This window comes from Protopterus annectens, chromosome 2.part2 (genome assembly GCF_019279795.1).
Source record: "Protopterus annectens isolate FY-2018-M chromosome 2.part2, PAN1.0, whole genome shotgun sequence".
Classification (NCBI taxonomy): domain Eukaryota; kingdom Metazoa; phylum Chordata; order Ceratodontiformes; family Protopteridae; genus Protopterus; species Protopterus annectens.
In genome coordinates, this window is record NC_056730.1 from 1,104,228,964 (window position 1) to 1,104,301,052 (window position 72,089).

General features: G+C 40.8%; 7 non-coding genes across 7 annotated transcripts; all 7 read right to left on the reverse strand.

Moving 5' to 3' along the window:
- Positions 1-17,611: 17,611 nt before the first annotated feature.
- On the reverse strand, positions 17,612-17,701 carry TRNAY-GUA. The gene is given in 2 exon segments: positions 17,612-17,647; positions 17,665-17,701. It is a non-coding gene; the product is annotated as a tRNA-Tyr (tRNA).
- Positions 17,702-25,324: 7,623 nt separating this feature from the next.
- TRNAY-GUA lies at positions 25,325-25,414 on the reverse strand. Its single transcript is given in 2 exon segments — positions 25,325-25,360; positions 25,378-25,414. It is a non-coding gene; the product is annotated as a tRNA-Tyr (tRNA).
- A 7,628-nt stretch (positions 25,415-33,042) lies between these two features.
- Positions 33,043-33,132, reverse strand: TRNAY-GUA. Its single transcript is given in 2 exon segments — positions 33,043-33,078; positions 33,096-33,132. It is a non-coding gene; the product is annotated as a tRNA-Tyr (tRNA).
- Positions 33,133-40,393: 7,261 nt separating this feature from the next.
- On the reverse strand, positions 40,394-40,483 carry TRNAY-GUA. The gene is given in 2 exon segments: positions 40,394-40,429; positions 40,447-40,483. It is a non-coding gene; the product is annotated as a tRNA-Tyr (tRNA).
- Positions 40,484-49,978: 9,495 nt separating this feature from the next.
- On the reverse strand, positions 49,979-50,068 carry TRNAY-GUA. The gene is given in 2 exon segments: positions 49,979-50,014; positions 50,032-50,068. It is a non-coding gene; the product is annotated as a tRNA-Tyr (tRNA).
- A 7,217-nt stretch (positions 50,069-57,285) lies between these two features.
- On the reverse strand, positions 57,286-57,375 carry TRNAY-GUA. The gene is given in 2 exon segments: positions 57,286-57,321; positions 57,339-57,375. It is a non-coding gene; the product is annotated as a tRNA-Tyr (tRNA).
- Positions 57,376-64,589: 7,214 nt separating this feature from the next.
- Positions 64,590-64,679, reverse strand: TRNAY-GUA. The gene is given in 2 exon segments: positions 64,590-64,625; positions 64,643-64,679. It is a non-coding gene; the product is annotated as a tRNA-Tyr (tRNA).
- Positions 64,680-72,089: the final 7,410 nt, after the last annotated feature.

Below are 72,089 nucleotides of genomic sequence, written 5' to 3' on the forward strand. Positions count from 1 at the left end.
TCCACTAGATCTACGTAAACCAGCAGTGAACACTACACACATTGTTACAGCAAGAATATGTTCAGTATAAGTTAGTGTCCAAATCCATATCCACTAGATCTGTGTACAAATCCACATCCACTGGATCTACATAAACCAGCAGCGACCACTACACATTGTTACAGTAAAAACATGTTTAGTATAATTTAGTGCCCAAATCCATATCCACTAGATCTATATAAACCAGCATTGAACACTACACATTCTTACTGTAAGAACATGTTAAGTATGTTACTGTCCAATCCACATCCACTAGATCTATGCAAACCAGCAATGAACACTACACAATGTTACAGCAAGAACATGTTCAGTATAAGTTAGTGTTGAAATCCGTATCCACTAGATCTACATAAACTAGCAGTGAACACTATACATTGTTGCAGCAAGAACATTTTCAGTATAAGTTAGTGTCCAAATCCATGTCCACTAGATCTACATAAACCAGCAGTGACTACACATTGTTACAGCAAGAACATGTTCAGTATACATAAGTGTCCAAATCCATATCCACAACATCTACATAAACTAGCAGTGAACACTACACATTGATACAGTAAGAACATGTTCAGTATAAGTTAGTGCCAAAATCCATATCCACTATATCTACATACACCAGCAGTAAACACTACATGTTGTTACAGTAAGAACATGTTCAGTATATGTTAGTGTCCAAATCCATATCCACTAGATCTACATAAACCAGCAGTGAACACTGTGATACCCGTGCCTTGGCCCAGCTATCAAGGAGCCTCAATCCTCACCAGTGAGGGGTGTCTCACATAGGAGGAAAGGATGACAAATACACACAGTAAAGTGCAATTTCCCTTAAGAGCACGCACAGATATTACAGGGGCTGGTCACTCCCTTGCTCTCCAGGTCCCCAATAAGACTCCCCACTGGCACAGCTATAGGGTCCAGAACTCAGGCTAGTGGGCAAGATAAAACCTCCAGCACCCTCTCTGTCCAACCAGTGCTTCGTGTCCCTGCCTAAGTAGCTGACACACACACACACACACACACACACACACACACACACACACACACACACACACACACACACACACACACACACACTTTGAGAAGAGTTTATATAACCACACAGACACTCCTGTGGAAGGCTGGCACAGGTTCTCCAGCTGTGCCCCCTTTTCCCAGACTATACAGTAGTACCAGCTGCCACCACCCACTAATATTTATCAGCTACTCAAAGGCCCTTAAAAGGGTGTCCAATTATTACTGTGCAATATTATTATCCAATTGGTAGTATGGCCCAGGGCTAAAGCTATTGGAGTTGCTTTGTACAATTTTACCAAAGGCATGCAAGTACTCTAAAGAGCTGAAATTATCTCTACAAAAATAGCCACAGTTGAAAGGGTTTAAAAAATATTTAATAACAAATAGTCAAAACATAAGACAATACTTTTTAATACACAGTGCTAGTCAACAGTTCAGAGATCGCAGAGAAATTCTTAAAATAACTCAGTAGTACAGTTCTGACATCAAAGAAAATCACTTAGTCTAATCTTTCTAGTTTCTAGCTATTTCTAAGAGAAAACACAAGTCTAAGATAAACTTACATATAGAGCAAGACAGTGCTGTGAGTTGGATGGTCAAAACAAAAATGCTTAATGCTCTCTGATTCTCTCTGTTTTTAAAATCACATTCCGGGTTCACATTACTTCATTCTTCAGACTTCCCTGGGTTCACATTACATCATTCTTCACACTTCCCTGGGTTCCCAGGCTAACAGAAACTACATTTACATTCTTCACCTTTGGGCAGAAACCAGAGCAATAAAGGACATTTATGCATACACATTCTGGCCATTAACTTTGGCCTTAAAACAATAGGCAGGATGCCTCCCTCTAGACTTACTGGCTCCGAACATTAACATCAAAGGGTCACAACATGCTTTACTTGGTCAGTAGAGTACACTGTTGTTGCATTATTTTCCAGTTCCACAGGTAACACTATTTTTACCATTTAAGACAACAAGCCTGTGGTTTACAGTAATATTTACATATGACAGAATTATCTCCAAAATTCTATCTGGCTAGGCTGCAGCCTTCACCCATCTTCACCCAATCTTCACATAGCCCCCCTCCCCTGGAGAACTCAAGCTAGTTTTTCAAGTGACCCTTGAGAAATGCTGCTTGAAGGAGTTAGGTCTATCTGAGTATATCTTACCCTGTTCCCTGTCTTGAGAGCCCATCTGCATTGGCATTGCTAATCCCATTGCGGTGCTGCACAGACATATCATATGCTTGCAACCCCAGGCTTCATCTTAGCAAGTTGGCATTTTGCTGCCTGCCCCTATTTAACCATGATAGGGGGTTGTGATCTGTCATAACAGTGAATTTCCTTCCATACAGATGAGGCTGAAGTTCCTGCAGTGCCCACACTAATGCTAGACATTCCTTTTCTACAGCTGCATAGCATTCCTCCCTGAGTTGGAGCCTATGACTGAGATAAACCACTGGGTGCTCTTTCCACTCTGAAGAAATCTGGCTAAGTACAGCCCCCACCCCATGGTTCAAAGCATCCACCTGCACATCAAATTATTTTCTATAATCTGGACTGGCTAACACAGGTGGTCCTCCAAAAGCTTATTTAAGCTTCTGGAATGCCTGCTCACATGCTGGGGTCCACACGACCTTATCTGGCCTGTTCTTCCTTGTCAGGTTTGTGAAGGGAGCAGCTATGGTACTATAACTGGGGATGAACATTATTGTAGTACCCTGCTGTCCCTAAAAATGCCCTCACCTGCTTTTTGGTAACAGGTGCAGGCCATGCCTGACCTGCTTCCATTTATGCAGGTTCTGGCCTTATCTTACCACTCTCCACTCTATGTCCTAGGTAGGAGACCTCTGCCATACCCACCTGGCATTTGCTTGGCTTAATGGTCAACGCTGCCATCTGTAGTCTGTCCAGCACCTCCCTGACATGCTGAAGGTGCTCTGGCCAGGAATGGCTGTAGATGGCAATATTATCTAGGTAAGCAAGGGCAAACCCTCCTGCTCCTGCTAGGATATGATCTACCAGCCTCTGGAACATTTCTGGGATATTCTTCATCCCAAATGACATCTTTGTGAACTCATACAAGCCAAAAGGAGTCACAAAGGCTGGCTTCTCTCTAGCACTGGGAGTCAAGGGCACCTGCCAGTAAACCTTGGTAAGATCAATGGTTGTAAGATACTTAGCCCCACCCAGCTGCTCTAGGGCCTCATCTGTCCTAGACATGGGGTAAGCATCTGACTCTGTGTGACTATTTAATTTCCTGTAGTCCACACAGAACCTGGTGCTGCCATTCTTCTTTGGCACCAGCACCACTGGGGAGGCCCAGGGACTGTTGGACTCTTGAATCACCCCTAGTTCCAACATCTCCTGTACCTCCTCCCTCAGAGTCTGTTTGACTCTCTCAGGCACTCTATAAGGGGCCTGCCTAATAGGCCTTTGAGGTCCTGTATCCACCTGGTGCTGCCCCAGGTGGGTGTACCCTGGTTTCCCAGTGAACATATCCCCAAATTCCTGCAACACTGCTCAGATTTCTCAAACCTGGGTAGGAGATAGCTGCTGGGACATTGCTACCCTTTCCACTGAGGTGTCAGCCCGAGCCTCATTGAGGAGATCAGTCCCCAGATCTCCCTCAGACTCCTCCTGCAATCTACTGCAAATGGTCAGCACAAGGACCTCCCTATCATGGTAAGGTTTCATAATGTTAACATGGTACAATTTGTGCCCCTGCCTTCTGCCTAGTAGTTCCATCATATAGTTAACATCACTTACCTTTCCTACCACCTTTTAGGGTCCCTCCCAAGCTGCTTGCAGCTTGTTGTGTCTGACAGGAATGAGAACCATTACCTGCTGCCCCACAGCATACTCTCTAGCTCAAGCATTCCTGTCATACCACACCTTTTTCTGTTGTTGGGTTTCTGCCAGGTTCTCCTGGGCCAAGCCCATGCATTCCCCGAGCCTTGTCCTGAGGTTTAGGACGTATGCCACAACAGATCCTTGTGAGACTCACACTCACCTTCCCACTCATCTCGAATTAAATCTAGAGGTCCCCTCACCCTATACCCATACAACAACTCAAAGCGTGAAAAACCTGTGGATTCCTGAGGGACCTCTCTGTAAGCAGACAACAGATGGGGCAAATATTTGTCCCACTCCCTATTAAACTGATCTGCAATTGCCCGTAGGATGGACTTGATTGCAGAGTTTAAACTCTCAACAGGACCATTAGTCTGGGGATGGTAGGGGTGGTTTTCATGTGCTTCACCCCGCAGGATGTCCACAGGCAAGCCAGCAGGTCGGACATGAAATTGGCACCTCTGTCAGTCAGTATTTCTTTTGGGAAAACTATCCTGCTGAAAATCTCTAACAAAGCATTTGCCACCTTCTCTGCCTCAATGTAGGACAAAGCCACTGCCTCAGGGTATCGTGTAGTATAATCCATTACCACTAGGATATACTTTTTCCCCGTGTAACTTGGGGTACTCAGATGACCCACAATATCCATAGCTACCCTCTGATATGGCTCTTCAATTACAGGCAAAGGCATCAAAGGAGCTCTCACCTTGTCTCCTGCCTTGCCTACCTTTTGGCACTGCTCACAGGTCCTGCAGTATCCTGTTACATCTCTGGAAATTCCAGGCCAATAAAAGTTCTGCATAATACGCCTCTTTGTACATTTTATGCCCATATGACCTGAAAAGAAAATATCATGGGCTATGGCTAGAGGCGTCAGATGGTAGGCTCTAGGCACTACCAACTGCTGTCCTCTCTCACCTTCTAGCGCTCCCTCAGGGGTCTACTCTCTGTATAATAATCCTTTTTCCCAGTATACAGATTCCCCATTTCCTTGAGAATCAGGTGCCTCCCTAGCTACCTGCCTCAGGCCTTGCAATGTAGAGTCTGAGAGCTGAGCCTGTCTCAACTCTCTCCTTGTAACCCTTCCCAGCTCCCCTTCCACAGGAAGTCTGGCATCATCGGACAGTGGTGCTTCACTGTCAGCCTGGATACTACTACTCACCTCTACCCTTGCAGTCACTCTGTCCAAGGGACCATCAGTACCCCTAAGAAGCTGTGGCTCATCTTCAATCTCATTGCTACAGGGTAGTCCCCTCTCTGAAGTAACCACCTCACCAGTCCTGCCTGCAAGTATGCAGTCTGTTTGGGTCTCCCCAAGGCTACCAGACTTACCTGCTTGTCTCCAAGCCTGACTGTGTGTAACTGCACAAGCACAGGGTACTGCACTATCAAAATCATTCCCTATCAGGACATTTGCAGGTATATCCTCAAACACATTCACTTGCTGGCTTCCTTTTCCACTCTCCCAGTCAAGGTGAACCTTAGACAAAGATATTTGGAATGGGATCTATCCTAAAGCCCTGACTGGAATAGACTACCCAGGCAAGTAGTGCTCCTCTGTAACCACTGCAGGCTTTACAATGGTTATATCAGAGGCTGTGTCTCTCTTGGCAATGGCCTCTTTGCCATTCAGCACAATAGGATATAACCTCTGGTGATAGTTTGGTACCCTTGTTGTCCCAAGACAACCTACTATTGGTATTTTGTCTTTCCTACTTGCTGGCTCCCTCACCTTTTCTTCCTCACCTTGCCTCCATGGACACGTGTATGCTACATGGCCCCTCTGGTTGCATTCAAAACATTTAACCCTAGCTCCTGGACGTGTACCTGGACTAGTGGCTTCCCCTGTTATCGGCAGATTCTGTTGGGGCAGTCTGTGCTGCCCACTATGGGTTACTTTAGATCCATGAGCAGTATTGGGGGTCCCTTTCCTGTGCAGGGCTGCCCTGCTTGCCAGGTATAGGTCTCCCTTCTTCCCCAACTCATCTGAAGTAGCACATTATCTATCAGCTAACCAGATCCTCATGCCCTCAGGCAAAGTGCTAAGGGCTTGTTCCTTCACCAAAAGATCTGCCAGCCCTTCAAAAGTGGTGACCTGACATCCACTCACCCACCTATGGAAATAGGTGCTCAGTTCAGCAACATATTCACACACACTTTCATCTGCCTTGCATCTATGCTCACAAAACATTTTCCTATACATTTCAGGTGTTAGCTTAAACAATTCTAACAAGTGATTTTTAACAGCAGTATAATCAAAACATGCAATGTCAGACATTTTTGACAAAACAGTTACAGCTTTACCATGGAGTAAGGGGGTCAGGAACCGTACCCGGAGCTTTGGTTAACACTATACTGTTTGCATACCTGCTCAAACATATGAATGAAACTATCAAAATTATCCCCCTCTTTAAACTGCAAAAGAAATGTACTGACCTTTTGTGCTTCTGGGGTCCAGTTAATCCCTTCCCCATTACCTCCATGACTCTGGCGAAGAGTCAGCATTTCCCTCTCATGCTTCCTCTGCCAATCCTTTTCTTCAGCTTCCAGGAGTACCAGTTTCTCATTCTCCTCAGCCTGTAGACTCCTCAGTTTCTCAGCTGTGTCTATCTCCAAATGCCTGGCCTTCAACTCAAGTCTCTTTAGCTCCAGATGGATTTTTAAGTCCTCTGCAGAAAGGTTAAGCTGTCCATTCTCCGAGGGTATTATATCTCCACTGCCAGTCTGATTGTCCTCCTGGTTGCTGTTTTCTGATGCAGCTGTAACCAAGGCTGCAATCAGGTCTGCCTTAGTCAGGTTTCCATGCACCAGTCCCCTAGCCTGGCACATCTCAGCCAGCTGACTCCTTGTCAGATTTCCATACTCCTATGCTGACATGCTGCCTGCTCACCCTAAGCTAACAAAATAAATAAAACAATTGTGATCTGAACTGTGAGTATTCACTGCATGGCTGAGTTAGAGTACAAAACACCTTCAAATATGACTGTACACAAGCTACAGGAATTCACTCTACCCACACCACTACAAGCCAATGAATATTTATCACCAATTAATATGTGATGTGGATATCCCACCACTGCCAATTAATATGTGATGCCCGTACACTGGCCCAGCAATCAAGGAGCCTCAATCCTCACCACTAACACCAGTGAGGGGCATCTCATATAGAAGGAAAGCATAACAAATACACACAGTAAAGTGCAATTTCCCTTAAGGGCACACAGAGATCACAGTCAGTCCAGGGCTGGTTGCTCCCTTGCTCTCCAGTTCTCAATAAACCTCCCCACTGGCACAGCTATAGGGTCCAGATCTCAGCCTAGTGGGCAAGATAAAACCTCCAGCACCCACTCTGTCCAACCAGTGCTTTGTACCCCTACCCAAGTAGCTGACACACACACACACACACACACACACACACACACACACACACACACACACACACACTTTGAGAAGAGTTTATATAACCACACAGACACTCCTGTGGAAGGCTGGCACAGGATTTCCAGCTGTGCTCCCTTTTCCCAGACTATACGGTAGTACCTGCTGCCACCACCCACTAATATTTATCAGCTACTCAAAGGCCCTTAAAAGGGTGTCCAATTATTACTGTGCAATAGTGTTATCCAACTGGTAGTATAGCCCAGAGCTAAAGCTATTTGAGTAGCTTTGTACAATTTTACCAAGGCATGCAAGTACTGTAAAGAGCTTAAAATTATCTCTACAAAAACAGCCACAGTTGAAAGGGTTTACAAATATTTAATAACAAATAGTCAAAACACAAGACAATACATTTTACTACACAGTGCTAGTCAAGAGTTCAGAGATCACAGAGAAATATTTAAAATAATTCAGTAGTACAGGTTTGACATCACAGAAAAGCACTTAGTCTAATCTTTATAGTTTCTAGCTATTTCTAAGAGAAAAGACAAGTCTAAGATAAACTTGCATATCGAGCAAGACAGTGCTGTGAGTTGGATGGCCAAGACAAAAATGATTAATGCTCTCTGATTCTCTTTGTTTTTAAAATCACATTCCTGATTCACATTACATCATTCTTCACACTTCCCTGGGTTCACATTACATCATTCTTCACAATTCCCTGGGTCCCCAGGCTAACAAAAACTACATTTACATTCTTCATTTCTGGGCAGAAACCAGAGCAATAAAGGAAATTTATGCATGCAAATTCTGGCCATTAACTGGCCTTAAAACAATAGGCAGGATGCCTCACTCTAGACTTACTGACTCCGAGTTTTAACATCAAAGGGTCACAACATACTTTACTTGATCAGTAGAGTGCACTGTTGTTACATTATTTTCCAGTTCCACAGGTAACACTATTTTTACCATTTAAGACAACAAGCCTGTGGTTTACAGTAATATCTACAGATGACAGAATTATCTCCAAAATTCTATCTGGCTAGGCTGGCAGCCTTCACCCATCATCACCCAATCTTCACAAACACTACACATTGTTACAGCAAGAACATGTTCAGTGTATGTCAGTGTCGAAATCCACATCCACTAGATCTACATAAACCAGCAGTGACTAGACATTGTTACAGTAAGAACATGTTCAGTATAAGTTAGTGTCCAAATCCATATCAACTAGATCTACGTAAACCAGCAATGAACACTACACATTGTTACAGCAAGAACATGTTCAGTATAAGTTACAGCACCCAAATCAACATTCACTAGAACACCCTGTTACAAATAGAGCAACATAGTCTAAAGTTATTTTTTTTCCTCCATCCACCTCTGGGCCTAGAGAAAGCAAAAGAAAATATAAAGGTTCTATGTGCAGACATGTGCCTGGGTGATTTTGTATGCTTGCCCACATGGGCTCTGCCTTTAAGTATAATAAGAACAGTAAACAACCATTTACAGTACATTGTGTGTGCATAGCATAAGTCAGAATATCTTTCAATAAATAAATAAAGAGGTATTCATAGATGTATAGTTTGTTATTAGGCTAATGACCTGGGGGGGGGGGGGGGCTTTCAAAGCCTAGTCATGTTTTCCCAAAGAAATAATGATGTCCTGCATCCAAACAAGACATTGAGGGTGAGGCATTTATAAGCTATCTCTGTCCATAAGGGACATGGGTGACAGGCCTAGTGTAAATTTCCTATTCCCCATCAAATGGTGTATGTTGCACTTATGTAATAGATAAACTCAGCTACACATGGATGGGATGCTTGTTCCATATGAGAGGCAGTCTCAAGGACACATACCTGTCTCTGCAAAATGTTTGGTTCACATCACAAAAAAAAAATTCAGTTCCCTAGCCTTGTATTTCTCTTACTGTTTGACTTACAAATATGCAGGAGATTCATAAGTGTGGGGTTTGCGGAAGCCTTATAAGCTGGACATAGATCACCATTCTTCAGTCTAAAGGAGACTGAGTAGGGGGAAAGGGCTTTAAGGTGCTCTACTTAAGTCAGGTTTGTTACGTCTTGAATTCTTTTCAAAAGGAATGAACCTCCGAGGTCACTTTAGTTGCTGCATATGCCTGGTCAGGTAGGGATCATTGTACTTTATGATTGTTCTGATAAGGGCAGAATACAGATGGATAATGACTTATTTGGACCTAGATGCCATGCCCTTACTTATATGTTGCACAACATAAAAGGAGTTCCTCACCACTGTGGCCATGTAGTGGTCAAAGGGAAGTGTACCATCGGTGCCCGTACCCAGATGCCTGACCACTGGGTTAGCTCTTAGATGCTTATTATTAAAATGGTAATTAGCCAGGATACCTGACTTTCCAAAGGGTACAATCATTTTTTAGCAATGAGTTTAAGACCATGGCTTTGGCACTAATTGTTAGTCAGAGAAAGGCCTTTTTGAAGAAGGCAAGTGCCTGCAGGAGAGTCAAACATAACCCCTAGCATGAAATCATCTGTAAACTTAGTCAGCCATAAACCTTCAGCATTTGCTTCCATTTCACAAAAGTAGATGGCAAAAAGGAGCAGGCCCAGTACCGAGCCCCGGGAGACTCAACTAGTGGCTGGCCTCTTGGTGGAGGTGGCCTCACCTATTTTTCTAACTATTCATTAGAATAAGACAACACAAACTGAGGACTGATGCTTGGGCAATTACGGGTGATAAGAGAAAGATTTTTTTCTCATAGTGACAAATAATTCGAATAGCAATCCTGAAGAAGTGTGGTTAAAACTCTTAGAATTCAAGAATGTCTAGGACATACATCTTTATGAGGACTGTGGTTGGTATGACATAACATGCTAGAGAAATAAGACCTGAAGTTCACCTAATAAACATATGATCCTCATCTATTGTGAAAATCTATACTTCTAAGAAATGAACAGCAAGTGGCCCACTTTGCATCGGTTAGGGCTCAAAGCTTAAAAAGACCATTACTTAATGTGCAATGTTCTGTCATAAAAGAGAACAGAATAGACCTTCGCAAAGCATATCTATAGTATGCAATCAGACCCTAAATAGCAACACTGTCATGACCCTTAAGGAACAAAGACACTGCTTTAAGAGATAAAATTACTAATTTCATATTTTACTGCATTTATATCATCATAGGTTCATAGATTCATAGGAGAGTACTAGGCTAACAACTCTAGAGCCCTTCCACGCTTAGCCAAATTTATCCAAGTTGCCCCAATTGACAGTGGTTAGGTGACTGAAGTTCACAGAGATGTGTCTATGGTAGTTAATACTGACTTCCTCTGTCCAGGAGGGACATGGGCACCACCACAGGATGGAATTTCCAGTCACCCATCCATTGATCTAGGTTGCATTTGAAGAGGGTCAGGGAGGGGCTCTGTTTCACGTGAACTGCAAACTTGTTCCAGAGAAGTGTCAGTCTCTGGTTGATATATCTATCTCTCCAGCAAGACCTGTTCATGTCAAAAGCCAAGTTAAGATTCCTGGAGGAGTGAACCTCATGCTGTTTAATTTACAAATGTGTAGTATTTCCATCAGGGCCAGGTCAGAGACTGCTCTGTAAGTCAGGCACAGGTCACCCCTTGGCAACCTGTAGGAAACAGAATACAGTGACAGGGCTTGCAGTCTTTCATTTTAAGAATTATTTTGTGTACCTTACAATTTATTGATGAGAAACCTCTGTGGTCTCTCCAACTGGTGCAGGTGTCTGCTGAAGTGCATGCAAAACAGATCATTGTACTTAGTTACTGGTCTCATGAGGGCTGAGTATAATTGAATTATAATATCCTTAGAGCTAGATGCAATGCCATTACTTATAAGATGTGCCACATAGGATTTCTTACTACTGTGGATATGTGGTGGTCAAAGTTCAGGCTGTTATCAGCTTGAGTACCCAGATCTCATACCACAGGGAATACACTTAGGGGAGTGCTGTCTATAATGTAATTAGCAGGGATGTTAGTTTTCCCAAATGGAATAATAATGCATTTATTTTGCATTTAGCTTTAATCCGTGGCTTTGGTACCCATCATTTGTCTGCATTGACCTGCCATTAGTATATTAACATCACTGGGGGACTTAATGACTGCTCCCAAGTTGCAGTCATCAGCAAACGTCGTCAGCCACAGGCCATCCAAGTTTGCTTGCATTTCTGAGAAATAAATTCCAAAAACTAAGGGGCCAAGCACAGAACCCTGTTGTATGCCACTGGTGATTGATCTTTGGTTAGAGGTGAAGTCACCCGTTTTTGACAGTATGTGTCTGTCAATGAGCTAGTTGGTAACATAGACGTTAATTGCCAGTTGTGAGAGTTTCTCTATAATATCTGAGTGGGGGATTATGTCAAATGCATGGACTAGGTCAAGATAGGCAGAATGCACTGTCTTTCCCTCGTCCAGGGCCTTGGTGACTTTCTTGAAGTCAACTATCTTTAACAGGTATGATCTACGTTTAACAAATTTGAACTGGGTTGGGTTCTAAGTTTAAAAGTTACCTATGTCCTTGTTAATAAGGTCCATAAGGATTTTTTCTATGGCCTTGCAAATAAGGCTGGTCAACCTTATGGGTCTATAATTCCCAGTGTTGGTTGATGGTCCCCCTTTCTGTAGAGGGGCTACTATTCTTATCATCCATTGAGCTGCAAGACCGCAACATAGCCAGTTTACATACTCTGGTTAAACAGGGATCCAAGTGGTTTGCTAGGTCATGTTTTAAGTTGTTGAAAAGTCAACTGGGATTTTGTCTGGTCCAACTTATGCTCCATTTTTTGGTCTTGCAGAGTGCTGAGATGACTTGCTATCTTGAATAAATAGGCTGAGGAATGGTGGCAGGTATATTTTGGGGGATGACTGGAGGGTATAGGGATGAAGTCTGTTTCATATCTGTCACCTAGCAGGTTGAATATTCCCTCAGGTTGAGTATGGGTGGTGCCATCCATAACCAGTTCAGTGCATCGCTGGGTATTCCTTTTTTGATTTCGGACATAGTTAAAGAATGCTTTGTGATTATCCTTAACTAGGGAGGTTATTTTTGCTTCATAATTAGCTTTGGAGGACTTGACAAGATTCTAATTTGTTTGTTTAAGCTAGAGAGGGACTTCTTCCTCTGCTGAGCCAGTTAATTCTTGCTCTTGGACATTAAATTATTTTTCTTGTTGTATAACCTGTTTACACTAGGGTTCCGCCAGGGTGGCTTGTTTTTTTGTCAAGACCTGGTCTCAGTCTAGTCAGGTTCAGCTGATTCTATACAACTGCGTAAGTGGCTATACAAGGCATTGGTGTACACCTCTGCATAGTAGTCCATTTTATCTGCATTTGAGGAGGCTTTGAAACTTCTTATAACATCACTTAGTAGGAGGCAGTTTGTCAATGAAAAATGATTAATGTTTTTTGAGCTTGATGGGGTATCTGGTCTTATAAATAAATCAAATGAGGATATCACACTTGGTGGGGTGCAATGCTCTCTCGTGTTACTAAGTACTATGTCCAGGACATTTGAGCCTCTTGTGTGTGTGCTTCCTGGCTGTTCCAGAGAATTTGCAATGGCTAAGTCCAAGAACCTCTGAGCCAGCATATTTGTGGTCATGTATTTTTCCCAGTCAATGGTAATATAATTAAAATCCGCCATGAGTAATGTGCTGGGCTATATGACAAGTGACTCCCAGAAGTCTAGGCATTAGGTATGCTTTTCCTGTTTCATGGTGGGGGACCTATAGCTAGCTATGATGTAGTAGGGGGCTTTGCCTATTCTTAATTCTGTATGAAGTAGCTCAAGAGAGTCACACTGCTTGACCACTCTTGAGGTGTGTTTATCTTTACTGAAGATGGATGCACCTCCTCCTTTGGTTCTTTCACACTCAGTTCATGGTCTGAACGTATGGAAGGCATTGCAGCCCCGCACGGCCAGGGTGCTTTCCACATCTTTGAACCATGTCTTGGTGACTGAACAGAAACCAGCATCTTCCAAAGTGAGGAGGGCTTCCAAGGAGTGCAGTTTCTTGTTTAGACTCCTAGAATTAAGCAGCAGTACTTCAAGTTTAAATAGAGAGGATTTTGTTATATTGAGAGGTCGCTTATTTTGATGCTGCCTAAAAAAGGCACAATAGATATGGCTAATGCGTTTGCCAGTATACAAAAGCCTAGAGGAGACAGGTGCAGAGGATCCCTAGCAAAACAGCATGGCCTGCCAACCATGTCTTCCCAGAATGACAGATATTGTATCCCATTGAACTGACACCAGAAGATAACCCAATTGTTAAATTCAAACATTTTTACTTAGCCTGCGGCATCATACATGGAGGAGGTAGAATGCTGTTTAAGGCTAGGCTTATACTTGCCTGTCACAATCTGAGAGCAAAGTCATTTTTCTCTTCATATTGACCAGTGAGTTACACCTGAAGTCATTCACCCCACATGGACTATTACAGGGTCATACTGGGACTTGTGGTTAAGTGACTTCAGTGCTTGAGTGACTTGACGGATTGTGGCACCTGACAGGCAGCTAACCATAACCCGCTCCTTATACAGCCTGGTGAGGGGAATATCCATGTGTCTCACAATGGTGTCACCTATGACCAATACATTAGGTTTTGTAGTGCTACGCCTTATGGGCTTATTTGTTCAGACAGTGGTGTGTGTGTTATGTATTGTGGTTGTTTTTTGCATTGTTATGTGATAAGTGGTTTCTGTTTGGGAGGACTCTGATATTTTGGAAAGTTACTAGTGAGTACCTCCACTTATGTGGGTTTATGAGTGCTGTCCTTATATATTGTGGGAAGTGTGTGTATGTGCATACCTCTCAACCTGGAAACATCAAAAATCTGGACAAGGCCCATAAAAAAATAGGTACAAATCTGTACGCTGATTAACATCTAATTTGCATACATAATTATGTAACCCCACCCACTCAAATGGAATTGTGGGATACCAACTTTCGAACGCAAATTGAAGAACAGACAACCAAAACATGGCACCAGACCAGAGTCCCCCTGCAGCCATTCCAGTGTCCTGTTACCTGGCTATTTTGCCCCATTTACCATAAACACTAATGTATGCATACTGCTTTACTTCTACAATGATTTGAATTTTATTTTTACATTTTACAGCACAACAATGCAGAAACACTAAGAGACATCATCTGGTAAACAAAGCAATACTGTCTCACAATGAAAATAGGCTTGACATTAAACTTTGCCCTTGAAACTCACATTCATTGAAACAGCATTGAAACCCACACCACATCCAAAGAAAATGCATCTGGCCAGTGGTGGATAAAGACTACATGTGGGCTGTTTTCAAATCATTGGCCCCTTGCACACAAAACAAGAAACATACATGTGTTCTTTTCTTTATACACCTTCCTGACTTTATTAAATTATATACCTTCCTTGTATAATACAACACACTCTTTATCCATATTTTAAAATATTTAATTAATTAGGCTATATAATATCATCATACTGCTTTTCCCTGACCAAATGTTATGCTGATGTCTAGAGAGCATTGTAACTATATGATTTTTTCAAATATTTTCCCTGTAGCTGCTAAAATTGTTGGCTGGTCTAAAGTCATTGGCATTGGCCAGTTTGGTGATTTTTAAGGTCTGCTATTATTATATATAATGGCTTGCTTCCAGACAGTAGTCAAGGATTTGCTAGTGAAACAGATTACAAAAATGACTAACAAGGTGTACTCAATATATTCTGCTGATCCAGGGATGTAAACTGTCACCTCCATTTAGGACATCCCTTGAGATTTGTTCTAAAAGCATTTCAATTTCTTTTGTCTTTATGTAGTGAAGTAAAAGGGGTGCATAGGAAGGTGGTCTGAACTTTTTGGAATAGAGTGTTTAGTTGATGCGGGGTGTTTGGGACAGTTGTAGGGACTCACTGGAAAGATCTTGTGGAAGATTCATCTCCTGTGGAGCAATTTATAGTACCATTTTTAATACATTCACTATTTTATTACATAAGGGCACAGCCAAGATTTTTTTTGGAATTGTGCAACAATTTTATTTTTTTGATTGCAACAACAATAAAATATTCAGAATATTCAAAACGTGTCACCATACAACCATGCACAAATCAAACTCTTAGGTTACAGCCATGACTATTTAACAGTTATAATTTAGCATTTACTAATACAATACTCACTATTATGTGCTTTGATACTAAGGAAAATACAGGTAGGTTTTACAGGTTAGTTTGAGGACTTCACCAAGAAACTGGTCACTCCCTAGAAAATCCTGACATGCGAAGAACAATATCACACACACACACACACACACACACACACACACACACACACACACACACACACACACACACACACCTCCCTGCTCCAGAGTGTATAAGAAAGCAGAGCGCTGCTCAATTTCCCCTGTTCAGAAACAATTCAGCGCTTCACTCCATTCAGACAAGACCGTGCTTCCACCTTGTTTAGCAAAACAATAATCAAATCTCTCTGGGCCCTAACCAGTTGCCTTGTCCTGGATCTAGCCCTGCTTTCTACATTAGTTTCCCCTTCCTTCTCCCACCATTCTCCCAGGATTGTTCTAACAGTCATATTTCTTATTACTTTCTTTTCCTAGAGCACCCCCCCCCCCAGTAAATTCTGTCTATTTCTTCTGCCCAGTGTGTAATTTTACAGTCTTGAGCTGTACCACAATCTATGGTGTTCATAGTCGTTGCCCTTAGGAGTAGTGAGAATTTATGCTGGCTGGTAACCTTACCCTGTGTAGTGCTCCATTCCCCGGCCCGGCTCCCATTCTGTTCCTTTCCTCATATTGCCGGGCTCGCTGCTGCCATTAATCCCTTCCTCATGTTGCTGCTGTCCTGTCCATCACTGTGGGTTGCTGCTGCCATTAATCCCGAGCCCCAGCTCTGCCATTAATCCCGGCTCATTAGTCCCACACCGTGGGCTCGATACTGCCATTAATCCTGGTGGGCTCCTGTTCCCCATGCTGCTGCATTAATCTCGCCGTTAACTTAACCGCCGGAAATGATGATGTGAACAGCCAGCCAGCCGGAAATGATGATGCAAGCTCCTTGAGCTCAATTCCGACTGGCTGGTAGCCTGACGGCGCTGACATCATTGCGCACGTGATGACGTCAGCTCCGACAATGGGACATTTTAAAAAATTTAGAAAACAAAAAGAAAAAAATCGGAAATGAAGGGGTGCCACTCGGGAATCGTGGTACCCCTTCATTTGGACCCCAAAACTCGGTAAAAAATGAGCAATTCAGAACGGTTGGGAGGTCTGTGTATGTGTGCTGACAACCTGTTTGGTATTCGATTTGCCCTTACGTGGGAGAGTTTTGCCTCCAATCTCATACTGTAATTATATCTCTCACATAAAGTATTTCTTTGTTTCAGGAGTAAGAAGCTGTCAGTATACATGAGACAATTGCTACATTGCTTCTGGATGCCCAGGTCTATCAGGATGGCTAGATAAATGATGGGAAACTGCCCTTCCATGATAGCAGTCCCTTACTGTATGTTTTATTAGGGAAGGGAATGGGTTAATTTGACAGGACTGTGCTGGTAGCACAGAGGCTACAAGAGGGACCTGTACGTTGCATGGGATAAGGTTGATCTATAAGGCAATACTGCTCAGTACGCAATGAAGTTGCTCCTAGAGCAGGCAAAAGCCTTGGAAAGTTTTCACTGGCAACTGTTTGGGTAAAACTGAGCTTCTAAGCTTTGCTGTCTATACAGGGTACTGCTAACCGCCACTGCACAAACAGCAGCACAGCACAAACAGGAGGTTTAAATATGAGCAAAGAGAAAACAATTTTAAGCTAACTACCAACCAGGAAAGCAAACAATAAGCCTTCTACCAGCAGCCCCCAACTCAGACGGGTGAGATCAGCACACTTCTGCTACAAGGGTGCATAAAAAAACCTTCTTAATGAAGAATAGCTGGTTTGGAGCCCAAGTGTAACAAGACCAAACAAACTAGCTACAACTAAGAGACACAATGTAATACAGTGCAATTATCTAATTAAAGCAACAGACAGTACATTTTTTTTTTCTTCAGGTGTTAAGGGAATGTAAAATGTTCTGTGCAAAAAACCTTGAACTGGTTACAGAAAACATAAAATGTTCAATTTAGTCATTCAAAGTTACCAGGAACCTCAAGCATTGTGGAGGCTACCGCACATTCACTATCATCTCAGAGAACTAATTGCTTAGCAAACTGACTTGCTTAATTTACAGCAAGTACAGACTGATTTACCTCTCTTAACAGATCACAATCTATAAAGCACCAAACTAAAAACCTTTCCTTCGGACCGGAATTGAACCAGTGACCTAAGGATTACTACAACTGTAACATCTACAGTCCTCCGCTCTACCAACTGAGCTACCGAAGGAAATCTACCAAGCTCTCTTTTTACAGCAGGATGAAAATGTAAGGGCTCCACCTCCTAGTGATCATAATTTACTACAGCTCAATTTTTGAATTATTATGAATGACACATTCCTTGCTCACAAAGCCAAGCATTAGCATTTGTTAACTACACTTTCAGTTTCATCCCCTATGCATGTTTGCTGATTTATTTACTTTCTGGCCCTTTTTTCTTTGTTTTTAAGTGAGAAACATTTTGGTTATTTATCTAATGCTTTGACAAAGCACCTTAAGAAAGGGATTTACTTCATAAACATTCTTTCCAGGTTTAACTATTTCTAGAAATCATCACTATGGCACTAAAGTCACAAATGATCTTTTTTTGATGACTTTCTAACTCTGCACATTATAAAATCTTATGTTAAGTGCTTTACAAGTGGCACGTTTTCTTTGTACATTCCTTTTTCCGTTTGTACATCTGCATTTTTTCATTTTCACCACTAGATGTCTAAATAGCTTTCCTTACCATTTGTCATTCTTCTATGCTTACTACACAAAATTTACATTTGCATCATATTTTAGTAAAATACTTGAGATATATTTAATAAACTTGCAATTAATGAATGTTTTAAACTGAAGTTAAATGAATTCACTGAAAAATGAATTAACTGTTCAGTTTCCCTTGTACATAACCTAAATAAATTAAGCTTGTGTACATTTAAATAATCAGAAAATATTTTAGTTTGATTAAGTCAGCGACAGCGCTTGTATTAACATAACAATAGCCGTACCTGATTTGCTATTTACTGCATTTTAGACAGCTTTGTCATTACACTTCAGTACTTTCTAACACAGAACATTTTCTGAAAAAAAGCTGTCCTTCACTTTACTGTGGTAACTTTCTATACAACATAATTGAAACTGTTATAAATCAGAATCTTTTAAGTACTCTGTAAACTATTTACATTGTATTTTGGAGGGTGTCATGATTGCAGTTCATAAAATTAATAAAGTGGATTACATGATGGTGCTGCGGTAGCGTTGTCACCTCACAGTAAGACGTTGTCCTGTTCAATTCTCAGCTAGAGCGTCTTCTGTGTGGAGACATGCATGAATGGGCGTACCTTCGTTGAAGGTTGTGCATCAGGGCCGGCAACTCAGCATGTAAAAATCTACTGCTAATCATTAGCAGACCAGAGTTCCGCTGTGGCGACCACTAACCGGGAAAAGCCGAAAGAGACAACAACATGAATGAAAATACCCATCTAAAAAGTATGGCAAATCTATTTCTGTCCATAAGGGGCATGGGTGACAGGCCCAGTGTAAATGTCCTATTCTCCATCCAGTGGTCTAGGTTGCACTTATGTAATAGACAAACTCAGCTACACATGGATGGGATGCTTGTTCCATACGAGAGGCAGTCTCAAGGACACATACCTGTCTCTGCAGCATGTTCAGTTTAAGTCACAGACAAAATTCAGTTCCCTAGCCTTGTATTTCTGTTACTGCTTGACTTACAAATATGCAGGAGATTCATAAGTGTGGGGTTTGCAGAAGCATTATAAGCTGGACATAGATCACCCTTCAGCAACCTAAAGGAGACTGAGTAGAAGGAAAGGGCTTTAAGATGCTTTGCATTAGGCAGGTTTTCTGCTGCTTGTATTCTTTTCATAAGGAATGAACCTCTGAGGTTGCTTTAGTTGCTGCATATGCCTGGTCAGGTAGGGATCATTGTAACTTATGATTGTTCTGATAAGGCCAGAGTACAGTGGGATAATGACTTCTTTGGATCTAGATGCCATACCTTTACTTATAAGCTGCACAGCATAAAAGGACTTCCTCACCACTGTGGCCATGTAGTGGTCAAAGGTAAGGGTACTATCTATGTCTGTACCTACATGCCTGACCACTGGGTCAGCTCTTAGGTGTGTATTATCAAAATGGTAATTAGCCAGGATGGCTGACTTCCTAAAGGGTAAAATAATGCATTTTTTACCATTGAGTTTAAGACCATGGCTTTGGCCATATCTGTTAGTCAGAGAAAGGCCTTTTTGAAGAAGGCAAGTGTCTGCAGGGGAGTCTAACATAACCCCTAGCATGCAATCATCTATAAACTTAGTCAGCCATAAACCTTCAGCATTTGCTTCCATTTCACAGAAGTAGATGCCAAAAAGGACCAGGCACAGTGCCGAGCCCTGGGGGACTCCACTAGTGGCTGGCCTCCTGGTGGGGGTGGCCTCGCCTACTTTTCTAATCATTCCATTAGAATAAGACCACACAAACTGAGGACAGATGCTTGGACAGTTAAGGGAGATAGGAGAAACATTTTTTTGTTACATAGGAAGGGTGGCAAAAAATTGAAAAAGCAATCCTGAAGAAGATTGGTTAAAACTCTTAGAATTCAAGAATGTATAGGACATGCATCGTTATGAGGACTGTGGTGGGTACAACATAACATGTTATAGAAATAAGAGCTGAAGCTTACCTAATAAACATATGATCCTCTTCTGTTGTGAAAATCTATACTGCTAAGGAATGAACAGCAAGTGGGCCACTTTGTATCGATTAGGGCTCAAAGCTTAAACAGACCATTACTTAAAGTGCAGTGTTCTGTCATAAAAGCAAACAGAATAGATCTTGTCAAAGCATATCTATCCTATGCAATCAGACCCTCAATAGCAACACTGTCACTGCCCTTAAGGAACAAAGACACTGTTTTAAGATATATGACTACTAATTTCATGTTATACTGGATTTATATTGTCATAGGTTTATAGGAGGGTACTAGGCTAATGAACTTAGAGCTCTTCCAAGCTTAGTCATATTTATCTCAAATTTCCCCAATTGACGGTGGTTAGGTGAGTGATGTTCGCAGAGGTAAGTGTCAATGGTAGTTAATACTGACTCTGTCCAGGAGGGACATCAGCACCACCACAGGAAGGAATTTTCAGTCACCCATCCATTGATCTAGGTTGCATTTGAAGAGGGTCATAAAGGGGCTCTGTTTCATGTGAACTGCAAGCTTCTTCCAGAGAAGTGGCAGTCTCTGGTTGATATATCTATCTCTCCAGCATGACTTGTTCATGTCAAAGGCTAGGTTAAGTTTCCTGGAATAAGTGACCCTCCTGCAGTTTGATTTACACATATGTAGTAAGGCGACCCCTAACCGGGAAAAGCTATAAGAAGAAGTATTTCCATCAGGGCCACGTTAGAAACTGCCCTGCAAGCTAGGCACAGATCACCCCTTAACAACCTATAGGAAACAGAATAGAGTGACAGGGCTTGCAGTCTTTCCATTTGACTAGTTTTGTGTACCCTGCAATTTATTGGTGAGAAACCTCTGTGGTCTCTCCAACTGTTGCAGGTGTCTGGTGAAGTGCATGCAAAATGGACTATTGTAGTCAGTTATTGGTCTCCTGAGGGCTGAGTATAAAGGAATTATAATATCCTTAGATCTAGATGTGATGCCATTACTTATAAGATGTGCCACATAGAAGGATTTCTTACTACTGTGGATATGTGGTGGTCAAAGTTCAGGTTGTTATCAACTTGAGATGGACCATTGTACTCAGTTATTGGTCTCATGAGGGCTGAGTATAATGGAATTATAATATCCTTAGATCTAGATGTGATGCCATTACTTATAAGATGTGCCACGTAGAAGGATTTCTTACTACTGTGGATATGTGGTGGTCAAAGTTCAGGTTGTTATCAACTTGAGTACCCAGATCTCATACCACAGGGTCTACACTTAGGGGGGTGCTGTCTATAATGTAATTAGCAGGGATGTTAGCTTTCCCAAATGGAATAATAATGCATTTTTTTGCATTTATCTTTAATCCATGGCTTTGGTACCCATCATTTGTCTGTGTTAACCCTGTCTTCAGTATATTAACATCACTGGGAGACTCAATGATTGCTCCCAATTTGCAGTCATCAGGAAACTTGGTCAGTCACAGGCCATCAAAGTTTGCTGGCATTTCTAAGAAATAAATTCTGAAAACTAAGCGGCCCAGCACAGAACCCTGTTGCATGCCAGTGGTGATTGGTCTTTTGTTAGAGGGGAAGTCACCCAGTTTTGACAGTATGTGTCCTATCAGGCTACCCATCTGGTGACTTAGGGGATAATTGCCAATTGTGAGAGTTTCTCTATAATATCTGAGTGGGGGATTATGTCAAATGCATGGACTAGGTCAAGATAGGCAGAATGCACTGTCTTTCCCTCGTCCAGGGCCTTGGTGACTTTCTTGAAGAAGTCAACTATCTTTAACAGGTATGATCTACGTTTAACGAATTTGAACTGTGTTGGGTTCCAAGTTTAGAAGTTACCTATGTCCTTGTTAATAAGGTCCATAAGGATTTTTTCTATGGCCTTGCAAATGAGGCCAGTCACCCTTATGGGTCTATAATTCCCAGTGTTGGTTGATGGTCCCCCTTTCTGTAGAGGGGCTACTGTTACTATCATCCATTGCACCGCAAGCCCGCAACATAGCCAGTTCACATTCTGTGGTTAAACAGGGATCCAAGTGGTTCGCTAGGTCATGTTTTAAGTTATTTAAAAGTCAACCAGGATTTTGTCTGGTCCCACATATGCTCCATTTTTTGGTCTTTCAGAGTGCTGAGATGACTTGCTATCTTGAGAAAATAGGCTGAGGAATAGTGGTAGGTATATTTTGGGGGGTGATTGGAGGGTACAGGGGGTGAAGTTTGCTTCAAATCTGTCACCTAGCAGGTTGACTATTCCCTCAGGGTGAATATGGGCGGTACCATCCACAAACAGTTCAGTGCATCGCTGGGTATTCCTATTTAGATTTCGGACATAGTTAAAGAATGCTTTGTGATTATCCTTAGCTAGGGAGGTTATTTTTTTCTTGATAATTAGCTTTGGAGGACTTGACAAGATCTCCAGTTTGTTTGTTTAAGCTAGAGAGGGATTTCTTCCTCTGCTGAGCCAGTTCCCTCTTGCTCTTGGACATTAGCTTCTTTTTCTTGTTGAATAACCTGTTTACACTAGGGTTCCATCAGGGTGGTTTGTTTTTTCGTCAAGACCTGGTTTCAATTTGGTCAGGTTCAGCTGATTCTATACAACTGCTTAAGTGGCTATACAGGGCATTGGTGTACATCTCTGCATAGAAGTCCATTTTATCTGCATTTGAGGAGGCTTTGAAACTTCTTATAACATCACTTAGCAGGAGGCAATTTGTCTCTGAAAAATTATTAATCTTTTTTTGAGCTTGATGGGGTATCTGGTCTTATAACTACATCAAATGAGGTTGATTTATGGTCCGATCTTACCAAGAAGGATATCACAAGTGTGGGGGGGGGGGGCAATGCTCTCTCAGGTTAGTATGTACTATGCCCAGGACATTTAAGCCTCTTGTGGGTATGCTTACTAGCTGTTCCAGAGCATTTGCAATGGCAAAGTCGAAGAACCTCTGAGCCAGAATATTTGTGGTCATGTATGTCTCCCAGTCAATGGTAATATAATTAAAATCACCCATGAGTAATGTGCTGGGCTGTATGGCAAGTGACTCCAGGAAGTCCAGGCATTAGGTATGCTTTTCCTGTTTCATGGTGGGGGACCTATAGCTAGCTATGATGTAGTACGGGACTTTGCCTATTCTTAATTCTGTATGAAGTAGCTTAAGAGAGTCATACTGTTTGACCAGTCTTGAGGTGTGCATATCTTTATTGAAGATGGATGCACCTCCTCCTATGGTTCTTTCACACTCAGTTCATGGTCTGAACGTATGGAAGGCATTGCAGCCCTGCACGGCCAGGGTGCTTTCCACATATTTGAACCATGTCTCGGTGACTGAACAGAAACCAGCATCTTCCAAAGTGAGGAGTGCTTCCAAGGAGTGCAGTTTCTTGTTTAGACTCCTAGAATTAAGCAATAGTACTTCAAGTTTAAATAGAGAGGATTTTGTTATGTTGAGAGGTCGCTTATTTTGACGCTGTCTAAAAAAGGCACAATAGGCATGGCTAATGCCTTTGCCAGTATACAAAATCCTAGAGGAGACAGGTGCAGAGGATCCCTGGCAAAACAGCGTGGCCTGCCAACCATGTCTTCCCAGGCTGACAGATATTGTATCCCCTTGAACTGACACCAGAAGATAACCCAATTGTTAAATTCAAACATTTTTACTTAGCAATGTGGCATCATACATGGAGAAGGTAAAATGTTGTTTAAGGCTAGACTTACACCTGCCTGTGACACAATCTGAGAGCAAAGTCATTTCTCTCTTCATATTGACCAGTGAGTTATGCCTGAAGTCATTCACCCCACATGGACTATGACAGAGTCATACTCGGACTTGTGGTTGAGTGACTTCAGTGCTTGAGTGACTTAACGGATTGTAGCACCTGACAGGCAGCTAACCATAACTCACTCCTTATACAGCATGGTGAGGGGAATATCCATGTCTCTCACAATGGATACACCTATGACCAATACGTTAACTTTTGTGGTGTTACGACCGTATGGGCTTATTTGTTCACACACTGGTGTGTGTAATATGTATTGTGGTTGTTTTTTGCATTGTTATGTGTGTAAGTGGTTTCTGTTTTGGAGGTCTTTGATCTTTTGGAAAGTTACTAGTGAGTACCTCCACTTATGGGGGTTTATGTGTGCTGTCCTTATATAGTGTGGAAAGTGTGTGTATGTGTACTGACAACCTGTCTGGCATTCAATTTGTCCTTATGTGGGAGAGTCTTGCCTCCAATTTCATAGTGTAATTATATCTCTCACATAAAGTATTTGTTTATTTCAGGAGTAAGTGGTAGTCAGTATACATGAGACAATTGCTACATTGCTTCAGGATGCCCAGGTCTATCAGGATGGCTAGAGAAATGATGGGGAACTGCCTGCTCATGATAGCAGTCTCTTACTGTATGTTTTATTAGGGAAGGGAATGGGTTAATTTGACAGGACTGTGCTGGTAGCAAAGAAGCTACAACAGGGACCTATACGTTGCATGGGATAAGGTTGATCTATAAGGCAATACTGCTCGGTGCGCAATGAAGTAGCTCCTAGAGAATGAGAAAACCTTGGAAGATTTTCATTGGCAACTGTTTGGGTAAAACTGAGCTTCTAAGCTTTTCTGTCTATACAGGGCACTGCTAACCGCCACTGCGCAATGAGCAGCACAGCACAAACAGGAGACTTAAATATGAGCAAAGAGAAAACTATTTTAAGCTAACTACCAACCAGGAAAGCAAACAATAAGCCTTCTACCAGCAGTCCCCAACACAGACAGGTGAGATCAGCAAACTTCTGCTACAAGGGTGCATAAAAACACCTTCTTAATGAAGAATAGCTGGTTTGGAGCCCAAGTGTAACAAGATCAAACACACTACCTACAATTAACAGATAGAATGTAATACAGTGCAATTATCTAATTAAAGCAACATACAGTACATTTTTTTCTTCAGGTGTTAAGGGAATGTAAAATGCTCTGCGAAAAAACATTGAACTGATTACAGAAAACATAAAATGTTCAATTTAGTCATTCAAAGTTACCAGGAACCTCAAGCATTGTGAAGGCTACCGCACATTCACCATTGTCTGAGAGAACTAATTACTTGGCAAACTGACGTTACCTCTCTTAACAGATCACAATCTGTAAAGCACCAAACTAAAAACCTTTCCTTCGGACCGGAATTGAACCAGTGACCTAAGGATTACTACAACTGTAACATCTACAGTCCTCCGCTCTACCAACTGAGCTACCGAAGGAAATCTACCAAGCTCTCTTTTTACAGAAGGATGAAAATGTAAGGGCTCCACCTCCTAGTGATCATAATTGACTACAGCTCAATTTTTGAATTATTATGAATGACACACTCCTTGCTCACAAAGCCAAGCATTAGCATTTGTTAACTACACTTTCAGTTTCATCCCCTATGCATGTTTGCTGATTTATTTACTTTCTGGCCCTTTTTTCTTTGTTTTTAAGTGAGAAACATTTCGGTTATTTATCTAATGCTTTGACAAAGCACCTTAAGAAAGGGATTTACTTCATAAACATTCTTTCCAGGTTTAACTATTTCTAGAAATCATCACTATGGCACTAAAGTCACAAATGATCTTTTTTTGATGACTTTCTAACTCTGCACATTATAAAATCTTATGTTAAGTGCTTTACAAGTGGCACGTTTTCTTTGTACATTCCTTTTTCCGTTTGTACATCTGCATTTTTTCATTTTCACCACTAGATGTCTAAATAGCTTTCCTTACCATTTGTCATTCTTCTATGCTTACAACACAAAATTTACATTTGCGTCATATTTTAGTAAAATACTTGAGATATATTTAATAAACTTGCAATTAATGAATGTTTTAAACTGAAGTTAAATGAATTCACTGAAAAACGAATTAACTGTTCAATTTCCCTTGTACATAACCTAAATAAATTAAGCTTGTGTACATTTAAATAATCAGAAAATATTTTAGTTTGATTAAGTCAGCGACAGCGCTTGTATTAACATAACAATAGCCGTAACTGATTTGCTATTTACTGCATTTTAGACAGCTTTGTCATTACACTTCAGTACTTTCTAACACAGAACATTTTCTGAAAAAAAGCTGTCCTTCACTTTACTGTGGTAACTTTCTATACAACATAATTGAAACTGTTATAAATCAGAATCTTTTAAGTACTCTGTAAACTATTTACATTGTATTTTGGAGGGTGTCATGATTGCAGTTCATAAAATTAATAAAGTGGATTACATGATGGTGCTGCGGTAGCGTTGTCACCTCACAGTAAGACGTTGTCCTGTTCAATTCTCAGCTAGAGCGTCTTCTGTGTGGAGACATGCATGAATGGGCGTACCTTCGTTGAAGGTTGTGCGTCAGGGCCGGCAACTCAGCATGTAAAATCTACTGCTAATCATTAGCAGACCAGAGTTCGCTGTGGCGACCACTAACCGGAAAAGCCGAAAGAGACAACAACATGAATGAAAATACCCATCTAAAAAGTATGGCAAATCTATTTCTGTCCATAAGGGGCATGGGTGACAGGCCCAGTGTAAATGTCCTATTCTCCATCCAGTGGTCTAGGTTGCACTTATGTAATAGACAAACTCAGCTACACATGGATGGGATGCTTGTTCCATACGAGAGGCAGTCTCAAGGACACATACCTGTCTCTGCAGCATGTTCAGTTTAAGTCACAGACAAAATTCAGTTCCCTAGCCTTGTATTTCTGTTACTGCTTGACTTACAAATATGCAGGAGATTCATAAGTGCGGGGTTTGCAGAAGCCTTATAAGCTGGACATAGATCACCCTTCAGCAACCTAAAGGAGACTGAGTAGAAGGAAAGGGCTTTAAGATGCTCTGCATTAGGCAGGTTTTCTGCTGCTTGTATTCTTTTCATAAGGAATGAACCTCTGAGGTTGCTTTAGTTGCTGCATATGCCTGGTCAGGTAGGGATCATTGTAACTTATGATTGTTCTGATAAGGCCAGAGTACAGTGGGATAATGACTTCTTTGGATCTAGATGCCATACCTTTACTTATAAGTTGCACAGCATAAAAGGACTTCCTCACCACTGTGGCCATGTAGTGGTCAAAGGTAAGGGTACTATCTATGTCTGTACCTACATGCCTGACCACTGGGTCAGCTCTTAGGAGTGTATTATCAAAATGGTAATTAGCCAGGATGGCTGACTTCCTAAAGGGTAAAATAATGCATTTTTTACCATTGAGTTTAAGACCATGGCTTTGGCCATATCTGTTAGTCAGAGAAAGGCCTTTTTGAAGAAGGCAAGTGTCTGCAGGGGAGTCTAACATAACCCCTAGCATGCAATCATCTATAAACTTAGTCAGCCATAAACCTTCAGCATTTGCTTCCATTTCACAGAAGTAGATGCCAAAAAGGACCAGGCACAGTGCCGAGCCCTGGGGGACTCCACTAGTGGCTGGCCTCCTGGTGGGGGTGGCCTCGCCTACTTTTCTAATCATTCCATTAGAATAAGACCACACAAACTGAGGACTGAGGCTTGGACAGTTAAGGGAGATAGGAGAAACATTTTTTTGTTACATAGGATGGGTGGCAAAAAATTGAAAAAGCAATCCTGAAGAAGATTGGTTAAAACTCTTAGAATTCAAGAATGTATAGGACATGCATCGTTATGAGGACTGTGGTGGGTACAACATAACATGTTATAGAAATAAGAGCTGAAGCTTACCTAATAAACATATGATCCTCTTCTGTTGTGAAAATCTATACTGCTAAGGAATGAACAGCAAGTGGGCCACTTTGTATCGATTAGGGCTCAAAGCTTAAACAGACCATTACTTAAAGTGCAGTGTTCTGTCATAAAAGCAAACAGAATAGATCTTGTCAAAGCATATCTATCCTATGCAATCAGACCCTCAATAGCAACACTGTCACTGCCCTTAAGGAACAAAGACACTGTTTTAAGATATATGACTACTAATTTCATGTTATACTGGATTTATATTGTCATAGGTTTATAGGAGGGTACTAGGCTAACAAACTTAGAGCTCTTCCAAGCTTAGTCATATTTATCTCAAATTTCCCCAGTTGACGGTGGTTAGGTGAGTGACGTTCGCAGAGGTAAGTGTCAATGGTAGTTAATACTGACTCTGTCCGGGAGGGACATCAGCACCACCACAGGAAGGAATTTTCAGTCACCCATCCATTGATCTAGGTTGCATTTGAAGAGGGTCATGGAAGGGCGCTGTTTCATGTGCATTGCAAGCTTGTGCCAGAGAAGTGGCAGTCTCTGTTTGATATATCTATCTCTCCAGCATGACCTGTTCATGTCAAAGGCTAGGTTAAGTTTCCTGGAGTGAGTGACCCTCCTGCAGTTTGATTTACACATATGTAGTAAAGCGACCCCTAACCAGGAAACGCTAAAAGAAGAAGTATTTCCATCGGGGCCGGGTTAGAGACTGCCCTGTAAGCCAGGCACAGGTCACCCCTTAACAACCCAGAGGGAACAGAATAGAGTGACAGGGCTTGCAGTCTTTCCATTTGACTAGTTTTGTGTACCCTGCAATTTATTGGTGAGAAACCTCTGTGGTCTCTCCAACTGTTGCAGGTGTCTGGTGAAGTGCATGCAAAATGGACTATTGTAGTCAGTTATTGGTCTCATGAGGGCTGAGTATAATGGAATTATAATATCCTTAGATCTAGATGTGATGCCATTACTTATAAGATGTGCCACATAGAAGGATTTCTTACTACTGTGGATATGTGGTGGTCAAAGTTCAGGTTGTTATCAACTTGAGATGGACCATTGTACTCAGTTATTGGTCTCATGAGGGCTGAGTATAATGGAATTATAATATCCTTAGATCTAGATGTGATGCCATTACTTATAAGATGTGCCACATAGAAGGATTTCTTACTACTGTGGATATGTGGTGGTCAAAGTTCAGGTTGTTATCAACTTGAGTACCCAGATCTCATACCACAGGGTCTACACTTAGGGGGGTGCTGTCTATAATGTAATTAGCAGGGATGTTAGCTTTCCCAAATGGAATAATAATGCATTTTTTTGCATTTATCTTTAATCCATGGCTTTGGTACCCATCATGTGTCTGTGTTAACCCTGCCTTCAGTATATTAACATCACTGGGAGACTCAATGACTGCTTCCAATTTGCAGTCATCAGGAAACTTGGTCAGTCACAGGCCATCAAAGTTTGCTGGCATTTCTAAGAAATAAATTCTGAAAACTAAGGGGCCCAGCACAGAACCCTGTTGCATGCCAGTGGTGATTGGTCTTTTGTTAGAGGGGAAGTCACCCAGTTTTGACAGTATGTGTCCTATCAGTGAGCTAGTTGGCTACCCATCTGGTGACTTAGGGGATAATTGCCAATTGTGAGAGTTTCTCTATAATATCTGAGTGGGGGATTATGTCAAATGCATGGACTAGGTCAAGATAGGCAGAATGCACTGTCTTTCTCTCGTCCAGGGCCTTGGTGACTTTCTTGAAGAAGTCAACTATCGTTAACAGGTATGATCTACGTTTAACGAATTTGAACTGGGTTGAGTTCCAAGTTTAGAAGTTACCTATGTCCTTGTTAATAAGGTCCATAAGGATTTTTTCTGTGGCCTTGCAAATGAGGCCAGTCACCCTTATGGGTCTATAATTCCCAGTGTTGGTTGATGGTCCCCCTTTCTGTAGAGGGGCTACTGTTACTATCATCCATTGCACCGCAAGCCCGCAACATAGCCAGTTCACATTCTGTGGTTAAACAGGGATCCAAGTGGTTCGCTAGGTCATGTTTTAAGTTGTTTAAAAGTCAACCAGGATTTTGTCTGGTCCCACTTATGATCCATTTTTTGGTCTTTCAGAGTGCTGAGATGACTTGCTATCTTGAGAAAATAGGCTGAGGAATGGTGGTAGGTATACTTTGGGGGGTGATTGGAGGGTACAGGGGGTGAAGTTTGCTTCAAATCTGTCACCTAGCAGGTTGACTATTCCCTCAGGTTGAATATGGGCGGTACCATCCACAAACAGTTCAGTGCATAGCTGGGTATTCCTATTTAGATTTCTGACATAGTTAAAGAATGCTTTGTGATTATCCTTAACTAGGGAGGTTATTTTTGCTTCATAATTAGCTTTGGAGGACTTGACAAGATCTCCAATTTGTTTGTTTAAGCTAAAGAGGGATTTCTTCCTATGCTGAGCCAGTTCCCTGTTCCTCTTGGACATTAGCTTCTTTTTCTTGTTGTATAACCTGCTTACACTAGGGTTCCATCAGGGTGGTTTGTTTTTTCGTCAAGACCTAGTTTCAATCTGGTCAGGTTCAGCTGATTCTATACAACTGCTTAAGTGGCTATACAGAGCATTGGTGTACACCTCTGCATAGAAGTCCATTTTATCTGCATTTGAGGAGGCTATGAAACTTCTTATAACATCACTTAGCAGGAGGCAATTTGTCTCTGAAAAATTATTAATATTTTTTTGAGCTTGATGGGGTATCTGGCCTTATAACTACATCAAATGAGGTTGATTTACAGTCCGATCTTACCAAGAAGGATATCACAAGTGTGGGGGGGGGGCAATGCTCTCTCATGTTAGTATGTACTATGCCCAGGACATATGAGCCTCTTGTGGGTGTGCTTACTAGCTGTTCCAGAGCATTTGCAATGGCAAAGTCGAAGAACCTCTGAGCCAGCATATTTGTGGTCATGTATGTCTCCCAGTCAATGGTAATATAATTAAAATCACCCATGAGTAATGTGCTGGGCTGTATGGCAAGTGACTCCAGGAAGTCCAGGCATTAGGTATGCTTTTCCTGTTTCATGGTGGGGGACCTATAGCTAGCTATGATGTAGTAGGGGACTTTGCCTATTTTTAATTCTGTATGAAGTAGCTTAAGAGAGTCATACTGTTTGACCAGTCTTGAGGTGTGCATATCTTTATTGAAGATGGATGCACCTCCTCCTATGGTTCTTTCACACTCAGTTCATGGTCTGAACGTATGGAAGGCATTGCAGCCCTGCACGGCCAGGGTGCTTTCCACATATTTGAACCATGTCTCGGTGACTGAACAGAAACCAGCATCTTCCAAAGTGAGGAGTGCTTCCAAGGAGTGCAGTTTCTTGTTTAGACTCCTAGAATTAAGCAGCAGTACTTCAAGTTTAAATAGAGAGGATTTTGTTATGTTGAGAGGTCACTTATTTTGATGCTGCCTAAAAAAGGCACAATAGGCATGGCTAATGCCTTTGCCAGTATACAAAATCCTAGAGGAGACAGGTGCAGAGGATCCCTGGCAAAACAGCGTGGCCTGCCAACCATGTCTTCCCAGGCTGACAGATATTGTATCCCCTTGAACTGACACCAGAAGATAACCCAATTGTTAAATTCAAACATTTTTACTTAGCAATGTGGCATCATACATGGAGAAGGTAAAATGTTGTTTAAGGCTAGACTTATACCTGCCTGTGACACAATCTGAGAGCAAAGTCATTTCTCTCTTCATATTGACCAGTGAGTTATGCCTGAAGTCATTCACCCCACATGGACTATGACAGAGTCATACTCGGACTTGTGGTTGAGTGACTTCAGTGCTTGAGTGACTTAACGGATTGTAGCACCTGACAGGCAGCTAACCATAACTCACTCCTTATACAGCATGGTGAGGGGAATATCCATGTCTCTCACAATGGATACACCTATGACCAATACGTTAACTTTTGTGGTGTTACGACCGTATGGGCTTATTTGGTCACACACTGGTGTGTGTAATATGTATTGTGGTTGTTTTTTGCATTGTTATGTGTGTAAGTGGTTTCTGTTTGGGAGGTCTTTGATCTTTTGGAAAGTTACTAGTGAGTACCTCCACTTATGGGGGTTTATGTGTGCTGTCCTTATATAGTGTGGGAAGTGTGTGTATGTGTACTGACAACCTGTTTGGCATTCAATTTGTCCTTATGTGGGAGAGTCTTGCCACCAATTTTATAGTGTAATTATATCTCTCACATAAAGTATTTGTTTATTTCAGGATTAAGTGGTTGTCAGTATACATGAGACAATTGCTACATTGCTTCAGGATGCCCAGGTCTATCAGGATGGCTAGAGAAATGATGGGAAACTGCCCGCTCATGATAGCAGTCTCTTACTGTATGTTTTATTAGGGAAGGGAATGGGTTAATTTGACAGGACTGTGCTGGTAGCAAAGAAGCTACAAGAGGGACCTATATGTTGCGTGGGATAAGGTTGAGCTATAAGGCAATACTGCTCAGTGCGCAATGAAGTTGCTCCTAGAGCAGGAGAAAACCTTGGAAGATTTTCATTGGCAACTGTTTGGGTAAAACTGAGCTTCTAAGCTTTTCTGTCTATACAGGGCACTGCTAACCGCCACTGCGCAATGAGCAGCACAGCACAAACAGGAGACTTAAATATGAGCAAAGAGAAAACAATTTTAAGCTAACTACCAACCAGGAAAGCAAACAATAAGCCTTCTACCAGCAGTCCCCAACTCAGACAGGTGAGATCAGCAAACTTCTGCTACAAAGGTGCATAAAAACACCTTCTTAATGAAGAATAGCTGGTTTGGAGCCCAAGTGTAACAAGATCAAACACACTACCTACAATTAACAGATAGAATGTAATGCAGTGCAATTATCTAATTAAAGCAACATACAGTACATTTTTTTCTTCAGGTGTTAAGGGAATGTAAAATGCTCTGTGAAAAAACATTGAACTGATTACAGAAAACATAAAATGTTCAATTTAGTCATTCAAAGTTACCAGGAACCTCAAGCATTGTGAAGGCTACCGCACATTCACCATTGTCTGAGAGAACTAATTACTTGGCAAACTGATGTTACCTCTCACAACAAATCACAATCTGTAAAGCACCAAACTAAAAACCTTTCCTTCGGACCGGAATTGAACCAGTGACCTAAGGATTACTACAACTGTAACATCTACAGTCCTCCGCTCTACCAACTGAGCTACCGAAGGAAATCTACCAAGCTCTCTTTTTACAGAAGGATGAAAATGTAAGGGCTCCACCTCCTAGTGATCATAATTTACTACAGCTCAATTTTTGAATTATTATGAATGACACACTCCTTGCTCACAAAGCCAAGCATTAGCATTTGTTAACTACACTTTCAGTAACTATTTCTAGAAATCATCACTATGGCACTAAAGTCACAAATGATCTTTTTTTGATGACTTTCTAACTCTGCACATTATAAAATCTTATGTTAAGTGCTTTGTAAATGGCACGTTTTCTTTGTACATTCCTTTTTCCGTTTGTACATCTGCATTTTTTCATTTTCACCACTAGATGTCTAAATAGCTTTCCTTACCATTTGTCATTCTTCTATGCTTACAACACAAAATTTACATTTGCATCATATTTTAGTAAAATATTTGAGATATATTTAATAAACTTGCAATTAATGAATGTTTTAAACTGAAGTTAAATGAATTCACTGAAAAACGAATTAACTGTTCAGTTTCCCTTGTACATAACCTACATAAATTATACTTGTGTACATTTAAATAATCAGAAAATATTTTAGTTTGATTAAGTCAGCGACAGCGCTTGTATTCACATAAAAATAGCCATAACTGATTTGCTATTTACTGCATTTTAGACAGCTTTGTCATTACACTTCAGTACTTTCTAACACAGAACATTTTCTCAAAAAAAGCTGTCCTTCACTTTACTGTGGTGACTTTCTATACAACATAATTGAAACTGTTATAAATCAGAATCTTTCAAGTACTCTGTAAAATATTTACATTGTATTTTGGAGGGTGTCATGATTGAAGCTCACAAAAGAAATAAAGTGGATTACATGAATGAAAATACCCATCTAAAAAGGATGGCAAATCTATTTCTGTCCATAAGGGACATGGGTGACAGGCCCAGTGTAAATTTCCTATTCCCTATTCCTATTCAGTGGTGTAGGTTGCCCTTATGTAATTGACAAACTCAGCTACAAATGGATGGGATGCTTGTTCCATACGAGAGGCAGTCTCAAGGACACATACCTGTCTCTGCAGCATGTTCGGTTTAAGTCACAGACAAAATTCAGTTTCCTAGCCTTGTATTTCTGTCACTGCTTGACTTACAAATATGCAGGAGATTCATAAGTGTGGGGTTTGCGGAAGCCTTATAAGCTGGACATAGATCACCCTTCAGCAACCTAAAGGAGACTGAGTAGAAGGAAAGGGCTTTAAGGTGCTCTGCATTAGGCAGGTTTTCTGCTGCTTGTATTCTTTTCATAAGGAATGAACCTCTGAGGTTGCTTTAGTTGCTGCATATGCCTGGTCAGGTAGGGATCATTGTAACTTATGATTGTTCTGATAAGGGCAGAGTACAGTGGGATAATGACTTTTTTGGACCTAGATGCCATACCTTTACCTATAAGTTGCACAATATAAAAGGAGTTCCTCACCACTGTGGCCATGTAGTGGTCAAATGTGAGGGTACTATCTATGTCCGTACCTACATGCCTGACCACTGGGTCAGCTCTTAGGTGTGTATTATCAAAATGGTAATTAGCCAGGATGGCTGACTTCCTAAAGGGTAAAATAATGCATTTTTTAGCATTGAGTTTAAGACCATGGCTTTGGCCCTATCTGTTAGTCAGAGAAAGGCCTTTTTGAAGAAGGCAAGTGTCTTGCAGGGGAGTCAAACATAACCCCTATCATGCAATCATCTATAAACTTAGTTAGCCATAAACCTTCAGCATTTGCTTCCATTTCACAGAAGTAGATGCCAAAAAGGACCAGGCCCAGTACCGAGCCCTGAGGGACTCCACTAGTGGCTGGCCTCCTGGTGGGGGTGGCCTCACCTATTTTTCTAATCATTCCATTAGAATAAGACCACACAAACTGAGGACTGAGGCTTGGACAGTTAAGGGAGATAGGAGAAACATTTTTTTGTTACATAGGAAGGGTGGCAAAAAATTGAAAAAGCAATCCTGAAGAAGATTGGTTAAAACTCTTAGAATTCAAGAATGTATAGGACATGCATCGTTATGAGGACTGTGGTGGGTACAACATAACATGTTATAGAAATAAGAGCTGAAGCTTACCTAATAAACATATGATCCTCTTCTGTTGTGAAAATCTATACTGCTAAGGAATGAACAGCAAGTGGGCCACTTTGTATCGATTAGGGCTCAAAGCTTAAACAGACCATTACTTAAAGTGCAGTGTTCTGTCATAAAAGCAAACAGAATAGATCTTGTCAAAGCATATCTATCCTATGCAATCAGACCCTCAATAGCAACACTGTCACTGCCCTTAAGGAACAAAGACACTGTTTTAAGATATATGACTACTAATTTCATGTTATACTGGATTTATATCGTCATAGGTTTATAGGAGGGTACTAGGCTAACAAACGTAGAGCCCTTCCAAGCTTAGTCATATTTATCTCAAATTTCCCCAATTGACGGTGGTTAGGTGAGTGACGTTCGCAGAGGTAAGTGTCAATGGTAGTTAATACTGACTCTGTCCAGGAGGGACATCAGCACCACCACAGGAAGGAATTTTCAGTCACCCATCCATTGATCTAGGTTGCATTTGAAGAGGGTCATGGAGGGGCTCTGTTTCATGTGAACTGCAAGCTTCTTCCAGAGAAGTGGCAGCCTCTGGTTGATATATCTATCTCTCCAGCATGACTTGTTCATGTCAAAGGCTAGGTTAAGTTTCCTGGAATAAGTGGCCCTCCTGCAGTTTGATTTACACATATGTAGTAAGGCGACCCCTAACCAGGAAAAGCTATAAGAAGAAGTATTTCAATCAGGGCCGCGTTAGAAACTGCCCTGCAAGCCAGGCACAGATCACCCCTTAACAACCTATAGGAAATAGAATAGAGTGACAGGGCTTGCAGTCTTTCCATTTGACTAGTTTTGTGTACCCTGCAATTTATTGGTGAGAAACCTCTGTGGTCTCTCCAACTGTTGCAGGTGTCTGGTGAAGTGCATGCAAAATGGAATATTGTAGTCAGTTATTGGTCTCATGAGGGCTGAGTATAATGGAATTATAATATCCTTAGATCTAGATGTGATGCCATTACTTATAAGATGTGCCACATCGAAGGATTTCTTACTACTGTGGATATGTGGTGGTCAAAGTTCAGGTTGTTATCAACTTGAGATGGACCATTGTACTCAGTTATTGGTCTCATGAGGGCTGAGTATAATGGAATTATAATATCTTTAGATCTAGATGTGATGCCATTACTTATAAGATGTGCCACATAGAAGGATTTCTTACTACTGTGGATATGTGGTGGTCAAAGTTCAGGTTGTTATCAACTTGAGTACCCAGATCTCATACCACAGGGTCTACACTTAGGGGGGTGCTGTCTATAATGTAATTAGCATGGATGTTAGCTTTCCCAAATGGAATAATAATGCATTTTTTTTGCATTTATCTTTAATCCATGGCTTTGGTACCCATCATTTGTCTGTGTTAACCCTGCCTTCAGTATATTAACATCACTGGGAGACTCAATGATTGCTCCCAATTTGCAGTCATCAGGAAACTTGGTCAGTCACAGGCCATCAAAGTTTGCTGACATTTCTAAGAAATAAATTCTGAAAACTAAGGGGCCCAGCACAGAACCCTGTTGCATGCCACTGGTGATTGGTCTTTTGTTAGAGGGGAAGTCACACATTTTTGACAGTATGTGTCCTGTCAGTGAGCTAGTTGGCTACCCATCTGGTGACTTAGGGGATAATTGCCAATTGTGAGAGTTTCTCTATAATATCTGAGTGGGGGATTATGTCAAATGCATGGACTAGGTCAAGATAGGTAGAATGCACTGTCCTTCTCTCGTCCAGGGCCTTGGTGACTTTCTTGAAGAAGTCAACTATCTTTAACAGGTATGATCTACGTTTAACGAATTTGAACTGTGTTGGGTTCCAAGTTTAGAAGTTACCTATGTCCTTGTTAATAAGGTCCATAAGGATTTTTTCTATGGCCTTGCAAATGAGGCCAGTCACCCTTATGGGTCTATAATTCCCACTGTTGGTTGGTGGTCCCCCTTTCTGTAGAGGGGCTACTGTTACTATCATCCATTGCACCGCAAGCCCGCAACATAGCCAGTTCACATTCTGTGGTTAAACAGGGATCCAAGTGGTTCGCTAGGTCATGTTTTAAGTTATTTAAAAGTCAACCAGGATTTTGTCTGGTCCCACATATGCTCCATTTTTTGGTCTTTCAGAGTGCTGAGATGACTTGCTATCTTGAGAAAATAGGCTGAGGAATAGTGGTAGGTATATTTTGGGGGATGATTGGAGGGTACAGGGGGTGAAGTTTGCTTCAAATCTGTCACCTAGCAGGTTGACTATTCCCTCAGGTTGAATATGGGCGGTACCATCCACAAACAGTTCAGTGCATCGCTGGGTATTCCTATTTAGATTTCGGACATAGTTAAAGAATGCTTTGTGATTATCCTTAGCTAGGGAGGTTATTTTTTCTTGATAATTAGCTTTGGAGGACTTGACAAGATCTCCAGTTTGTTTGTTTAAGCTAGAGAGGGATTTCTTCCTCTGCTGAGCCAGTTCCCTCTTGCTCTTGGACATTAGCTTCTTTTTCTTGTTGTATAACCTGCTTACACTAGGGTTCCATCAGGGTGGTTTGTTTTTCATCAAGACCTGGTTTCAATCTGGTCAGGTTCAGCTGATTCTATACAACTGCTTAAGTGGCTATACAGGGCATTGGTGTACATCTCTGCATAGAAGTCCATTTTATCTGCATTTGAGGAGGCTTTGAAACTTCTTATAACATCACTTAGCAGGAGGCAATTTGTCTCTGAAAAATTATTAATCTTTTTTTGAGCTTGATGGGGTATCTGGTCTTATAACTACATCAAATGAGGTTGATTTATGGTCCGATCTTACCAAGAAGGATATCACAAGTGTGGGGGGGGCAATGCTCTCTCAGGTTAGTATGTACTATGCCCAGGACATTTAAGCCTCTTGTGGGTATGTTTACTAGCTGTTCCAGAGCATTTGCAATGGCAAAGTCGAAGAACCTCTGAGCCGGCATATTTGTGGTCATGTATGTCTCCCAGTCAATGATAATATAATTAAAATCACCCATGAGTAATGTGCTGGGCTGTATGGCAAGTGACTCCAGGAAGTCCAGGCATTAGGTACGCTTTTCCTGTTTCATGGTGGGGGACCTATAGCTAGCTATGATGTAGTACGGGACTTTGCCTATTCTTAATTCTGTATGAAGTAGCTTAAGAGAGTCATACTGTTTGACCAGTCTTGAGGTGTGCATATCTTTATTGAAGATGGATGCACCTCCTCCTATGGTTCTTTCACACTCAGTTCATGGTCTGAACGTATGGAAGACATTGCAGCCCTGCACGGCCAGGGTGCTTTCCACATATTTGAACCATGTCTCGGTGACTGAACAGAAACCAGCATCTTCCAAAGTGAGGAGTGCTTCCAAGGAGTGCAGTTTCTTGTTTAGACTCCTAGAATTAAGCAGCAGTACTTCAAGTTTAAATAGAGAGGATTTTGTTATGTTGAGAGGTCACTTATTTTGATGCTGCCTAAAAAAGGCACAATAGGCATGGCTAATGCCTTTGCCAGTATACAAAATCCTAGAGGAGACAGGTGCAGAGGATCCCTGGCAAAACAGCGTGGCCTGCCAACCATGTCTTCCCAGGCTGACAGATATTGTATCCCCTTGAACTGACACCAGAAGATAACTCAATTGTTAAATTCAAACATTTTTACTTAGCAATGTGGCATCATACATGGAGAAGGTAAAATGTTGTTTAAGGCTAGACTTATACCTGCCTGTGACACAATCTGAGAGCAAAGTCATTTCTCTCTTCATATTGACCAGTGAGTTATGCCTGAAGTCATTCACCCCACATGGACTATGACAGAGTCATACTCGGACTTGTGGTTGAGTGACTTCAGTGCTTGAGTGACTTAACAGATTGTAGCACCTGACAGGCAGCTAACCATAACTCACTCCTTATACAGCATGGTGAGGGGAATATCCATGTCTCTCACAATGGATACACCTATGACCAATACGTTAACTTTTGTGGTGTTACGACCGTATGGGCTTATTTGGTCACACACTGGTGTGTGTAATATGTATTGTGTTGTTTTTTGCATTGTTATGTGTGTAAGTGGTTTCTGTTTGGCAGGTCTTTGATCTTTTGGAAAGTTACTAGTGAGTACCTCCACTTATGGGGGTTTATGTGTGCTGTCCTTATATAGTGTGGGAAGTGTGTGTATGTGTACTGACAACCTGTTTGGCATTCAATTTGTCCTTATGTGGGAGAGTCTTGCCTCCAATTTCATAGTGTAATTATATCTCTCACATAAAGTATTTGTTTATTTCAGGATTAAGTGGTAGTCAGTATACATGAGACAATTGCTACATTGCTTCAGGATGCCCAGGTCTATCAGGATGGCTAGAGAAATGATGGGGAACTGCCTGCTCATGATAGCAGTCTCTTACTGTATGTTTTATTAGGGAAGGGAATGGGTTAATTTGACAGGACTGTGCTGGTGGCAAAGAAGCTACAAGAGGGACCTATATGTTGCATGGGATAAGGTTGATCTATAAGGCAATACTGCTCGGTGCGCAATTAAGTAGCTCCTAGAGAATGAGAAAACCTTGGAAGATTTTCATTGGCAACTGTTTGGGTAAAACTGAACTTCTAAGCTTTTCTGTCTATACAGGGCACTGCTAACCGCCACTGCGCAATGAGCAGCACAGCACAAACAGGAGACTTAAATATGAGCAAAGAGAAAACAATTTTAAGCTAACTACCAACCAGGAAAGCTAACAATAAGCCTTCTACCAGCAGTCCCCAACACAGACAGGTGAGATCAGCAAACTTCTGCTACAAGGGTGCATAAAAACACCTTCTTAATGAAGAATAGCTGGTTTGGAGCCCAAGTGTAACAAGATCAAACACACTACCTACAATTAACAGATAGAATGTAATACAGTGCAATTATCTAATTAAAGCAACATACAGTACATTTTTTTCTTCAGGTGTTAAGGGAATGTAAAATGCTCTGTGAAAAAACATTGAACTGATTACAGAAAACATAAAATGTTCAATTTAGCCATTCAAAGTTACCAGGAACCTCAAGCATTGTGAAGGCTACCGCACATTCACCATTGTCTGAGAGAACTAATTACTTGGCAAACTGACATTACCTCTCTTAACAGATCACAATCTGTAAAGCACCAAACTAAAAACCTTTCCTTCGGACCGGAATTGAACCAGTGACCTAAGGATTACTACAACTGTAACATCTACAGTCCTCCGCTCTACCAACTGAGCTACCGAAGGAAATCTACCAAGCTCTCTTTTTACAGAAGGATGAAAATGTAAGGGCTCCACCTCCTAGTGATCATAATTTACTACAGCTCAATTTTTGAATTATTATGAATGACACACTCCTTGCTCACAAAGCCAAGCATTAGCATTTGTTAACTACACTTTCAGTTTCATCCCCTATGCATGTTTGCTGATTTATTTACTTTCTGGCCCTTTTTTCTTTGTTTTTAAGTGAGAAACATTTCGGTTATGTATCTAATGCTTTGACAAAGCACCTTAAGAAAGGGATTTACTTCATAAACATTCTTTCCAGGTTTAACTATTTCTAGAAATCATCACTATGGCACTAAAGTCACAAATGATCTTTTTTTGATGACTTTCTAACTCTGCACATTATAAAATCTTATGTTAAGTGCTTTGTAAATGGCACGTTTTCTTTGTACATTCCTTTTTCCGTTTGTACATCTGCATTTTTTCATTTTCACCACTAGATGTCTAAATAGCTTTCCTTACCATTTGTCATTCTATGCTTACAACACAAAATTTACATTTGCATCATATTTTAGTAAAATATTTGAGATATATTTAATAAACTTGCAATTAATGAATGTTTTAAACTGAAGTTAAATGAATTCACTGAAAAACAAATTAACTGTTCAGTTTCCCTTGTACATAACCTACATAAATTATGCTTGTGTACATTTAAATAATCAGAAAATATTTGTGTTTGATTAAGTCAGCGACAGCGCTTGTATTCACATAAAAATAGCCGTAACTGATTTGCTATTTACTGCATTTTAGACAGCTTTGTCATTACACTTCAGTACTTGCTAACACAGAACATTTTCTCAAAAAAAGCTGTCCTTCACTTTACTGTGGTAACTTTCTATACAACATAATTGAAACTGTTATAAATCAGAATCTTTCAAGTACTCTAGAAAATATTTACATTGTATTTTGGAGGGTGTCATGATTGAAGCTCATAAAAGAAATAAAGTGGATTACATGAATGAAAATACCCATCTAAAAAGGATGGCAAATCTATTTCTGTCCATAAGGGACATGGGTGACAGGCCCAGTGTAAATTTCCTATTCCCCATTCAGTGGTGTAGGTTGCCCTTATGTAATAGACAAACTCAGCTACAAATGGATGGGATGCTTGTTCCATACGAGAGGCAGTCTCAAGGACACATACCTGTCTCTGCAGCATGTTCGGTTTAAGTCACAGACAAAATTCAGTTTCCTAGCCTTGTATTTCTGTCACTGCTTGACTTACAAATATGCAGGAGATTCATAAGTGTGGGGTTTGCGGAAGCCTTATAAGCTGGACATAGATCACCCTTCAGCAACCTAAAGGAGACTGAGTAGAAGGAAATGGCTTTAAGGTGCTCTGCATTAGGCAGGTTTTCTGCTGCTTGTATTCTTTTCATAAGGAATGAACCTCTGAGGTTGCTTTAGTTGCTGCATATGCCTGGACAGGTAGGGATCATTGTAACTTATGATTGTTCTGATAAGGCCAGGGTACAGTGGGATAATGACTTTTTTTGGACCTAGATGCCATACCTTTAGTTATAACTTGCACAACATAAAAGGAGTTCCTCACCACTGTGGCCATGTAGTGGTCAAAGGTAAGGGTACTATCTATGTTCGTACCTACATGCCTGACCACTGGGTCAGCTCTTAGGTGCGTATTATCAAAATCTTAATTAGCCAGGATGGCTGACTTCCTAAAGGATAAAGTAATGCATTTTTAGCACTGAGTTTAAGACCATGGCTTTGGCCCTATCTGTTAGTCCGAAAAAGGCCTTTTTGAAGAAGGCAAGTGTCTGCAGGGGAGTCTAACATATCCCCCAGCATGCAATCATCTATAAACTTAGTCAGCCATAAACCTTCAGCATTTGCTTCCATTTCACAGAAGTAGATGCCAAAAAGGACCAGGCCCAGTACTGAGCCCTGGGGGACTCCACTAGTGGCTGGCCTCTTGGTGTGGGTGGCCTCACCTATTTTTCTAATCATTCCATTAGCAAAAGACCACACAAACTGAGGACTGAGGCTTGGACAGTTAAGGGAGATAGGAGAAACATTTTTTTGTTACATAGGAAGGGTGACAAATAATTAGAGAAGCAATCCTGAAGAAGATTGGTTAAAACTCTTAGAATTCAAGACTGTATAGGACATGCATCGTTATGAGGACTGTGGTGGGTACGACATAACATGTTAGAGAAATAAGAGCTGAAGCTTACCTAATAAACATATGATCCTCATCTGTGTGAAAATCTATACTTCTAAGAAATGAACAGCAAGTGGGCCACTTTGTATCGGTTAAGGCTCAAAGCTTAAACAGACCATTACTTAAAGTACAGTGATATGTCATAAAAGCAAACAGAATAGACCTTGGCAAAGCATATCTATGCTACGCAATCAGACCCTCAATAGCAACACTGTCACTGCCCTTAAGGAACAAAGACACTGCTTTGCGATATATGACTACTAATTTCATGTTATACTGGATTTATATCTTCACAGGTTGATAGGAGGGTACTAGGCTAACAAACTTAGAGCCCTTCCAAACTTAGCCATATTTATCTCAAGTTGCCCCAATTGATGGTGGTTAGGTGAGTGACGTTCGCAGAGTTAAGTGTCTATGATAGTTAATACTGACTCTGTTCAGGAGAGACATCGGCACCTCCACAGGAAGGAATTTTCAGTCACCCATCCATTGATCTAGGTTGCATTTGAAGAGGGTCATGGAAGGGCGCTGTTTCATGTGCATTGCAAGCTTGTGCCAGAGAAGTGGCAGTTTCTGTTTGATATATCTATCTCTCCAGCATGACCTGTTCATGTCAAAGGCTAGGTTAAGTTTCCTGGAGTGAGTGACCCTCCTGCAGTTTGATTTACACATATGTAGTAAGGCGACCCCTAACCTGGAAAAGCTGAAAGAAGAAGTATTTCCATCGGGGCCGGGTTAGAGACTGCCCTGTAAGCCAGGCACAGGTCACCCCTTAACAACCCAGAGGGAACAGAATACAGTGACAGGGCTTGCAGTCTTTCCGTTTGACTAGTTTTGTGTACCCTGCAATTTATTGGTGAGAAACCTCTGTGGTCTCTCCAACTGTTGCAGGTGTCTGGTGAAGTGCATGCAAAACGGACCATTGTACTCAGTTATTGGTCTCATGAGGGCTGAGTATAATGGAATTATAATATCCTTAGATCTAGATGTGATGCCATTACATATAAGATGTGCCACATAGAAGGATTTCTTACTACTGTGGATATGTGGTGGTCAAAATTCAGGTTGTTATCAACTTGAGTACCCAGATCTCATACCACAGGGTCTACACTTAGGGGGGTACTGTTTATAATGTAATTAGCAGGGATGTTAGCTTTCCCTAATGGAATAATAATGCATTTTTTTTTACATTTATCTTTAATCCATGGCTTTGTTACACATCATTTGTCTGCGTTAACCCTGCCTTCAGTATATTAACATCACAGGGGGACTCAATGATTGCTCCCAATATGCAGTCATCACCAAACTTGGTCAGCCACAGGCCATCCAAGTTTGCTTGCATTTCTGAGAAATAAATTCCAAAAACTAAGGGGCCCAGCACATAATCCTGTTGTATGCCACTGGTGACTGGTCTTTTGTTAGAGGTGAAGTCACCCATTTTTGACAGTATGTGTCCTGTCAGTGAGCTAGTTGGCTACCCATCTGGTGACATATGGGTTAATCGCCAATTGTGAGAGTTTCTCTATAATATCTGAGTGGGGGATTATGTCAAATTCATGGACTAGGTCAAGATAGGCAGTATACACTGTCTTTCCCTCGTCCAGGGCCTTGGTGACTTTTTTGAAGAAGTCAACTATCTTTAACAGGCATAATCTACGTTTAACGAATATGAACTGGGTTGGATTCCGAGTTAATAAGGTCCATAAGGATTTTTTCTATGGCCTTGCAAATGAGGCCAGTCAACCTTATGGGTCTTTAATTCCCAGTGTTGGTTGATGGTCCCCCTTTCTGTAGAGGGGCTACTGTTCCTATCATCCATTCCACCACAAGCCCGCAACATAGCCAGTTCACATTCTGTGGTTAAACAGGGATCCAAGTGGTTCGCTAGGTCATGTTTTAAGTTGTTTAAAAGTCAACCGGGATTTTGTCTGGTCCCACTTATGATCCATTTTTTGGTCTTGCAGAGTGCTGAGATGACTTGCTACCTTGAGAAAGTAGGCTGAGGAATGGTGGCAGGTATATTTTGGGGGATGACTGGAGGGTATAGGGTTGAAGTTTGCTTCAATTCTGTCACCTAGCAGTTTGACTATTCCCTCAGGTTGAGTATGGGCGGTGCCATCCACAAACAGTTCAGTGCATAGCTGGGTATTCCTATTTAGATTTATGACATAGTTAAAGAATGCTTTGTGATTATCCTTAACTAGGGAGGTTATTTTTTCTTGATAATTAGCTTTGGAGGACTTGACAAGATCTCCAATTTGTTTGTTTAAGCTAAAGAGGGATTTCTTCCTCTGCTGAGCCAGTTCCCTCTTGCTCTTGGACATTAGCTTCTTTTTCTTGTTGTATAACCTGCTTACACTAGGGTTCCACCAGGGTGGTTTGTTTTTCATCAAGACCTGGTTTCAATCTGGTCAGGTTCAGCTGATTCTATACAACTGTTTAAGTGGCTATACAGAGCATTGGTGTACACCTCTGCATAGAAGTCCATTTTATCTGCATTTGAGGAGGCTTTGAAACTTCTTATAACATCACTTAGCAGGAGGCAACTTGTCTCTGAAAAATTATTAATCTTTTTTGAGCTTGATGGGGTATCTGGCCTTTTAATTACATCAAATTAGGATGATTTCTTGTCAAATCTTACCAGGAAGGATATCAGACGTGGGGGGGGGGGGATGCCCTTTCATGTTAGTAAGTACTATGCCCAGGACATTTGAGCATCTTGTGGGTGTGCTTACTAGCTGTTCTGGAGCGTTTGCAATGGCAAAGTCCAAGAACCTCTGAGCCAGCATATTTGTGGTCATGTATGTCACCCAGTTAATGGTAATATAATTAAAATAACCCATGAGTAACGTGCTGGGCTGTACGACAAGTGACTTCAGGAAGTCCAGGAATTAGCTATGCTTTTCCTGTTTCATGGTGGGGGACCTATAGCTAGCTATGATGTAGTAGGGGGCTTTACCTATTCTTAATTCTGTATGAAGTAGCACAAGAGAGTCATACTGTTTGAGCAGTCTTGCGGTGTGCATATCTTTATTGAAGACGGATGCACCTCCTCCTTTGGTTCTTCCACACTCAGTTCGTGGTCTGAACATATAGAAGGCATTGCAGCCCCTCATGGCCAGGGTGCTTTCCACATCTTTGAACCATGTCTCGGTGACTGAAGAGAAACCAGCATCTTCCAAAGTGAGGAGTGCTTCCAAGGAGTGCAGTTTCTTGTTTAGACTCTTAGAAGTAAGCAGCAGTACTTCAAATTTAAATAGAGGGGATTTTGTTATGTTGAGAGGTCGCTTATTTTGACGCTGCCTAAAAAAGGCACAATAAGCATGGCTAATGCCTTTTCCAGTATACAAAAGCCTAAAGGAGACAGGTGCAGAGGATCCCTAGTAAAAAGTGTGGCCTGCCAACCATGTCTTTCCAGGCTGACAGATACTGTATTTTTTTTTTTATTTTTATTTATTTTATTTTACATTTGTTAACCGGGCTAGTCCAACTGGATACATGTCCATTTTCAGTGGAGGCCCGGGGAGAAAAGCTCTGCTAACTACTACTTAAGTTAAAAATATACAGAATTATACAATAAAAAGAAAACATTTGCTTTAAATTTCTTCCAGAATGTATTGACATAAGAGTACAATATGAGGCTTAGCAGGTGAATAAGATTAGATATTTTACTTAGTTACAGTATTACTATATTCATGAGAAGCAAAATTAGATTTATGTCTATTTATAGAGAGAGAGAGACAGAAATAATTAAGAAGTGGAAGTTATAGTATACTAGAGTTAGGAGGAGGAGGAGAGGGAGGTCAGAAGAGAGGAAGGAGGGAAAAAAGAAAGAAGTTAGCCAGGGTTATAGCAAGAGCATAGCCAGTGGTTAGTTAGGAAGATTTTGAGTTTGTTTTTAAATTGTGGAATTGAGGTCAGGGATGTGAGGTCTGGTGGTAGTTGATTCCATATTTTGCCAACTGAGTTGGAAAATGTGGAGTCACCTGCTATGTTATTTGATAGAGAAGTTTGAATCAGTATTTTGTTAGAGGAGCGAAGGTTCTTCATATTGGTATAGGGTTTTATAAGGGTGGAGAGCATTGGTGTGTTCTCTAGGTGATGAAGGGCTTTGTGGGCAATTGTAAGTTGATAGTATTGTATTAGGTGGGGTAGTTCCAGCCACCCTAGTTTTGTGAGATTCAAGCAATGGTGAGTCCTATATGGAGAGGCCGTAGTAAATCTGGCAATGTTGTTGTATGATGTGGCTAGTTTATTGAGATTATACTTAGAAAGATTAGTGTATATGGGGGAAGCATATAATAGGGTAGAGATTAAGTGGGTTCTAGCTATATTAGATCTGGCTTCAGGAGTTAAGAAAGATTTGATTCTGTAGAGAGAACCTAGTTTTCTGTCAGTTGTTTTTATTGTTGAGTTAATATGAAAGTCAAATTTTAGTTGGTTGTCAATAGTAATACCCAAGAGTTTGGTCGTTTGGTCTGGGGTGATGAGGGTGCCATTATTGGATGTGAGTGTGAAATCCATAGAGGGAGACAGGTGAGTGGGTGGAAAGATGAGAAGTTTGGTTTTCTTGGGGTTGAGGAGGAGACAATGATTAGAGAACCATTGCTCTATGGTGGTGAAGGTTTTTTGTGTGAGGGAGTGAAGTTCAGTCTAAGTTGAGGCAGAGCAAATGATGGTAGTGTCATCTGCATATTGAATACAGGTAGATAGAGGTGTGGATAGATGAAGGTCATTTATAAAAATGGAAAACAGAAGAGGACCTAAGATAGAGCCCTGAGGGACCCCAATAGAGGTGGGGAGAAGATCAGAGAGATGGTTGTCCCAGAGAACTGCCTGTTTGCGATTTTCAAGATAGGACGTGAACCAGCTTAATGCAAGATTGTCCAGAGAGAGGGATTTTAAACGATGTAAGAGGAGTTGGTGATTAACCATGTCAAAGGCTTTTGACAGGTCAACAAAGAATGCTGAAGAGGGAGTATTATTGTTGCGATTTTTGTTTATAGAGTCTATGAAGGATAGTAAGGCTGTGGTAGTACTATGGAATGGTCGAAAGCCATGTTGGCAGTTAGCTAGGAGATTGAAGCTTAGTAGGTGATTAAGTAACTGTTTGTGGATGCATTTCTCCATTATTTTTGCAAGAGGAGATAGTAAAGCTATGGGGCGGAAGTTAGAATACTCCGTAGAGTCACCTCCTTTGAAAAGGGGGATAATGTGTGAGATTTTCCAGACTGAGGGGATAGTACTTTCCTTTAAGATCCTATTAATCAATACAGAGATGGGGTAGGCTATAGCTTTTGCACCTAGTTGGAGGTATTCTGCTGGTAATTTGTCAGCTGAGGGGGTTGTTGGTTTAAGTTTTTGAAGTAAGGACAATATATAAGAGGTGGGTATGGGTTTAAGATGAAATGGGGGGGTGGAGCTAGGGGTTAATATTCTGGAGGTATCAGGGATTTGTTGGTTAGCTAGTTTTAGTATAGCTGAAGTAAAGAAGGTATTAAAGGCATTAGCTGTTTGTAAAGGAGAGTCAGGGTTAGAGCCTAGTGGATTAGGTGTGACAGCTTTGGCAGGGGATAGCAGTGTGTTAATAGCAGTCCAAAATTTATGTGGTTGGTGAAGGGAAGATTGTTGTAGTTGAGTATAGAAGTTTCTTTTATCTTTTAGTATGGCTTGTTTTGTCATATTTCTTTTTTGTTTAAAAGTGAGATGATCAGTTATGTTTTGTATCCCCTTGAAATGACACCAGAAGATAACCCAATTGTTAAATTCAAAATTTTTACTTATCACTGTGGCATCATACATGGAGAAGGTAGAATGCTGTTTACGGCTAGGCTTATACCTGCCTGTCACACAATCTGGGAGCAAAGTCATTTCTCTCTTCATATTGACCAGTGAGTTATGCCTGAAGTCATTCACCCCACATGGACTATGACAGAGTCATACTGGGGCTTGTGGTTGAGTGACTTCAATGCTTGAGTGACTTGATGGATTGTGGCACCTGACAGGTAGCTAACCATAACTCACTCCTTATACAGCCTGGTGAGGGGAATATCCATGTCTCTCACAATGGAGTCACCTGTTAGGTTTTGTGGTGTTATGACCTTATGGGCTTATTTGTTCAGACACTGGTGTGTGTGTTATGTATTGTGGTTGTTTTTTGCATTGTTACGTGTGTAAGTGGTTTCTGTTTGGGAGGCCTCTGATCTTTTGGAAAGTTACTAGTGAGTACCTCCACTTATGTGGGTTTATGTGTGCTATCCTTATATAGTGTGGGAAGTGTGTGTTTGTGTGCATTCTATTTGCCCTTATGTGGGAGAGTCTTGCCTCCAATCTCATAGTGTAATTATATCTCTCACATAAAGAATTTGTTTGTTTCAGGAGTAAGTGGTTGTCAGTATACATGAGACAATTGCTACATTGCTTCAGGATGCCCAGGTCTATCAGTATGGCTAGAGAAATGATGGGAAACTGCCCGCCCATGATAGCAGTCTCTTACTGTATGTTTTATTAGGGAAGGGAATGGGTTAATTTGACAGGACTGTGCTGGTAGCACAGAAGCTATAAGAGGGACCTGTACGTTGCATGGGATAAGGTTGATCTATAAGGCAATACTGCTCGGTGCGCAATGAAGTTGCTCCTAGAACAGGAGAAAATCTTGGAAGGTTTTCATCGGCAACTGTTTTTGTGAAACTCAGCTTCTAAGCTTTTCCATCTATACAGGGCACTGCTAACCGCTACTGCACAAAGAGCAGTACAACACAAACAGGAGGTTAAATATGAGCAAATAGAAAACAATTTTAAGCTAACTACCAAACAGGAAAGCAAACAATAAGCCTTCTACCAGCAGTCCCCAACTCAGACAGGTGAGATCAGCACACTTCTGCTACAAGGGTGCATAAAAAAACCTTCTTAATAAAGAATAGCTGGTTTGGAACCCAAGTGTAACAAGACCGAACAAACTACCTACAACTAAGAGATACAATGTAATACAGTGCAATTATCTAATTAAAGCAACAGACAGTACATTTTTTTCCTTCAGGTGTTAAGGGAATGTAAAATGCTCTGTGCAAAAAACCTGGTTACAGAAAACATAAAATGTTCAATTTAGTCATTCAAAGTTACCAGGAACCTCAAGCATTGTGGAGGCTACCACACATTCACTATCATCTCAGAGAACGAATTGCTTAGCAAACTGACTTGCTTAATTTACAGCAAGTACAGACTGATTTACCTCTCTTAACAGATCACAATCTATAAAGCACCAAACTAAAAACCTTTCCTTCGGACCGAAATTGAACCAGTGACCTAAGGATTACTACAACTGTAACATCTACAGTCCTCCGCTCTACCAACTGAGCTACCGAAGGAAATCTACCAAGCTCTCTTTCTACAGCAGGATGAAAATGTAAGGGCTCCACCTCCTAGTGATCATAATTTACTACAGCTCAATTTCTGAATTATTATGAATGACACATTCCTTGCTCACAAAGCCAAGCATTAGCATTTGTTAACTACACTTTCAGTTTCATCCCCTATGCATGTTTGCTGATTTATTTACTTTTTGGCCCTTTTTTCTTTGTTTTTAAGTAAGAAACATTTTGGTTATTTATCTAATTCTTTGACAAAGCACCTTAAGAAAGGGATTTACTTCATAAACATTCTTTGCAGGTTTAACTATTTCTAGAAATCATCACTATGGCACTAAAGTCACAAATGATCTTTTTTTGATGACTTTCTAACTCTGCACATTATAAAATCTTATGTTAAGTGTTTTGCAAATGGCACGTTTTCTTTGTGCATTCCTTTTTCCGTTTGTACATCTGCATTTTTTCATTTTCACCGCTAAATGTCTAAATAGCTTTCCTTACCATTTGTCATTCTTCTATGCTTACAACACAAAATTTACATTTGCATCATATTTTAGTAAACTATTTGAGATATATTTAATAAACGTGCAATTAATGAATATTTTTAACTGAAGTTAAATGAATTCACTGAAAAACAAATTAACTGTTCAGTTTCCCTTGTACATAACCTAAATAAATTATACTTGTGTACATTTAAATAATCAGAAAATATTTGGGTTTGATTAAGTCAGCGACAGCGCTTGTATTAACATAAAAATAGCCGTAACTGATTTGCTATTTACTGCATTTTAGACAGCTTTGTCATTACACTTCAGTACTTTCTAAGACAGAACATTTTCTCAAAAAAAGCTGTCCTTCACTTTACTGTGGTAACTTTCTATACAACATAATTGAAACTGTTATAAATCAGAATGTTTCAAGTACTCTATAAAATATTTACATTGTATTTTGGAGGGTGTCATAATTGAAGCTCATAAAAGAAATAAAGTGGATTACATGAATGAAAATACCCATCTAAAAAGGATGGCAAATCTATTTCTGTCCATAAGGGACATGGATGACAGACCCAGTGTAAATTTCCTATTCCCCATCCAGTGGTCTAGGTTGCACTTATGTAACAGACAAGCTCAGCTACACATGGATGGGATGCTTGTTCCATACGAGAGGCAGTCTCAAGGACACATACCTGTCTCTGCAGCATGTTCGGTTTAAGTCACAGACAAAATTCAGTTCCCTAGCCTTCTATTTCTGTTACTGCTTGACTTACAAATATGCAGGAGATTCATAAGTGTGGGGTTTGCGGAAGCCTTATAAGCTGGACATAGATCACCCTTCAGCAACCTAAAGGAGACTGAGTAGAAGGAAAGGGCTTTAAGGTGATCTGCATTAGGCAGGTTTTCTGCTGCTTGTATTCTTTTCATAAGGAATGAACCTCGGAGGCTGCTTTAGTTGCTGCATATGCCTGGTCAGGTAGGGATCATTGTAACTTATGATTGTTCTAATAAGGGCAGCGTACAGTGGGATAATGAATTCTTTGGATCTAGATGACATACCCTTACTTATAAGTTGCACAACATAAAAGGAGTTCCTCACCACTGTGGCCATGTAGTTGTCAAAGGTAAGGGTGCTATCTATGTCCGTACCTACATGCCTGACCACTGGGTCAGCTCTTAGGTGCGTATTATCAAAATGGTAATTAGCCAGGATGGCTGACTTCCTAAAGGATAAAATAATGTATTTTTTAGCACTGAGTTTAAGACCGTGACTTTGGCCCTATCTGTTACTCAGAGAAAGGCCTTTTTGAAGAAGGCAAGTGTCTGCAGGGGAGTCTAAAATAACCCCCAGTATACAATCATCTATAAACTTAGTTAGCCATAAACCTTCAGCATTTGCTTCCATTTCACAGAAGTAGATGCCAAAAAAGACCAGGCCCAGTACCGATCCCTGGGGGACTCCACTAGTGGCTGGCCTCTTGGTGGGGGTGGCCTCACCTATTTTTCTAATCATTCCATTAGAATAAGACCATACAAACTGAGGACTGAGGCTTGGACAGTTAAGGGAGATAGGAGAAACATTTTGTTGCTACATAGGAAGGGTGGCAAAAAATTGGAAAAGCAATCCTGAAGAAGATTGGTTAAAACTCTTAAAATTCAAGAATGTATAGGACATGCATTGTTATGAGGACTGTGGTGAGTACGACATAACATGTTATAGAAATAAGAGCTGAAGCTTACCTAATAAACATATGATCCTCATCTGTTGTGAAAATCTATACTTCTAAGAAATGAACAGCAAGTGGGCCACTTTGTATCGGTTAGGGCTCAAAGCTTAAACAGACCATTACTTAAAGTGTAGTGTTCTGTCATAAAAGCGAACAGAATAGACCTTGGCAAAGCATATCTATGCTATGCAATCAGACCCTCAATAGCAACACTGTCACTGCCCTTAAGGAACAAAGACACTGCTTTAAGATATATGACTACTAATTTCATGTTATATTGGATTTACATCTTCATAGGTTCATAGGAGGGTACTAGGCTAACAAACTTAGAGCCCTTCCAAGCTTAGCCATATTTATCTCAAGTTGCCCCAATTGATGGTGGTTAGGTGAGTGACGTTCGCAGAGTTAAGTGTCTATGATAGTTAATACTGACTCTGTTCAGGAGGGACATCGGCACCTCCACAGGAAGGAATTTTCAGTCACCCATCCATTGATCTAGGTTGCATTTGAAGAGGGTCATGGAAGGGCGCTGTTTCATGTGCATTGCAAGCTTGTGCCAGAGAAGTGGCAGTCTCTGTTTGATATATCTATCTCTCCAGCATGACCTGTTCATGTCAAAGGCTAGGTTAAGTTTCCTGGAGTGAGTGACCCTCCTGCAGTTTGATTTACACATATGTAGTAAGGCGACCCCTAACCTGGAAAAGCTGAAAGAAGAAGTATTTCCATCGGGGCCGGGTTAGAGACTGCCCTGTAAGCCAGGCACACGTCACCCCTTAACAACCCAGAGGGAACAGAATACAGTGACAGGGCTTGCAGTCTTTCCATTTGACTAGTTTTGTGTACCCTGCAATTTATTGGTGAGAAACCTCTGTGGTCTCTCCAACTGTTGCAGGTGTCTGGTGAAGTGCATGCAAAATGGACCATTGCACTCAGTTATTGGTCTCATGAGGGCTGAGTATAATGGAATTATAATATTCTTAGATCTAGATGTGATGCCATTACATATAAGATGTGCACATAGAAGGATTTCTTACTACTGTGGATATGTGGTGGTCAAAATTCAGGTTGTTATCAACTTGAGTACCCAGATCTCATACCACAGGGTCTACACTTAGGGGGGTACTATTTATAATGTAATTAGCAGGGATGTTAGCTTTCCCTAAGGGAATAATAATGCATTTTTTTTGCATTTATCTTTAATCCATGGCTTTGTTACACATCATTTGTCTGCGTTAACCCTGCCTTCAGTATATTAACATCACTGGGGGACTCAATGATTGCTCCCAATTTGCAGTCATCACCAAACTTGGTCAGCCACAGGCCATCCAAGTTTGCTTGCATTTCTGAGAAATAAATTCCAAAAACTAAGGGGCCCAGCACAGAATCCTGTTGTATGCCACTGGCGACTGGTCTTTTGTTAGAGGTGAAGTCACCCATTTTTGACCGTATGTGTCCTGTCAGGGAGCTAGTTGGCTACCCATCTGGTGACATAGGGGTTAATTGCCAATTGTGAGAGTTTCTCTATAATATCTGAGTGGGGGATTATGTCAAATGCATGGACTAGGTCAAGATAGGCAGAATGCACTGCCTTTCCCTCGTCCAGGGCCTTGGTGACTTTCTTGAAGAAGTCAACTATCTTTAACAGGTATGATCTACGTTTAACGAATATGAACTGGGTTGGGTTCCGAGTTAATAAGGTCCAGAAGGATTTTTTCTATGGCCTTGCAAATGAGGCCAGTCAACCTTATGGGTCTTTAATTCCCAGTGTTGGTTGATGGTCCCCCTTTCTGTAGAGGGGCTACTGTTCCTATCATCCATTCCACCACAAGCCCGCAACATAGCCAGTTCACATTCTGTGGTTAAACAGGGATCCAAGTGGTTCGTTAGGTCATGTTTTAAGTTGTTTAAAAGTCAACCGGGATTTTGTCTGGTCCCACTTATGATCCATTTTTTGGTCTTGCAGAGTGCTGAGATGACTTGCTATCTTGAGAAAGTAGGCTGAGGAATGGTGGCAGGTATATTTTGGGGGGTGACTGGAGGGTATATGGGTGAAGTTTGCTTCAAATCTGTCACCTAGCAGGCTGACTATTCCCTCAGGTTGAGAATGGGTGGTGCCATCCACAAACAGTTCAGTGCATAGCTGGGTATTCCTATTTAGATTTCTGACATAGTTAAAGAATGCTTTGTGATTATCCTTAACTAGGGAGGTTATTTTTTTCTTGATAATTAGCTTTGGAGGACTTGACAAGATCTCCAATTTGTTTGTTTAAGCTAAAGAGGGATTTCTTCCTCTGCTGAGCCAGTTCCCTCTTGCTCTTGGACATTAGCTTCTTTTTCTTGTTGTATAACCTGCTTACACTAGGGTTCCATCAGGGTGGTTTGTCTTTTCATCAAGACCTGGTTTCAATCTGGTCAGGTTCAGCTGATTCTATACAACTACTGAAGTGGCTATACAGAGCATTGGTGTACACTTCTGCACAGAAGTCCATTTTATCTGCATTTGAGGAGGCTTTGAAACTTCTTATAACATCACTTAGCAGGAGGCAATTTGTCTCTGAAAAATTATTAATCTTTTTTGAGCTTGATGGGGTATCTGGCCTTATAATTACATCAAGTGAGGTTGATTTATTGTCCGATCTTACCAGGAAGCATATCACATGTGGAGGGGGGGGGATGCCCTTTCATGTTAGTAAGAACTATGCCCAGGACATTTGAGCATCTTGTGGGTGTGCTTACTAGCTGTTCCGGAGCGTTTGCAATGGCAAAGTCCAAGAACCTCTGAGCCAGCATATTTGTGGTCATGTATGTCACCCAGTTAATGGTAACATAATTAAAATAACCCATGAGTAACGTGCTGGGCTGTACGACAAGTGACTTCAGGAAGTCCAGGCATTAGCTATGCTTTTCCTGTTTCATGGTGGGGGACCTATAGCTAGCTATGATGTAGTACGGGGCTTTGCCTATTCTTAATTCTGTATGAAGTAGCTCAAGAGAGTCATGCTGTTTGACCAGTCTTGAGGTGTGCATATCTTTATTGAAGACGGATGCACCTCCTCCTTTGGTTCTTTCACACTCAGTTCGTGGTCCGAACGTATGGAAGGCATTGTAGCCCCGCACGGCCAGGGTGCTTTCCACATCTTTGAACCATGTCTTGGTGACTGAACAGAAACCAGCATCTTCCAAAGTGAGGAGTGCTTCCAAGGAGTGTCATTTCTTGTTTAGACTCCTAGAATTAACAGCAGTACTTCAAGTTTAAATAGAGAGGATTTTGTTATGTTGAGAGGTCGCTTATTTTGACGCTGCCTAAAAAAGGCACAATAGGCATGGCTAATGCCTCTGCTAGTATACAAAAGCCTAGAGGAGACAGATGCAGAGGACCCCTAGTAAAAAAGTGTGGCATGCCACCCATGTCTTTCCAGGCTGACAAATATTGTATCCCCTTGAAATGACACCAGAACATAACCCAATTGTTAAATTCAAAATTTTTACTTAGCACTGCAGCATCATACTTGGAGGAGGTAGAATGCTGTTTAAGGCTAGGCTTATACCTGCCTGTCACACAATCTGAGAGCAAAGTCATTTCTCTCTTCATATTGACCAGTGAGTTATGCCTGAAGTCATTCACCCCACTTGGACTATGACAGAGTCATACTGGGACTTGTGGTTGAGTGACTTCAGTGCTTGAGTGACTTGATGGATAGTGGCACCTGACAGGTAGCTAACCATAACTCACTCCTTATACAGCCTGGTGAGGGGAATATCCATGTCTCTCACGATGGAGTCACCTATGACCAATACATTAGGTTTTGTGGTGTTATGACCTTATAGGCTTATTTGTTCAGACACTGGTGTGTGTGTTATGTATTGTGGTTGTTTTTTGCATTGTTACATGTGTAAGTGGTTTCTGTTTGGGAGGCCTCCGATCTTTTGGAAAGTTACTAGTGAGTACCTCCACTTATGTGGGTTTATGTGTGCTGTCCTTATATAGTGTGGGAAGTGTGTGTATGTGTGCATTCGATTTGCCCTTATGTGGGAGAGTCTTGCCTCCAATCTCATAGTGTAATTATATCTCTCACATAAAGAATTTGTTTGTTTCAGGAGTAAGTGGTTGTCAGTATACATGAGACAATTGCTACATTGCTTCAGGATGCCCAGGTCTATCAGGATGGCTAGAGAAATGATGGGAAACTGCCCGCCCATGATAGCAGTCTCTTACTGTATGTTTTATTAGGGAAGGGAATGGGTTAATTTGACAGGACTGTGCTGGTAGCACAGAGGCTATAAGAGGGACCTGTACGTTGCATGGGATAAGGTTGATCTATAAGGCAATACTGCTCGGTGCGCAATGAAGTTGCTCCTAGAGCAGGAGAAAATCTTGGAAGGTTTTCATTGGCAACTGTTTTTGTAAAACTCAGCTTCTAAGCTTTTCCGTCTATACAGGGCACTGCTAACCGCTACTGCACAAAGAGCGGTACAGCACAAACAGGAGGTTAAATATAAGCAAATAGAAAACAATTTTAAGCTAACTACCAAACAGGAAAGCAAACAATAAGCCTTCTACCAGCAGTCCCCAACTCAGACAGGTGAGATCAGCACACTTCTGCTACAAGGGTGCATAAAAACACCTTCTTAATGAAGAATAGCTGGTTTGGAGCCCAAGTGTAACAAGACCGAACAAACTACCTACAACTAACAGATACAATATAATACAGTGCAATTATCTAATTAAAGCAACAGGCAGTACATTTTTTCCTTCAGGTGTTAAGGGAATGTAAAATGCTCTGTGCAAAAAACCTGGTTACAGAAAACATAAAATGTTCAATTTAGTCATTCAAAGTTACCAGGAACCTCAAGCATTGTGGAGGCTACCGCACATTCACTATCATCTCAGAGAACTAATTGCTTAGCAAACTGACTTGCTTAATTTACAGCAAGTACAGACTGATTTACCTCTCTTAACAGATCACAATCTATAAAGCACCAAACTAAAAACCTTTCCTTCGGACCGGAATTGAACCAGTGACCTAAGGATTACTACAACTGTAACATCTACAGTCCTCCGCTCTACCAACTGAGCTACCGAAGGAAATCTACCAAGCTCTCTTTTTACAGCAGGATGAAAATGTAAGGGCTCCACCTCCTAGTGATCATAATTTACTACAGCTCAATTTTTGAATTATTATGAATGACACACTCCTTGCTCACAAAGCCAAGCATTAGCATTTGTTAACTACACTTTCAGTTTCATCCCCTATGCATGTTTGCTGATTTATTTACTTTCTGGCCCTTTTTTCTTTGTTTTTAAGTAAGAAACATTTTGGTTATTTATCTAATGCTTTGACAAAGCACCTTAAGAAAGGGATTTACTTCATAAACATTCTTTGCAGGTTTAACTATTTCTAGAAATCATCACTATGGCACTAAAGTCACAAATGATCTTTTTTTGATGACTTTCTAACTCTGCACATTATAAAATCTTATGTTAAGTGTTTTGCAAATGGCACGTTTTCTTTGTACCTTCCTTTTTCCGTTTGTACATCTGCATTTTTTCATTGTCACCACTAGATGTCTAAATAGCTTTCCTTACCATTTGTCATTCTTCTATGCTTACAACACAAAATTTACATTTGCATTATATTTTAGTAAACTATTTGAGATATATTTAATAAACTTGCAATTAATGAATATTTTTAACTGAAGTTAAATGAATTCACTGAAAAACAAATTAACTGTTCAGTTTCCCTTGTACATAACCTAAATAAATTATGCTTGTGTACATTTAAATAATCAGAAAATATTTGTGTTTGATTGTCAGCGACAGCACTTGTATTCACATAAAAATAGCCGTAACTGATTTGCTATTTACTGCATTTTAGACAGCTTTGTCATTACACTTCAGTACTTTCTCACACAGAACATTTTCTCAAAAAAAGCTGTCCTTCACTTTACTGTGGTAACTTTCTATACAACATAATTGAAACTGTTATAAATCAGAATCTTTCAAGTACTCTGTAAAATATTTACATTGTATTTTGGAGGGTGTCATGACTGAAGCTCATAAAAGAAATAAAGTGGATTACATGAATGAAAATACCCATCTAAAAAGGATGGCAAATCTATTTCTGTCCATAAGGGACATGGGTGACAGACCCAGTGTAAATTTCCTATTCCCCATTCAGTGGTGTAGGTTGCACTTATGTAACAGACAAACTCAGCTACACATGGATGGGATGCTTGTTCCATACGAGAGGCAGTCTCAAGGACACATACCTGTCTCTGCAGCAAGTTCGGTTTAAGTCACAGACAAAATTCAGTTCCCTAGCCTTGTATTTCTGTTACTGCTTGACTTACAAATATGCAGGAGATTCATAAGTGTGGGGTTTGCTGAAGCCTTATAAGCTGGACATAGATCACCCTTCAGCAACCTAAAGGAGACTGAGTAGAAGGAAAGGGCTTTAAGGTGCTCTGCATTGGGCAGGTTTTCTGCTGCTTGTATTCTTTTCATAAGGAATGAACCTCTGAGGTTGCTTTAGTTGCTGCATTTGCCTGGTCAGGTAGGGATCATTGTAACTTATGATTGTTCTGATAAGGGCAGAGTACAGTGGGATAATGAATTCTTTGGATCTAGATGCCATACCCTTACTTATAAGTTGCACAACATAAAAGGAGTTCCTCACCACTGTGGCCATGTAGTTGTCAAAGGTAAGGGTGCTATCTATGTCCGTACCTACATGCCTGACCACTGGGTCAGCTCTTAGGTGCATATTATCAAAATGGTAATTAGCCAGGATGGCTGACTTCCTAAAGGATAAAATAATGCATTTTAGCACTGAGTTTAAGACCATGGCTTTGGCCCTATCTGTTACTCAGAGAAAGGCCTTTTTGAAGAAGGCAAGTGTCTGCAGGGGAGTCTAACATAACCCCCAGCATACAATCATCTATAAACTTAGTTAGCCATAAACCTTCAGCATTTGCTTCCATTTCACAGAAGTAGATGCCAAAAAAGACCAGGCCCAGTACCGATCCCTGGGGGACTCCACTAGTGGCTGGCCTCTTGGTGGGGGTGGCCTCACCTATTTTTCTAATCATTCCATTAGAATAAGACCACACAAACTAAGGACTGAGGCTTGGACAGTTAAGGGAGATAGGAGAAACATTTTTTTGCTACATAGGAAGGATGGCAAATAATTGGAAAAGCAATCCTGAAGAAGATTGGTAAAAACTCTTAGAATTCAAGAATGTATAGGACATGCATCGTTATGAGGACTGTGGTGGGTATGGCATAACATGTTATAGAAATAAGAGCTGAAGCTTACCTAATAAACACATGATCCTCATCTGTTTTGAAAATCTATACTTCTAAGAAATGAACAGCAAGTGGGCCACTTTGTATCGGTTAGGGCTCAAAGCTTAAACAGACCATTATTTAAAGTGTAGTGTTCTGTCATAAAAGCGAACAGAATATACCATGGCAGAGCATATTTATGCTATGCAATCAGACCCTCAATAGCAACACTGTCACTGCCCTTAAGGAACAAAGACACTGCTTTAAGATATATGACTACTAATTTCATGTTATATTGGATTTACATCTTCATAGGTTCATAGGAGGGTACTAGGCTAACAAACTTAGAGCCCTTCCAAGCTTAGCCATATTTATCTCAAGTTGCCCCAATTGACGGTGGTTAGGTGAGTGACGTTCACAGAGTTAAGTGTCTATGGTAGTTAATACTGACTCTGTCCAGGAGGGACATCAGCACCACCACAGGAAGGAATTTTCAGTCACCCATCCATTGATCTAGGTTGCATTTGAAGAGGGTCATGGAAGGGCTCTGTTTCATGTGAATTGCAAGCTTGTGCCAGAGAAGTGGCAGTCTCTGTTTGCTATATCTATCTCTCCAGCATGACCTGTTCATGTCAAAGGCTAGGTTAGGTTTCCTGGAGTGAGTGACCCTCCTGCAGTTTGATTTACACATATGTAGTAAGGCGACCCCGAACCGGGAAAAGCTGAAAGAAGAAGTATTTCCATCGGGGCCGGGTTAGAGACTGCCCTGTAAGCCAGGCACAGGTCACCCCTTAACAACCTAGAGGGAACAGAATACAGTGACAGGGCTTTCAGTCTTTCCATTTGACTAGTTTTCTGAACTCTGCAATTTATTGGTGAGAAACCTCTGTGGTCTCTCCAACTGTTGCAGGTGTCTGGTGAAGTGCATGCAAAACGGACCATTGTACTCAGTTATTGGTCTCATGAGGGCTGAGTATAATGGAATTATAATATCCTTAGATCTAGATGTGATGCCATTACTTACAAGATGTGCCACATAGAAGAATTTCATACTGCTGTGGATATGTGGTGGTCAAAGTTCAGGTTGTTATCAACTTGAGTACACAGATCCCATACCGCAGGGTCTACACTTAGGGGGGGTGCTGTCTATAATGTAATTAGAAGGGAAGGTAGCTTTCCCAAATGGAATAATAATGCATTTTTTTGCATTTATCTTTAATCCATGGCTTTGGTACCCATCATTTGTGTGCGTTAACTCTGCCTTCAGTATATTAACATCACTGGGGGACTCAATGATTGCTCCCAATTTGCAGACATCAGCAAACTTGGTCAGCCAGAGGCCATCCAAGTTTGCTTGCATTTCTGAGAAATAAATTCTGAAAACTAAGGGGCCCAGCACAGAACCCTGTTGCATGCCACTGGTGATTGGTCTTTTGTTAGAGGGGAAGTCACACATTTTTGACAGTATGTGTCCTGTCAGGGAGCTAGTTGGCTACCCATCTGGTGACTTAGGGGATAATTGCCAATTGTGAGAGTTTCTCTATAATATCTGAGTGGGGGATTATGTCAAATGCATGGACTAGGTCAAGATAGGCAGAATGCACTGTCTTTCTCTCATCCAGGGCCTTGGTGACTTTCTTGAAGAAGTCAACTATCTTTAACAGGTATGATCTACGTTTAACAAATTTGAACTGGGTTGGGTTCCGAGTTTAGAAATTACCTACATCCTTGTTAATAAGGCCCATAAGGATTTTTTCTATGGCCTTGCAAATGAGGCTAGTCAACCTTATGGGTCTATAATTCCCAGTGTTGGTTGATGGTCCCCCTTTCTGTAGAGGGGCTACTGTTCCTATCATCCATTCCACCACAAGCCCGCAACATAGCCAGTTCACATTCTGTGGTTGAAAAGGGATCCAAGTGGTTTGCTAGGTTATGTTTTAAGTTGTTTGAAAGTCAACCGGGATTTTGTCTGGTCCCACTTATGATCCGTTTTTTGGTCTTTCAGAGTGCTGAGATGACTTGCTATCTTGAATAAATAGGCTGAGGAATGGTGGCAGGTATATTTTGGGGGATGACTGGAGGGTATAGGGGTGAAGTTTGCTTCAAATCTGTCACCTAGCAGGTTGACTATTCCCTCAGGTTGAGTATGGGAGGTGCCATCCACAAACAGTTCAGTGCATAGCTGTGCATTCCTATTTAGATTTCTGACATAGTTAAAGAATGTTTTGTGATTATCCTTAACTAGGGAGGTTATTTTTGCTTCATAATTAGCTGTGGAGGACTTGACAAGATCTCCAGTTTGTTTGTTTTAGCTAGAGAGGGATTTCTTCCTCTGCTGAGCCAGTTCCCTCTTGCTCTTGGACATTAGCTTCTTTTTCTTGTTGTATAACCTGCTTACACTAGGGTTCCACCAGGGTGGTTTGTTTTTTCATCAAGACCTGGTTTCAATCTGGTCAGGTTCAGCTGATTCTATACAACTGCTTAAGTGGCTATACAGGGCATTGGTGTACACCTCTGCATAGAAGTCCTTTTTATCTGCATTTGAGGAGGCTATGAAACTTCTTATAACATCACTTAGCAGGAGGCAATTTGTCTCTGAAAAATTATTAATCGTTTTTGAGCTTGATGGGGTATCTGCCCGTATAATTACATCAAATGAGGTTGATTTATGGTCCGATCTTACCAGGACGGATATCACACGTGGGGGGGGGGCATGTTAGTAAGTACTATGCCCAGGATATTTGAGCCTCTTGTGGGTGTGCTTACTAGCTCTTCCAGAGCATTTGCAATGGCAAAGTCCGAGCCAGCATATTTGTGGTCATGTATGTCTTCCAGTCAATGGTAATATAATTAAAAAAAAACATGAGTAACGTGCTGGGCTGTATGACAAGTGACTTCAGGAAGTCCAGGCATTACCTATGCTTTTCCTGTTTCATGGTGGGGGACCTATAGCTAGCTATGATGTAGTAGGGGGCTTTGCCTTTTCTTAATTCTGTATGAAGTAGCTCAAGAGAGTCATGCTGTTTGACCAGTCTTGAGGTGTGCATATCTTTATTGAAGACGGATGCACATCCTCCTTTGGTTCTTTCACACTCAGTTTGTGGTCTGAACGTATGGAAGGCATTGCAGCCCCGCACGGCCAGGGTGCTTTCCACATCTTTGAACCATGTCTTGGTGACTGAACAGAAACCAGCATCTTCCAAAGTGAGGAGTGCTTCCAAGGAGTGTCATTTCTTGCTTAGACTCCTAGAATTAAGCAGCAGTACTTCAAGTTTAAATAGAGAGGATTTTGTTATGTTGAGAGGTCGCTTATTTTGACGCGGCCTAAAAAAGGCACAATAGGCATGGCTAATGCCTCTGCTAGTATACAAAAGCCTAGAGGAGACAGATGCAGAGGACCCCTAGTAAAAAAGTGTGGCATGCCACCCATGTCTTTCCAGGCTGACAAATATTGTATCCCCTTGAAATGACACCAGAAGATAACCCAATTGTTAAATTCAAAATTTTTACTTAGCACTGCAGTATCATACTTGGAGGAGGTAGAATGCTGTTTAAGGCTAGGCTTATACCTGCCTGTCACACAATCTGAGAGCAAAGTCATTTCTCTCTTCATATTGACCAGTGAGTTATGCCTAAAGTCATTCACCCCACATGGACTATGACAGAGTCATACTGGGACTTGTGGTTGAGTGACTTCAGTGCTTGAGTGACTTGATGGATTGTGGCACCTGACAGGCAGCTAACCATAACTCACTCCTTATACAGCCTGGTGAGGGGAATATCCATGTCTCTCACAATGGAGTCACCTATGACCAATACGTTAGGTTTTGTGGTAGTACGACCTTATGGCCTTATTTGTTCAGACACTGGTGTGTGTGTTATGTATTGTGGTTGTTTTTTGCATTGTTACGTCTGTAAGTGGTTTCTGTTTTGGAGGCCTCCGATCTTTTGGAAAGTTACTAGTGAGTACCTCCACTTATGTGGGTTGATGTGTTCTGTCCTTATATAGTGTGGGAAGTGTGTGTATGTGTGCTGACAACCTGTTTGGCATTCGATTTACCCTTATGTGGGAGAGTATTGCCTCCAATCTCATAGTGTAATTATATCTCTCACATAAAGCATTTGTTTGTTTCAGGAGTAAGTTGTCAGTATACATGAGACAATTGCTACATTGCTTCAGGATGCCCAGGTCTATCAGGATGGCTAGAGAAATGATGGGAAACTGCCCGCCCATGATAGCAGTCTCTTACTGTATGTTTTATTAGGGAAGGGAATGGGTTAATTTGACAGGACTGTGCTGGTAGCACAGAGGCTATAAGTGGGATCTATACGTTGCATGGGATAAGGTTGATCTATAAGGCAATACTGCTCGGTGCACAATGACGTTGCTCCTAGAGCAGGAGAAAACCTTGGAAGGATTTCATTGGCAATTGTTTAGGTAAAACTGAGTTTCTAAGCTTTTCCGTCTATACAGGGCACTGCTAACCACTACTGCGCAAAGAGCAGCACAACACAAACAGGAGGTTTAAATATGAGCAAATAGAAAACAATTTTAAGCTAACTACCAACCAGGAAAGCAAACAATAAGCCTTCTACCAGCAGTCCCCAACTCAGACAAGTGAGATCAGCCCACTTCTGCTACAAGGGTGCATAAAAATGCCTTCTTGAGCCCAAGTGTAACAAGACCAAACAAACTACCTACAACTAACAGATACAATGTAATACAGTGCAATTATCTAATTAAAGCAACATACAATACATTTTTTTCTTCAGGTGTTAAGGGAATGTAAAATGCTCTGTGCAAAAAACCTTGAACTGGTTACAGAAAACATAAAATGTTCAATTTAGTCATTCGAAGTTACCAGGAACCTCAAGCATTGTGGAGGCTACCACACATTCACCATTGTCTCAGAGAACTAATTACTTGGCAGTGACTTGCTTAACTTACAGCAAATACAGACTGATTTACCTCTCTTAACAGATCACAATCTGTAAAGCACCAAACTAAAAACCTTTCCTTCGGACCGGAATTGAACCAGTGACCTAAGGATTACTACAACTGTAACATCTACAGTCCTCCGCTCTACCAACTGAGCTACCGAAGGAAATCTACCAATCTCTCTTTTTACAGAAGGATGAAAATGTAAGGGCTCCACCTCCTAGTGATCATAATTTACTACAGCTCAGTTTTTGAATTATTATGAATGACACACTCCTTACTCACAAAGCCAAGCAATAGCAATTGTTAACTACACTTTCAGTTTCATCCCCTATGCATGTTTGCTGATTTATTTACTTTCTGGCCCTTTTTTCTTTGTTTTTAAGTAAGAAACATTTTGGTTATTTATCTAATGCTTTGACAAAGCACCTTAAGAAAGGGATTTACTTCATAAACATTCTTTGCAGGTTTAACTATTTCTAGAAATCATCACTATGGCACTAAAGTCACAAATTATCTTTTTTTGATGACTTTCTAACTCTGCACATTATAAAATCTTATGTTAAGTGCTTTACAAATGGCACGTTTTCTTTGTACCTTCCTTTTTCCGTTTGTACATCTGCATTTTTTCATTGTCACCACTAGATGTCTAAATAGCTTTCCTTACCATTTGTCATTCTTCTATGCTTACAACACAAAATTTACATTTGCATCATATTTTAGTAAACTATTTGAGATATATTTAATAAACCTGCAATTAATGAATATTTTTAACTGAAGTTAAATGAATTCACTGAAAAACGAATTAACTGTTCAGTTTCCCTTGTACATAACCTAAATAAATTATGCTTGGTACATTTAAATAATCAGAAAATATTTGTGTTTGATTGTCAGCGACAGCGCTTGTATTAACATAAAAATAGCCGTAACTGATTTGCTATTTACTGCATTTTTGACAGCTTTGTCATTACACTTCAGTACTTTCTAACACAGAACATTCTCTCAAAAAAAGCTGTCCTTCACTTTACTGTGGTAACTTTCTATACAACATAATTGAAACTGTTATAAATCAGAATCTTTCAAGTACTCTGTAAATTATTTACATTTATTTTGGAGGATGTCATGATTGCAGTTCATAAAAGGAATAAAGTGGATTACATGAATGAAAATACCCATCTAAAATGGATGGCTGCAACATGAAAATCAGTCCAGAAGACAGTACAGATAGCTCATAATACTCTCTAAATAATGATTCCAACATGAATCTTCAAAGCAGAAATTGAAGAAAAGAGTGCACAAGTGAAAACAGATTTGAGAGTAGTCACACAAGTTAAACTTGCAATAAGCAAGCAGTACAAGAAAGCAGCAATACAGCTACTGGAATATGGGAATATATAAGAAGTAACATCAACAGCAGAATATAAAGAGTGTTTATCCCTTTTTAAGGACAGATAAAATCTATAATATGGTGTACACTGCTGGGGGGTTTCATTGCAATAAGATCGACAGGACAGAGGTAGAACTTTTAACAGCAAAAGCAATTGTTTTATAGCCTGCATAAAAAGCAATATTTTCATGCACAGAAACAGATAGATAGATAGATAGATAGATAGATAGATAGATAGATAGATAGATAGATAGATAGATAGACCGACCCACCCAAGGTGCACCTTTATGCACAGTCAAAACAACATTAACAAGTACTGAACCTCACTCTCTATCTTGCTCAGCTTTCTTATATTATGTTTTGCATGTGCAGTGTAACATGCAGACAACATAATGGTGGTAAGTGCAACCTAACTGTGGGTGAATTTTGAAGCACCAGAGTGGTAAACTCAATGAAAAGAAAAGAAAAACTAAATCCTCGGTAAGGGTGATGAAAATTTTGTGATGGTGCAAATGTAGACTCTGGATGTATGAGCACTATTTCAATGATAAGAAATGCTGCTGGATTATTTATTATGTATTATGAATTTAGCACATTGGAGTCATTCTACGATAGCAGTACTGTTTGCAAAAACCATAATACCTTAGTGAACAGCATATGGGGGTCAGTATATTTAATATGTAATTTGTAGCTTCATGATGTCTGTAAATCAAATAACAGATTTTCAAATGTTAGTGAACTGCATGCATAAAAGCAAATCCCTGTTAAAGAAAGTTCTAGCACTTTAACCAAAGTGTGGAATTATGTAACTGAGCAGTGAATACTGCACATCGTTACAGCAAGAACATGTTCGGTATAAGTTACAGTACCTAATTCCCCGTCTACTACAACTACGTAAACAATCAGTGAATACTACATATTATTAAGCAAGGCCATGTTCAGTATACGTTAGTGTCCAAATCAACATCCACTAGATCTACGTAAACCAGCAGTGAACACTACACATTGATACATGAAGAACATGTTCAGTATATGTAAGTGTCCAAATCCACATCCACTAGATCTACATAGACCAGCAGTGAACCCTACGCATTCTTATAGTAAGAACATGTTCAGTATATGTTAGTGTCCAAATCCACATCCACTAGATCTACATAAACCAGCAGTGAACCCTACGCATTGTTATAGTAAGAACATGTTCAGTATATGTTAGTGTCCAAATCCACATCCACTAGATCTACATAAACCAGCAGTGAACACCACACTGTTACAGTAAGAACATGTTCAGTATATGTTAGTGTCCAAATCCACATCCACTAGATCTACATAAACCAGCAGTGAACACGACACATTGTTACAGTAAGAACGTGTTCAATATAAGTTAGTGTCCAAATCCATATCCACTAGATCTACATAAACCAGCAGTGAACACGACACATTGTTACAGTAAGAACATGCTCAGTATAAGTTAGTGTCCAAATCCATATCCACTAGATCTACTTAAACCAGCAGTGAACACCACACTGTTGCAGTAACAACATGTTCAGTATATGTTATTGTCCAAATCCATATCCACTAAATATATGTAAACCAGCAGTGAACACTACACATCGTTACAGTAAGAAAAAGTTCAGTATAAGTTACAGCACCAAACTCAACATTCACTAGAACACCCTGTTACAAATAGAACAAACCTCTTCTGTGGACACATAAATATCAGCTGTAGCATTACATTCAGCTTTTTAATGTATAGTATAAAGTTATTCTTTTTTTTCCTCCATCCCCCTCTGGGCCTAGTGAAAGCAGAATGAAACATACAGTTTGTATGTGCAGACATGTGCTTGGGTGTATTTGTATGCTTGTCCACCTGGGCTGTGTCTTTATGCATAATGTGAACAGTAAACAACCATTTATAGTTTATTGTGTGTGCATAGCATAAGTCAGACCACATTTCAATAAATAAATAAGTATTCATAGTTGCACAGATTGTTACAAGGCTAATGACCTGGGGGCTTTCTAAGCCTAGCCATGTTTTCCCAAAAGATAATGCTGTCCTGCATCCAAATAGGACATTGAGGACAAGGCATTTATAAGCTATATTTGTCTATAAGGGCATGGATGCTGCATCCGGTATAAATTTCCTGTTCCCCATCCATTGGTCTAGGCTGAACTTACATAACAGACAAACTCAGCTACACATGGATGGGATGCTAGTTCCATAAGAGGAACTGTCTCTGGGACACATATCTATCTCTGCTGCATTTTCTGTTTACGTCACAGCCAAAATTCAGGTCCCTAAACCTTGTATTTCTTTTGACTTACACAAATATGCAGAAGATTCATAAGTGTAGGGTTTGTGAAAGTCTTATAAGCTGGGCATTGATCATCCCTCAGCAATCTAAAGGAGACTGAGGAGAGGGAAAGGGCTTTAAGGTGCTCTACATAAGGGAGGTGTGCTATGCCTTGTATTCTTTTTGAAAGGAACGAACCTCTGAGGTCGCTTTAGTTGTTGCATATGCCTAGTCAGGTAGGGAGGATTGTACTTTATTATTGTTTTAATAAGGGCAGAGTATAGGGGGATAATGATTTCTTTGGACCTAGATTCCATGCCCTTACTCATAAGCTGCACAACATAAAAGGAGTTCCTCACCACTGTGGCCATGTAGTGGTTATAGGTTAGGGTACTGTCTATGTCCATACCCAGATCCCTGACCACTGGGTCAACTCTTATGGGAGTATTATCAAAATGGTAATTAGCCAGGATGCCTGACTTCCCAAAGGGTACAATAATGGATTTTTTACCATTGAGTTTAAGACCATGGCTTTGGTCCCATTTCGTAGTCAGAGAAAGGACTTTTTAAAGAATGCAAGTGTCTGCAGTCAAGTCAAGCATAACCCCCAGCATGCAATCATCTGCAAACTTAGTCAGCCATAAGCCTTCAGCATTTGCTTCTAGTTCAGAGAAATAGATGCCAAACAGGAGCAGGCCCAGTACTGAACCCTGGGGGACTTCACTAGTGACTGGCCTCTTGGTGGAGGTGGCCTCGCCTATTTTTCTAATCATTCATTAGAATAAGACCACAAAAATTGTGGACTGATGCTTGGACAATTAGGGGAGATAGGAGAAAGATATTTTTGTAGAGCTTTCGTCAGGTTATATCCCATGACTTCCTCAGAATAAATAGAAACAGGACTGAAACATATTTAAAATCACAATTACAATCACATGGTCTAAAAATATCCACTGACTGAAAAGTATTACTTAAGACATTAAATTACCTAATTACCCCTCCCCCCCAAAGAAAGGCAGCCTTTAAACACAGTGTGAACACAGCCTTAAATAACTAACAATGCTGCCTTTCTTTTGTGGGGGGTTAGTTAGGTAATTTAATGCCTTAATTGTTTTCAGTCATTGGACATTTTTAGACCATGTGATTGTAATTTTAAATATGTTTCAGTGCTGTTTCTATTGGAACAGCAATCATAAAAAAGTTTGGTTAAAACTCTTAGAATTCAAGAATGTATAGGACATGCAGCCTTATGATTATTATGGTGGGTATGACATAACATGTTAGAGAAATAAGAGCTGAAGCTTACCTAATAAACACGTGATCCTCATCTGTTGTGAGACTGTACTTCTAAGAAATGAACAACAGTGGGCCACTTTGTATTGGTTAGTGCTCAAAGCTTAAGCAAACCATTACTTAAAGTGAAATGTTCAGTCATAAAAGCGAACAGAATAGACCTCGGTAAAGCATATCTATGGTATGCAATCAGACCCTCAGTAGCAATACTGTCACAACCCTTGAGCAACAAATTTCATGTTTTACTGGATTTATATCTTCATAGGTTTATAGGCTCATAGGAGGTTATTCGGCTAATGACCCTAGAGCCTTTCTAAACTTAGACATATTTATCCCAAGTTGCCCAAATTGGTGGTGGTTAGGTGAGTGAAGTTCATAGAGGTAACGGTCTATGATAGTTAATACTGACCTCCTCTATCCAGAAGGGACATGGGCACCACCCCAGGAGGGAATTTTCAGTCACCCATCCATTGATCTAGGTTGCATTTGAAAAGGATCAGGGAGGGGCTCAGATTCAAGTGTCTTGCAAGCTTGTTCCAGAGATGTGGCTGTCTCTGGGAGATGTATCAGTCTCTCCAGCATGACCTGTTTATGTCAGAGGCTAGGTTAAGATTCCTGGAGCGAGTGACCCTCCTGCAGTTTGATTTACAAATGTGTAGTATTTCCATCAAGGTCGGGTCAGAAACTGCCCTGTAAGCCAGGCACAGGTCACCCCTTAGTAACCTGTAGGAAAGAGAATACAGTGACAGGGCTTGCAGTCTTTCCATTTAAGACTTGTTTTGTGTACCCTGTAATTTTTTGCTGAGAAACCTCTGTGGTCTTTCCAATTGCTGCAGGTGTCTGGTGAGGTGTATGCAAATGGGAACATTGTACTCAGTTATTGGTCTGATGAGGGCCAAGTATCATGGAATTATAACATCCTTAGATCTAGATGCGATGCCTTTACTTATAAGATGTGCCACATGGAAGGATTTTCTTACTACTGTGGATATGTGGTGATCAAAGTTCAGGTTGTTATCAGCCTGAGTACCCAGATCCTGTACCACTGGGTCTATGCTTAGGGGGGTGTTGTCTATAATGTAATTACCAGGGATGTCATCTTTCCCAAATGGAATAATAATGCATTTTTTTTTTGCATTTAGCTTTAATCCAAGGCTTTGGCACCAATCATTTGTCTGTGTTAACACTGTCTTCAGTATATTAACATCACTGGGGGACTCAATGATTGCTCCCAATTTGCAATCATCAGCAAACTTGGTCAGCCACAGGCCATCCAACTTTGCTTGGACTTCTGAGAAATAAATTCCAAAATGTAGGGGGCCAAACACAGGACCCTGTTGTATGTCACTGGTGACTGGTCTTTTGTTAGAGGTAAAGTCACCCACTTTGACTGTATGCATCCTGTCGGTGAGCAAGTTGGCCACCCATCTGGTAATGTAGGGGTTAATTCCCAGTTGTGAGAGTTTCTTAATATCTGTGTGGGGGATTGTGTCAAATGCATGGGCTAGGTCAAGATAGGCAGTATACACTGGCTTTCCCTCATCCAGGGCCATGGAGTCTTTCTCAGAGAAGTCAACCATGTTTAACAGGTATGATCTACCTTTAACAAATTCGAACTGGGTTGGGTTCAGAGTTTGGAGATTACCTATGTCCTTGTTAATAAGGTCCATAAGGATTTTTTCTATGGCCTTGCAGATGAGGATGGTCAAGCTTATGGGCCTGTAATTACCAGGGTTGTTTGATGGTCCCCCTTTGTGCAGAGGGGCTATTGTTGCTGTCTTCCATTCTGCTGCAAGCCCTCAACATTGCCAGTTCACATGCTGTGGTTAAACTGGGATACAAGTGGTTCTGCTAGGTTATGTTCTAAGTTGTTTAAAAGGCAACTGGGATTTTGTCTGGTCCCACATATGCTGCATTTTTAGCCTTGGAGATTGCCGGGATGACTTGCTCTATTGAGAAAATAGACTGAGGAATGGTGATAGGTATACTTTTGGGGATGGCTGGATGGGACGAGGGAGGTGAAGTTTGCTCCAAATCTGTCACCTAGCAGGTTGATGATTCCCTCCAGCTGAGTATGGGTGGTGCCATCCACAACCAGTTCAGTGCACAGCTGGGTATTCCTTTTTAGATTTTGGACATAGTTAAAGAATGCCTTGTGATTGTCCTTAATTAGGGAGGTTGTTTTTGCTTTGTAATTAGCTTTGGAGAACTTGAGAAGATATCTAATTTGTTTGTTTAAGCTAGAGAGGGATTTTTTCCTCTGCTGAGCCAGTTCCTTCATGGTCTTGGACATTAGTTTCTTTTTCTTGTTGTACAGCCTGTTTCGACTAGGGTTCCAACAGGGTGGTTTGTTTTTTCGACAAGACCTGTTTTTAATCTGGTCAGGTGCAGCCAATTCTATACAACTGCTTATGTGGCCATACACATGTAAATCTCTACATAGAAGTCCATGTTATCTGCATTTGAAGCAGCTTTGAAACTTCTTATAACATCATTTAGTAGGAGGTAATATGTCTCTGAAAAATTCTTAAGCTTTGTTTGAGCTTGATGGGGTATCTGGTCTTATAATTACATAGAACAATGTTGATTTATGGTCCAATCTTAC